This window comes from Nymphaea colorata, chromosome 9 (genome assembly GCF_008831285.2).
Source record: "Nymphaea colorata isolate Beijing-Zhang1983 chromosome 9, ASM883128v2, whole genome shotgun sequence".
NCBI lineage: Eukaryota > Viridiplantae > Streptophyta > Magnoliopsida > Nymphaeales > Nymphaeaceae > Nymphaea > Nymphaea colorata.
The window spans coordinates 23,483,685-23,551,262 of NC_045146.1; the positions used below are offsets into that span (position 1 = coordinate 23,483,685).

General features: G+C 39.3%; 6 protein-coding genes and 1 long non-coding RNA gene across 10 annotated transcripts in view; 4 read left to right on the plus strand and 3 right to left on the minus strand.

The window, feature by feature from the left end:
- LOC116260332 (uncharacterized) overlaps positions 1–1,698 on the minus strand; it is an 11,792-nt gene extending 10,094 nt beyond the window's left edge. The window contains exon 1 of the mRNA XM_031638579.2: positions 1,149–1,698. Coding sequence (XP_031494439.1) covers positions 1,149–1,220 — 72 coding nt within the window. The 5' untranslated portion in view covers positions 1,221–1,698. The remainder of the gene's footprint in view (positions 1–1,148) is intronic.
- A 5,382-nt stretch (positions 1,699–7,080) lies between these two features.
- On the plus strand, positions 7,081–8,838 carry LOC116261581 (agamous-like MADS-box protein TM6). 2 transcript variants are annotated; one of them, XM_031640411.2, is made up of 7 exons: positions 7,081–7,484; positions 7,566–7,632; positions 7,853–7,914; positions 8,006–8,105; positions 8,284–8,325; positions 8,392–8,430; positions 8,522–8,838. In XM_031640411.2, exons 1-7 carry the CDS (start codon positions 7,297–7,299, stop codon positions 8,687–8,689), a joined length of 666 nt encoding a protein of 221 aa, XP_031496271.1. In that variant the 5' UTR covers positions 7,081–7,296; the 3' UTR covers positions 8,690–8,838. The 2 variants fall into 2 exon arrangements, with proteins under 2 accessions (XP_031496271.1, XP_031496273.1); XM_031640413.2 differs by lacking the exon at positions 8,392–8,430.
- A 3,523-nt stretch (positions 8,839–12,361) lies between these two features.
- Positions 12,362–12,932, plus strand: LOC116261198 (uncharacterized). Its single transcript, XM_031639837.2, has one exon. It carries the CDS (start codon positions 12,414–12,416, stop codon positions 12,732–12,734), a length of 321 nt encoding a protein of 106 aa, XP_031495697.1. The 5' UTR covers positions 12,362–12,413; the 3' UTR covers positions 12,735–12,932.
- A 1,415-nt stretch (positions 12,933–14,347) lies between these two features.
- LOC116260229 (coatomer subunit alpha-1-like) lies at positions 14,348–19,994 on the plus strand. 2 transcript variants are annotated; one of them, XM_031638398.2, is made up of 4 exons: positions 14,348–14,596; positions 14,822–15,080; positions 16,142–16,636; positions 16,773–19,994. In XM_031638398.2, the coding sequence occupies exons 2-4, from the start codon at positions 14,873–14,875 to the stop codon at positions 19,715–19,717; spliced, it is 3,648 nt and encodes a 1,215-aa protein (XP_031494258.1). In that variant the 5' UTR covers positions 14,348–14,596; positions 14,822–14,872; the 3' UTR covers positions 19,718–19,994. The 2 variants fall into 2 exon arrangements, with proteins under 2 accessions (XP_031494258.1, XP_031494259.1); XM_031638399.2 differs by having other exon boundaries at positions 14,828–15,080.
- Positions 19,995–22,041: 2,047 nt separating this feature from the next.
- On the minus strand, positions 22,042–25,443 carry LOC116261093 (uncharacterized). Of its 2 annotated transcripts, none has more exons than XR_007574303.1 (3): positions 24,975–25,443; positions 24,391–24,539; positions 22,042–24,259 (listed from the first exon to the last, which is right to left on the minus strand). It is a non-coding gene; the product is annotated as an uncharacterized LOC116261093 (long non-coding RNA). The 2 variants fall into 2 exon arrangements; XR_004174237.2 differs by having other exon boundaries at positions 24,391–24,866.
- Positions 25,444–27,512: 2,069 nt separating this feature from the next.
- Positions 27,513–39,599, plus strand: LOC116260320 (formin-like protein 14). The gene is given in 20 exon segments (XM_031638566.2): positions 27,513–27,918; positions 28,196–28,408; positions 28,494–29,197; positions 29,270–29,491; positions 29,588–31,090; positions 31,093–31,502; positions 31,612–31,744; positions 32,376–32,447; positions 33,528–33,626; positions 34,519–34,560; positions 34,640–34,720; positions 34,804–34,854; positions 34,944–35,025; positions 35,110–35,204; positions 36,136–36,207; positions 36,318–36,434; positions 37,485–37,553; positions 37,631–37,697; positions 38,069–38,491; positions 39,188–39,599. Coding segments are annotated over 18 exon segments (4,068 nt in total). The 5' UTR covers positions 27,513–27,918; positions 28,196–28,335; the 3' UTR covers positions 38,245–38,491; positions 39,188–39,599.
- A 1,064-nt stretch (positions 39,600–40,663) lies between these two features.
- LOC116260391 (uncharacterized) lies at positions 40,664–54,032 on the minus strand. The gene is made up of 13 exons (XM_031638709.2): positions 53,872–54,032; positions 53,603–53,761; positions 52,434–52,685; positions 52,199–52,318; positions 51,017–51,097; positions 50,505–50,600; positions 49,425–49,520; positions 48,238–48,291; positions 47,944–48,147; positions 45,667–45,792; positions 43,764–43,829; positions 41,730–42,029; positions 40,664–41,566 (listed from the first exon to the last, which is right to left on the minus strand). The coding sequence occupies exons 1-13, from the start codon at positions 53,932–53,934 to the stop codon at positions 41,093–41,095; spliced, it is 2,091 nt and encodes a 696-aa protein (XP_031494569.1). The 5' UTR covers positions 53,935–54,032; the 3' UTR covers positions 40,664–41,092.
- Between the last annotated feature and the right edge of the window lie 13,546 nt (positions 54,033–67,578).

Consider the following 67,578-nt stretch of genomic DNA (forward strand, 5'->3'; position numbering starts at 1 on the left):
AAAATAAAGAAACATTGAGGCATTGGTGTGGGCAAATGTGGCTTCGCAACTAGAAAAATATTTAAAGGACTAAAAGTAATAGCGTGAAAAAGCTCTAGGCATGAAAAAGCAGTAGACACTGGACACTGAAAGTCTGAAAACAACAATTTCGACACAGACATGTTCTTCTCACCATAAATGATGGCCTATCGCTAGCAAGAGATCCATACACCAAGCTAGGTGGTCCATAATCCATATAAGGTATACAAATTTAAGGAAGGAAGGAGTCTGATTCTTGGAAAGCATCTCTTGCATATTTTCTTAACACTCTGCCTAACCCCAGCTTGCCAAAAAGGAAGGATGACTTTCTCATGTGAACAGTGAACACATAGACGATACCTATTTTGCAGGAGTTCGACCAAAGCTCTGCTGGCATGATAATTGACAAGTAAATAGCATTATCAGTGCACGTATTAATTTGCACAAGATACATTAAGGAGATCGCCGCCACCTATTTGTGGTAGACTGTAAAAGAAAACTCATCCTTAGTGCTCCACAGCGATATGAAGGTAGCTAAACCATCTTGAATACAAGCAAGAACTGCGTGTCATTTTCGAAGCATCCAGCAGAGGATCTCATCTATATTGATGAATAAATGGCAATTACAACAGCATATTCAGTAATACCATGTTTCCTTTGTCAAATCTAAGGTACTGCCAACAGAAGCCTCCTAGGGTACACCAGACAAACTACACACAGTACATACAAATGAATAGAAACTGCGAACCAGTCCATATCGTAGAACTCATAATGGTAACGCGGTAATCATGACAACGTGAGCGTTACAAGAATGGGTACTCCAGAAAATTGTTAGCAAACAGAAACGTTCAGCAAGGCAATGAGTGCTAAGGAAACACGAAGGGCAAAGACTAATCTTCTTGGATATCTAACAGGAACACTAAACAATATCGAAATTGAGAAGTACGCATGCCATGGCTCCACTACAACCAATTAAATAGCTTAACTAGCCAAAGAAATTAACTCCAAGGAGACCCCGAAGTTGTTGGGCAAGATAACGAAAAGGGGAAAAAATCAAACGCTACTATCGCCACAGAGATGAGAACAAACAAAAGCACCAAAGAAATTCATGATTGCAAAGTACGCGTTACCTCGACCGCATTCTTCAGCAAAAGATCGTCTTCAGGAATCCAAGTAGGGAAATAAGGAACGGTGGCACCCATAATTCCTTCAACTGTTCACATTACTGCCCATAAACAAGAGAAACCACCTTCGCTTCCGTGCGTAGGAACCACCAATAATACCGGACTGAAACAGAAAACAGCCACAAAACCCCCAAAACAAAAGGTGGGTATATCGGTGACCGGCCAAACTCGACCGGATTCGGGAAGAGAGGGGCGCTCTCCGATACCCGAGAAGGGTTTTGAAATTGCCCAAGAAGGGGTTTAAGGCGGGCTCAAAAAAGGGAGTCAGGAAGAAAGGAACAGAACCGGGAGGCCGTGGCGCTCTGCGTGACAACTAGAAATGGTTCGCTTGGTGAAATAAATGCATCAACGAGCCAAGGGAGAACTCTAGTGAGTTGCTCTAAATTCTCGCAGCAATTGCCCCTGGCCCTTGCCAATTGATGTGGGGGGAGAGGGAGAGGGGACTCGGGGCACGCGGGAAGGAGGGCGCTTTTCTAAATTCTTTATTAACTAGTGAACCAGTAAAGCCTGGTTCGACTTCCTGGCTTTTTACCGTGCAAGTATCACCAAGTCGAATTAACTCGTCGGAAATCTGGTTTTGGGCAGACTAAAAAAAAATCCTGTGGAATTTAACATGTTTTATTTGCAACGGCTAGTGAAAAAGCACTGCCACGTTACTTGAAAGCGTGGAAGATTTGTAATCATACATTGAAAAGAATCCTTCTTCTAGCGGTTGTGATCATACGGTTTCTGGTATAGTAAATCAGTAAATTTGTTTAAATAATTTGTCTTCTTATGTTTTCCGCTTCAAAAACTTGTGATAGATTCGTGCACTTCTAAACGAATTGTTAGTATAATGGCAAAGTCAAGTCCGTGTAAAAAGAGTTCAAATCTAGTTCAACATGATTCCATGATATGCAATTACAGTTTCGAAATTATCCTTACCAAGAAGCTACGTTTTAGGAACTAATCTGTAAGGTTTATGTTGGAAACGCTTTGAAGAAATGAAAAACGTACAAGTAAGATTTTGTGGCAAATACAAGAAATTCAGCGCTCTGAATTTTCTCATAGTCTTCTTCACTATCACTTCTTTCCTACATTTCCAACAAAATGACATCAGAACTGGGTCCACAATTTGGGTCAAAAACATCACCCAGCTATCAAACGTCATACTTCGTCAATTGACACTTGCTCTCTTCATACTTTGTTAACTATATATTTAATATCTCATAGAAAAAAATTTCTGGCTTTACCCCTGGTTCTACATCGTAATTTAAGTTTTTAACATGATATTTAGTCTCATCGAGACAGGCAAGTGAAAAGTTCCTTTCATTTTCCAAACCAGCACTTCATAAATGGCATGGAAAAGGTCAGTTGTTGTGCTAGGCAGGGATCCAAACAGATCGGATATAGGAATGTTGAGTCTGTTCGAGATCCGGTCCAAACCAGAAGAGGGGCAGTGGGGTGATTAGAAACACAACATAACAAAATTCGTTCACTGTAATGCTGGCTTTTATGCAAATTTTCAAAAACTAGCCATTATTGGATGAATACTTCAAAGATTGGACCAGACAAATGTAAATGTTTTAAAAGTTAACGGCATTTCAAAAATGTTGATAGAGGCCTGCTTGCTATTACAATGAAACCCATGTTTTTCAGTATTTTTCTAATTGACGCATAGATGACTTTTAAATAACAATCAATATTTTTAAAAATGAAAACTTACAACTGTAATTGGGTCTAACACTATCCCTCAAACAATGGATTTCATTACTGCGAATTTAAGATCCATGTTATCCTATAAAAGCTATGGATCTCTGATCCGAGGGAGGCTGTTGGACTACATATCCACAGTTTTAAAATTTTTGGATCTTTGGTGGCTTAACTTTCAAACATACCTCGAAAGACATTTAGTCGCCCCCTGATATACGATCCTTGGTGTTGAGATATATAGATTTAAATTAGATGTTTTTCAATACAACAAAAATGATTCAAGTATAGATCTTAGGTTTGACTTAAGATCTTTAATTTGATGAACCGTAGATTTTATTATGCACCTTGTGTGGCATTCGCAAAAGCATGTCACATAGATTTTATTATGCACCTTGTGTTGCATCCACAAAAACATGCCACATCAAATCCATGGGTTTCAGTAATTAAACTCCTTTAGCATGGGCATCGGGCCCACCCGGCCCGATAATGAGTCGAGCCCGACATCCAAAACCCAAGCCCAGGCCTGGTCTGACTCGAAAAACCTGAGCCCGAGCCCAGCTTGGTGCCCAGGTTTAGTAGCAGTCGAGGTGAAGGTAGGGGGCGGCAGAAATTTCAAAATTTTAATTTAACTCATAAAAAAATTTGAAAAAATATATTTCGGCATCTGTTAAAACTTTAATGGCTTCCTCTCTCGTGAGAAAAAAAAATATTTTTTCTTGTTATGTGAAAATTGGATTGTTATAGTACCAATCTAATTTCCCTTTCTACTGGGTACCACCGTGAAAGATAAACTTAGCCTTTCATGTCAATATTTTAACGGCGTACTATATATCATCCGCAATTGATGGCACTAGCATATACTTTGAGAGCAAACTGACAGAGAAAAGTGGAGACATCTTTTTTAGGGCACATCGGTGAGAGAATGTGGAAATAGCAAAGCACCACCTTCTCTCTTTGTGGTGCAGATGCATTCCTTTTTAGGAAATTTACATCTGGAGGGCTACATTTTTCTCATTTTCCCCATAGAAGTCTCATATCATATGACCCTTAGATAAAGGCCTAACTTCATGATTATACTTTTAATATAGCTTAAGTATTCATTAATTTGAGCAGATATCAATAGTTTCGTCCTCTATTTTATGTCGTGTTTGAATGCATGGTATTCCACCGTAGAAGTGAAACTAATACTCAACAAAATTTAGGAAAGTTCCATAGCGAAACAAATATGAAACTTTAATCCCATTGTTTTAGAAGCAAAACGAAGTTTTATGTTAGAAAAGGTTTGTCAAATGCGCCCCAAAAATATGATTTGAAAACGTGTTTTTTTCAAAACTGGGTTTCTTTCAAACCCAGCTTTGATGTCATCCATAGATGCACTTGTTTGGAAGGAAAACTGCCATTTTGGAGTGTCATCAATCTTTTTGGAAGTAGAAACAATACTAGAAATAATTTCACAGAAAAGGGAGGTGCACTGCAAGGGCACCCCATCCCTGAGACCCTTCTCTGGAAATTTCACTTAGCATTTTACTGCTGTATTATTACTTTTCACGGGCTTCCCATCTGTTCTCTTTCTTTTATTGTTTTCCTGAGAGGATGACAGAGAGAAGATCGTGGGCCCCACATTACTCAAAATGGCAGAAGAGTTCGTATTTTATTTTTCGTAAACAGTCCTTCATTGTTTCTGATATTTTAGCACGGTCCTGCTTCTTTCTTTTAACCCTGTTAACCTTTCGCCAAATCCCAGTTTATTACGGCTTCGCCAAATCCCAGTTTATTACCGAGTCTCTTTATTTTCCTTTCCTTCGTTAAATGTTAAATGGTTTTTTTCAAAAAGAAAAAAAGAAAAAAACACAATAGTGTTGTTAAAATAAAAGCAAATTGTTTGTCATAAGCTGTCACCCTCTATAATTGGTGGCTTTCATATGCGCTGCCCTGGTAAAAACCCAGAACACCCAAGTCACACTCCCTTAAAATTGAAGAAATTGAAATTTAGTTTTTGTTCCTGTCCACTTTTAAGAATCGTATATTATGCGGAAAAGAAATGTTGACTTATATCTTAAGGTTTTTCACCTGTGACGATAAAATAACTTAATCATTTTTAACATATTGCATAATGTATGACGTGTTTTAGATGTTTTTCACCTGTGACGATAAAATAACTTAATCATTTTTAACATATTTCATACATTGTATGACGTGTTTTATATTGATACCAAAACAACACAACTGATCGAGTGCTCCCCCTTTTATTGTAGAGTGGTCCATAACTGATTATTTTGTTTCATTTCTTTTGCCCATACCAAGAAAAAAAATCCAATCCAAATCATGAAAAAATATACGAAAACAAATACATATGTAATTTAATTTTTCACTAAAAACGCCACATTTTGAAAAGTTTTCATTTCAATCCCACCCTTTGTCAAACAAAAAAAAAAAAAATCTGGATCCTTTCTCCATAGTGCGTATTGAGTTGAGTATTTTTGGTTAGCAAACGAACAAAGACCTAAAAGCGTTTCGTCTCTGCAACTAAGACTGATGAATGCATACTTGACATTTAAAAATATCGAAAAACTTATCCGTTTCCTTATTAGTACTGAACTCATTATCTTATTGTATTTTTTCATCTAAAGGCAATATTGAGCCAAAGTTAACTAATTTTAGCAAAAACTAAGCCAATGTAAACCCCAATATATAATCAGAGTTTTTTCATATAAAATGTTAAAAGTTACTGACAAGTATAAATCAAAATGTACAATAATATATGGGTAAGAGCTAAATTCTGATCATTGATTTCATGGCATTTCATTTATCGGCCTCGCTGGTTGCTGACTTTATAGTTGAATAACCATTTTGCTAATTATAGAAAGACAATGAACAGGTCTTAGTGGGAGTAGGAACCAAACCCAAATCCAAAACTATTCGATGCCGTCGTCAGCACCACTGATGAACCACCATCACAGCCACCACCTCCACCGCTTCCCACCATCATAGTCGACATCATCGAAGTCACTGTAATGGAAAGGCATTTCCCACCGGCCACCGACGGCGACTGACATGATTATAAACAAAGATGTACATGGCCTGCGTTTCTCTTGGTACCAATGTAACTGCAGAAAGGTAAAAATAGCTTGGCTTCTTCGGTTATTTATCTGCAGAATGTTGAGTCAAGCAGTCAGCCAGTGGATTCTCTCTTTCTTTTCTTTATCAAGTTCATAAACTAGATCTTTCTTTTCTTTATCAAGTTCATAAACTAGATCTAGAGCTAGACGGTTTGATTCCATTTTAGGTCTTGTTTTACTGTTTGCTGAAATCCTATGGTGATCGACAGCCACTTTTTAAGAACAACTATCGCCATTATTATTCAATTAGGAAACCACATCCACTTCGGAAGACTTCGTTTCTCTTCTTCTTTTCTTTGTAAAGTTGATAAGCTTGGTCGATAGAGCTACACAGTTTGATTCCATCTTAGGTCCTGTTTTGGTCTCTATTTGATAGTGATCTACCACCATTTTTAAAGACAACAAAAACTTTTGTCATTAGAGGAAACAATCACGAGTCTAAAAAGTCTATAAACTTTAGGTTGCATTTGATTTCCCTCGAATCTCATATCCGAAGGGATGTTGGGAGGAGAGGGTCGATCCGCACATCTCAAATTTGTGATGATCAAACACCACCTTTTTGGAGACAGAAATTTGAGTTGATGGAGGCACTCGTTCAATAACCTTAATGTTTTAAAGAGCACTTATATATATAAACAGCTAAATATATGTTGTGAAGCTAGTGTGGGCAGTTGCCCACACTAACCACCATGTGGCTCGGCCACTGCTTCTTGGTTGGAATCGTCCAAGGAAACCACACCCAAGTTGAGAGATCATTGTTGATGACAACATGTAACAACAACCATGGTTAACTTTGGGATAAAAAATGTGATCGAAGCTTGGGAGAGAGAGGAATAACAGAGGGGCAATTTGGGAAGGGAGTTTGGGAAATGAGGGGTGATATAGGAAAAGCTGTAAAAAGCAAAAACACTTCACGTTCTCCATCCTTTTTGCACTTACACGGATTTGGAAAACTTGCCGAACCTGGAAACTCCAGCTTTTTTCTTCCTGATGCCTGTTGTGGAATGCTGAAAAAGATGGGAGAGGGAGAGAGGAGAGGGTGGGATGCCTTACAAAAGAGGGGGGGATTGGAGGAAGATTGACAAGGTGGGGGAGAAAGAAACGAAGAAAGTAGATAGAAGAAGGAAGTAGGAGGACGAGGAGGGTGCAGCAGAGATTCAGTCACCATATCCCCACTTTGATTTCTTGCTCTTATTATTATTCTTCTTCTTCCCCCTCTGTCTTTCTAGCTCTGGTGTTTTTTGGTGGTCTTTGGTTGTGGAGGGATTTGTGGAGAGAGAGAGATGGGTCGTGGTAAGATAGAGATAAAGAGGATAGAGAACACGACGAATAGGCAGGTGACGTTCTCGAAGAGGAGGGCGGGGATCATCAAGAAGGCGAAGGAGCTGACCGTCCTCTGCGACGCTCATGTCTCCCTCATCCTCTTTTCCAGCACTCAGAAGCTTTTTGAGTACTGTAGCCCTACCACCACGTATGCTTCTTCTTTTCCTTCTCTCTATCTCTCTCTCTCTTTCTCTCTATCTGATGCTTTCCTTTACTAATTTGTGAAAAGGATGAAGAAAATGATCGATCGGTATCAGCAAGTAACTGGAACCAATTTGTGGGACTCCCATTATGAGGTAAAGTATTCTTTTGAAGGATTCCTGATTTCTTGTTCGTTTTCTGGGGTTCAGTTTAGATCTTTTATTCAATATTCTCAGCGTATAGCCAATAAGTAGGTTTGATATATATGCAAAAGAAAATTTGTCATCGTTATCGTCGTTAATATCATTATCATCATTATTTTCTTTGGTAAATACTGTCATTAATGAATGATCATTTGAAATTGTTGCTTCATAGAGTATGCAAAAGGAATTTAACAAACTCAAGGAGAAAAACGAAAGGCTCCGCAAGAGCATCAGGTTTCTCTCTCTCTCTCGCTCTCGCTCTCGCTCTTTTCAGATATTGCTTCCCTCTTTATTTATGACTAATTTTCTCTGGCATGTCTTCCAGACAAAGGATTGGGGAAGATCTTGATGAATTAAACCATTCTGAGCTGTGCGGTCTTGAGCAAAATCTCAGCGAAGCACTTAAGAAAATCAGATTAACACTTGTATGTTTTTTCTTTTTTTTTAATCCTTGCGTCTAAAATTCTCCGTTTGTCTATTTCTGTTTTACACGATAGGACCAGTGCAGAGCACCTGTTTCTTTACCGCATACATTAGTTGGTGAGCTTTGATGCTTAAGGTTGTTACTTATTCACCGTTAATCTTATTGTCTATGTGCATCAGGAGAACAAAATCAAAAGACAAATTGATACTTCTAGGAAAAAGGTAAATGGGCTGTCGAAATCCAACATTTATTTTGTGGGCATGGATTAACGGTGATTCTTGGTGCAGATAAGGTTAGCCGATGACCCTAGAAACAAAGGTTTCAGGGTATATAACTTGAACCATGCTTTGAAGTCATGCCATTTGCTTTATGTGGGTGTGATCAACTTACCTTCTTTTCACTCCTTTTGATAAACAGGAGTTACAAGAAGAAATCAACTGTAGTTTTGATGGAAGTGAAGATAATTATGAATCAATGATGGTTATAAGAAATAGTGATGCACAGCCATGCCCAGTACGCGTGCAACACAGCCATCCAAATCTACACGAAAGAGGATATGGATGCCATGATTTAAGTCTAGGATGAATGTTTTGGTTGTTGTCTTAGTAAGGTCGAGTATGCAGACTCTTTTTAATTAGAATTAGGTTAGGTGTTTCCTTTGTTTTCACTGGCACAGTGTGTGCCTTGCTGATATATGGACAATCTAAAGTATGAAATGCAGTTCTTGATTTTGACGCCTTGTCAGTCTTATAATTATTAAATCTCTATAATGGTGTGCTTCCAGATGAGATCTCCTTGATTAGACTTTCACATCTTTTATCCCAAAAAGTTCGCCCCCTTAAATCTATGGGAGATTGTTGGTTAACCGGATTTTGTTGCACAGCCTCCTCCATACTTGTGGCAAAGTACTTAATTTATTGTCGTTTACTGCCTTCCTTTTTTGCTAACGTCATTTTATCTTGTCAAATTAGAGTTTGCTTTGGGATTCATAGTCACTCCATCATGCCCTTGAATAATTCTGCCAACAAAGAATAAAAGCGTGAGCCACTCAACCCTACGGCCAAAAGTTAACTTGTCAGTTCTTGATCATTGTGGCCCTAAAGCTTGAGAATCTTATACAAGGGATAGATCAAGCGTGCACCGATGGAAGATTATTGGGCCACTTCGTCTTTTGCGATAGTTTTGCTCAAGGGTTAGAGAGAGAGAGAGAGATCGTTGTTTTGATGTTGGGATAGTGCATTACATCACATGAGAGCAATTAGGTTTCTCCTCCTGTTTGCATGAAGTAGCACATCACTTCGTTGGCATTATTTTCTTTCCCCATTTTTATGGTGTGAAGAACCAATCCATCAGCCGAAGGTACAATTATTTATTTACAACTGCCATGCTTCGGTGTCTGCAGAGCAAAAACCACCCTGTACTTTCTCCCTCTCTCACAGGAAAATTCTCTGGTAACTTCTGGTTGCAGACACGATACAATAAATTCCACCATACTACTTATCTTGTTATCTATCTCTTAATACGGCACACATTTAAGCATCAAATTGTTGACGATGAAAGCACCATATGCATAGTGTGCTGAGGTGACCCATATACAAGTGAACGAACAATTGTTAACAGTAAACAAATTCTGCCTTGTATAATGCGCTGAGCAGTCTGAACTGGGTCATACATGGTTACCAAATGCTTTTAACTCTTCAGCCAATGCTTTTAGATCTGAATTTGTGGTCACAACATGTCCGCACTTCCCTGTCTTGATGCAAAATAAGTGCACAACTGTATAGCAGGAGCCAGGAGTAAATGGGTTTGATGCTTGGGACAGCTAGCATGTCTAAAAAATGCAAGAGGTTGGAATCATCCGCACTCCACCCTCTCTCCACGTCCAGAAATATCAAACGAGGTGCATTACGAAATGAAGGGAGCGTGATCTCAAGTACTTTTTGCCTCTTATACGAATTTGTGGTCCTGTGCATGTTTGTCATTAAGAAGGTTAAGGTTACCCAACAAGAGTAACTTGATATGTTCTCTTACGTCCACGTGAAACCCAATATCTTGACGTGTTTGAGTTCGCTCACGAAGAATTAAAGAGCAAGATGTGTTTAGGGCCCAAATCTTCAGCTACATGTGGGCCGGAAACCGGTGGGACCCTGCCCGGCGCCATTGTCGCCGGTATTTCACTCAGACTGACACTGCTAGGATGATAAAGCCCGTCCGGCCGGTGCTCTTCCATAGCTCACATTTAAGATGCAAGTAAATGCGTCTGATGTTATTCTTGCCAATGGTACATTGGTTCAGCAGATGATTGAGGGAAAATTTAGTGTGCCCATGCAACTATGGTACTGTGTCTGCAGAATCCACTAGAGGTCAGATGGAAATCAGATTCAACGCATTAGAAATTGACAAAATCCTCAAGCCAGATTATTTCAAGCACTTGCAACACTAGATGGGTACAAAGATGCCAGATTGAAAATTTGGATCTGCAAAGTGAGCTGTGCGTGGTTATGTTTTCGAACCATCTTCTCGATTTGATGAATATCCACAGGGCAGGCAGCATCAGTATATAGTTTTTGTGGTAGTTTCATCACTGGAAAGACCAACTGTTTGATGGAAGTCCCGTATCCACAGTTTTTACCAAATTGTTCAGAAAAGGTAGAAATCAGATCGCCATTTCACCTCTGTTGCCTTGCACTTTTTCCTGTTTCCGAAAAGTCGTTGAAATTTTACTTGATGACTTAAAGTGAGCAACTTTCACGGGTCCTCTCGGCATGATTTGTTGTTTTGAAAAATTTAGTCAATGTTTTTGCAGGTTTTTTTTGGAGCTGTACATGCTTGGGACATACTGAAATTGAAAATTTGACCAATTCTTGGCTTTCCCAACATCCATTTCATGATGCCCGCAAAAACTGTTTTCACCATGCCATCATGAACAGATTAGTTAATTGCAACGACTAAAATCTCATGCCTTTTCTTTTGATGCGTTTCAATCGATTATCACGAAAAATTGAACACTATGAAACAATAATTTCCTTTTTTTCCTGACAAATATATAGTTGATTGTGGCATAAAAAACGTGTGTAAGGAATGTCCTTGGTTTTTCGTTTTCCTGATCTAATGCAAAATATATTTTTTTTGCTACTTACTTCTTCCTTCTCGATGCACGGAATAGTTGTGCTGCAGAGTTTCGTGCATCTTTTTACACCAAGGGCCACAGGCCGTACTGATCATGAAGCAAAATCTTCAATTAAACTCGTATTGTACTACATCAAAGGCAATTTTTTTGGTATGCCACTAAAAGTTGATGAACAGGTTCGGCTTTGAAGATGTTCTATAATTTCCTTCCCAATTAATCAAATAATATAAGCTAAATCTTATCAAATTCTAATCTTTAGACAATATGCGCTTCGAAGTTCAAACTGATCTAGTAATGAAACTTGAGGCTCATCAGGCAGACGTTGAGATGGAGAAGCTTTCAGCACTTCCATTTTGCACCAGAACACGGGTGCCCGTTTCATCCAGAGCTCGAACCCCGTGGAAAGTGCAGAGAGAATTGGATGGCGGGGATTATGTAGCAGGAGATTGGATTAATTAAAGTCAAATCCTGAAATGCCGGTTCTTCTTGCGCCAACATAGACACTGATGGTCCGCCGCTTTTTCTCAAAGTCATAGGATCTTGAGCATCCGTTTGCTAAGGCCATCTCTCTCTCTCTCTCTCTCTTTCTGTTCTTGCAAGCTACTCTGCAAGCAGACACCATTTTAGACTTGGGTCCTGGTGATACTACCACATCCGACTGCTGATTTGTGGGTAATTTGTTGAAGTTAAAAAAGTTTTTGTATCTAGTCCGCAAACGATCTTTGAATTTATGAAATTGAACTTATGGGGCAAACGTTTATATAGATCTTTGTGACACATGGTTCAAGGTGCCCTTTTAAGGGTTCTGCTCTTGATCGAAGGCAAAGTGCTTCCACCAACGTATGATTAGTAACGTAGTTCACCACCACTTTGCCAAATTAACAAGAAAATTCTCCAAAGGAGCTGTCTTTTCATCTTTGATTTAAAAAAGTGTATCATTTCTTAGTGGATCATAAACAGAATCTTAACCATTCAAATGTGCATTTTAATTTAGTAAAGCATCACGAATTGATGTTTATGTTGAAATTTGAGGAAAGCAATATCTTCAGCGTCAGGTTTGAAAGCATAAGTGGTCAGACGCAAAATATTCAAATATGAGTGCTTTTTGACGGTCTAAGACGCAAATTCCATCAACCATAAACGCGTGAAGAGACCAACCTTCTGGACTCCAAAGAGAGCATGCTAAGGAGAGGAATCTGTGGAAAGAGGATTGTGGGAGCAGACGTTCATAGGGGTCTTGGGCTTCTCAGACACGGGAACGGGGAGAACAGGGGGATGGAGGTGGAGATCATGAAGGATAAGACGGAGAAGGGGCCGGAGAAGAAGAAAGATGTTGGGAGCACGAAGATGTTCGACAGCCCGCCGGAGAAGCCTCTGCCCGGGGACTGCTGCGGCGGCGGCTGCAATCCTTGCGTGTGGGATACCTATTACGAGCAGCTTGAGGAATATAACAACAGCAGATCCGGCGACGGGAACGAGCAGCATCAACCGACCTCTTGATTCTTCAATTAACACCAACAGATGGGTTGTTTTTCCATTCAATTCTTGCCTCCCCAATAGAATTTTTCTTTTCCTTCTTTGATGGGGAAAATTTATTCGTTGTTGTATCTTTCTGCTGGCTTCGTCGTCTTGGTAATTGTATAAGAGGCTGTTCTGGGGATCACCCAAATTGAATAAGAGACTGAATCTTTTCTGGCAGCGGATAATTTGGAAGATCGCTTGTTGGTTCGGTGTGTTTATCAAGGTTCCACGATGGAAAATTTGGGGCAAAAGTTTCAAATCTGATCCAACAAAATATGTTGGCTGCATTTGGTGTGCAGTCTGGTAGGCCCAATGGGATCACTAAATTGAAAGGTCCAACGTGACAAAATCTCTGATTGCTCAGATAAATTATTTGAGATGCTCACCTTACAGCGCTCAACCAAGCAACAGTAAATCTCGGGTTATTTCCCGGTTTCAAAACAAAACTGTTTTTTCAATTCTTCATCCGGACTTGGGGGTCCAAGTATCCAACTGAAAGTTTGGCCAAAAAAAGAGAGTAAGTACTTGCGGCATCTATAAGAGAAATTCAATCTGCAATCTTTATTCTGAATCTCCAATATTTTTTTTTAATTTGTTGTTCTTCAATTAGTTGACATACGGTTGTTGGTGTAATTGCATAAAGTGTCGAATTATTGTTCCAGCTTTCTCGTTCATCATTCATGACACTTTCCTCTATGTGCTTTGCATTTTAGAAACTCAAAGGGGTTTGATGCACTTGGTTGTTGTTGCCACACAAACAAAAACATGTATAGATTTTTGGTAATAAAAATAATAACAAACTGTTCAATTATTTTACTACAAAGATTATGGCATGTTTAGTAAATGCTCTGCTTTATGAATCTTTTTCAATTTTTGGGACGAATTCATAAAACAAATTGTTAAATCGCCAAAAAAAGATGGGAAGTACTAACATCAAAGTTTTATATTGTCAGGTGAAGGATAAATTCTCTCAACCTGGGTGTAGTTTCTTAGTGTCACAAAGAAACAAACAAAAAACTCTAAAAAAGGAGAAAGATCTAGATAAGGAAAATATGTGCATCATCAAGAAATCTCCAGATCAGGAAAATATGTGCATCATCAAGAAATCTCCAGATCAGGAAAATATGTGCTTTCTTTTTTACAATTACAAAATTTAATCAGTTTAGATTTTGCTATTCCAATAATAATGCTTATAGAGTGGATCATGTAGATCACTATTTGTGAAGATTAAAAGGAAAAAGGGTTTGAAAAATAGAGCTTTTACTGAACCCTTTACGCGTCGTCCCGGTCACCCAACCCAACAGGTGGGTCCCGTTCGGGTGACCCATCGAGCTCATGAGCGAGGGTCAGGAATCAATTTCCTAAATGATGGACGGCCAGGATGAGTCGGAATGGCGCGGCAGGAGACATCTGAACCGTTTCTAAGTCTCCCTTCCGAAGGGGAGAGAGAGCCAGAGCGGGTGCCAAGATCTGCACTATGAAATCGAACGGTTGAGAAAGAGAGATCGAACAACCTTCCGGGAATCCAGACCGTCCAAATAATTGCCCTCCCTCCCCATACGGTACAATATAAACGGGACATATCAAAAAGGCCCTCTCCCTAACTCACCCTCCTCTCTCTCTCTCTCTCCCACTCTTGTCGCTGCAATTCTCTGCGAGATCTGAATCGGAGAAGGCCTTCAATAAACCCCAACCTTCGTCTCCAAACCCCAATTTTGGTCTTTGGTGGCAGGGTTTGAGAGATCTCTTGCGGAATGGTGGCGCTGGCTATCTTCCTCTGCTGATCTGCCATCTTCCAATGGCCTGTGTCTGATCCAAGACACCCAAATTTCAGATCTAAGGTAATCCCGATGCCGCTTCTCGATCTTACACCTATCACGCGTGCTGCTTTTGCTGCTTTTGGGATCGGTGCTTAAATCCGCTCCCATTTTTGCATTTTTCTTTGAGATCGATATTGATGTCAGGTGGGGTTTTGAAACCTTTGTTGATTTTGATGGATTTCTCAAAGTGGGATTTGGGTAAGGGTGCTATTAAGGTGCTGATCTTGGTTTCTTTTGTTGTTGTAGAAACAGTTGTTCTGATTGAGGCTAGGGTTAGGGTTGAGAAAGTTGGGCAAGATGCTGACAAAATTCGAGACGAAGAGTAATAGAGTGAAGGGACTGAGTTTCCATAGCCAGAGACCATGGATTCTCGCGAGTCTTCACAGCGGAGTGATTCAGTTGTGGGATTACCGGATGGGAACCCTGATCGATCGTTTTGATGAGCATGATGGGCCGGTTCGTGGGGTTCATTTCCATCGGACGCAACCGCTTTTTGTCTCCGGAGGTGCGTGTTCTTTTCAACGATTTGTTTGCAATGAATTTTTTGTTCCTCTTCTTGAATTAGTATCGAGATCGTGAATTGTACGTGTTCATGTTACTACAGTGAATGTTCTGTGCGTCCGACAGTTAATGGCAAGCATTTGTGAACCAAATTAAATTTCTATCTTGGATCTCTCTGTTTATAGAGAATATGGCTATCGCTTCAATGATTGCATGGTGTTAATCAGATGTAGTTGTGATCTAACTGTATGCTTTGCCCAGATTCTATCTTCATGTGCTGTTTTTCAGAGTGGTCAAGCTTGGGGAAATGTGTTCTATTTCTTGGTTAGGCAGTTTATTATATGTTTGGCAGACTGATGCATCGCGATGATGAATTTTATTTGTTTTTTTCTTTGGTGTTTTATTCTTGTACGCTTTCTTCAAATACTTTCTGGATCCGGCTACTGGAGATATAATTGCATCGTAAAATGTTGGCGACAGTTACTTGTTTTGTGGTCTGATGCTGGATGGACTTAGAAATTTGTTCTCTCTTGTTTGTCGTTTCATTTTGTTTTTTTGTTTTCATTTATTATTTGGTTGATGGACTCGGATGAAGGAGGTTTGGAAGTGGACGATAGAAAATGGATTTGTTACTTCAAGCGAGAAACTCTGATTGCTTTTTTCCTGAAATTTTGTAAATTATCTTCGCAATGTGAATGCTATTGACCCAAGCTGAATGGAAATTTTCCTAGATTTTGCTGTCTGTACTGTTTAGATGGGCATATGCATTTGAAGCACGTTGTATTAATGAGTGGATGCATCTCTTTTGGTGTAAAGAAGAAACCATGTTGAATGGGTTCTTCTTTGTGGAAACCATTAGTTTCCCTGATTCTTCATTGTGGCCTCTAAATACTTATATGTTTTAACGATACCAAGTGTAGTAGTGGATACATGTTTAATTCTGCTGACAGGAACAGTCACATCGTGAAGGTTTGTGAACTACAAATTGTTTTAAAAGCATAAATCAGAAACGTTTGAGGAACAACAGTTTTATTGCTTTACTAACACATGTGGCACATTTTGCAGGAGATGACTATAAAATCAAAGTGTGGAATTATAAGATGCATCGCTGTCTATTTACCCTTCTTGGACATCTTGATTACATTCGTACAGTTCAGTTCCATAATGAATACCCATGGATTGTTAGTGCTAGTGACGACCAGACTATCAGGATTTGGAACTGGCAGTCACGCACTTGCATCTCTGTCTTGACTGGTCACAACCATTATGTTATGTGTGCATCCTTCCATCCTAAGGAGGATTTAGTAGTATCAGCTTCTTTGGATCAGACAGTTAGAGTGTGGGATATAGGAGCACTGAGGAAGAAAACTGTTTCCCCAGCAGATGATATCTTGAGGTTGACTCAGATGAACACAGACCTTTTCGGCGGTGTGGATGCTGTTGTTAAATATGTTTTGGAGGGTCATGATCGTGGAGTCAACTGGGCTGCTTTCCATCCTAGTTTGCCTCTCATTGTCTCTGGAGCAGATGATCGACAAGTAAAACTTTGGCGAATGAATGGTATGTAATTGAACTTTAGCTATTTTGAGCAATTTTTTTCTTTCTTTCTGTTTTCTTCTTCTGTAAAGCTATTTTTAGATTTTATACAGAGAATTACTACAATTGGTTGTTTCATTTTTTATTTGGTGGTTTGTAGATACAAAGGCTTGGGAAGTGGATACCTTGAGAGGCCACATGAATAATGTTTCTTGTGTGATGTTCCATGCAAAGCAGGACATCATAGTATCTAACTCAGAGGATAAAAGTATCCGAGTTTGGGATGTGACAAAACGCACGGGTGTCCAGACATTCCGTAGAGAGCATGACAGGTTTTGGATTCTTGCAGCTCATCCAGAAATGAACCTGTTGGCAGCTGGCCATGATAGTGGTATGATTGTTTTCAAGTTGGAGAGAGAACGACCTGCTTTTTCAGTCAGTGGCGATTCCATCTTCTACACCAAGGACCGGTTCTTGCGGTTCTATGAGTTTTCAACTCAGAAAGACATTCAATTGATACCCATTAGGAGGCCTGGGTCAACTACTTTAAATCAGGGCCCTAGAACATTGTCTTACAGTCCTACTGAAAATGCTGTCCTCATCTGCTCAGATGTTGATGGTGGTTCATACGAACTGTATATCATACCCAAAGACAGTGTTGGCAGGAGTGATACTGCTCAAGATGCAAAGCGAGGAGCTGGTGGTTGTGCGTTGTTTGTTGCTCGTAATAGGTTTGCTGTGCTTGACAAGAGTAACAACCAAGTGCTGGTTAAAAATCTGAAAAACGAAATAGTAAAGAAGAGCAGCCTACCCGTTGCTACAGATGCTATATTTTATGCTGGAACTGGAAATTTACTTTGCAGGGCAGAAGATAGGGTTGTAATATTTGATCTTCAGCAGAGGACTGTCCTTGGTGATCTTCAGACCCCTTTTGTCAAGTATGTTGTGTGGTCAAATGACATGGAAAGTGTTGCATTGCTTAGCAAGCATGCAATTATTATTGCAAACAAGAGACTTGTTCACCGTTGTACTCTACATGAGACAATTCGTGTCAAAAGTGGTGCCTGGGATGATAATGGTGTCTTCATTTACACCACTCTGAACCACATCAAGTACTGCCTTCCTAATGGAGATAATGGCATTATCAGGACCCTTGATGTTCCAATATACATTACAAAGGTTTCTGGGAACACCATCTACTGCTTGGATCGTGATGGGAAGAACCGTGCTATAGCTATTGATGCAACTGAGTATGTCTTCAAGCTTTCTTTATTAAGGAAGAAATATGACAACGTTATGAGCATGATTAGGAACTCACAGCTCTGTGGACAAGCCATGATTGCTTATCTGCAGCAAAAAGGATTTCCAGAAGTTGCTCTTCATTTTGTCAGAGATGAGAGGACACGGTTCAATTTGGCCCTGGAAAGTGGCAACATTCAGATCGCAGTTGCTTCTGCAAAAGAGATAGATGAGAAAGATCACTGGTATAGGTTAGGAGTGGAGGCACTACGACAAGGCAATGCTAGCATTGTTGAATATGCATACCAGAGGACTAAGAATTTTGAGAGACTTTCCTTTCTTTATCTCATTACTGGCAATATGGACAAGTTGTCTAAAATGTTGAGGATAGCTGAACTGAAGAATGATGTGATGGGGCAGTTCCATAATGCGCTCTATTTGGGTGACATCCAGGAGCGTGTCAAAATTCTAGAAAGCGCAGGTCATCTGCCTCTTGCATATGTCACTGCTGCAGTACATGGGCTGACAGAAACAGCAGAAAGGCTTGAGGCTGAGTTGGGGGATAATGCACCTGCTCTGCCTGCAGGAAAGAAGCGGTCACTTCTCATGCCTCCTGCACCGATATCATGCAGTGGTGATTGGCCATTGTTGAGGGTAATGAAAGGCATCTTTGAAGGTGGACTGGATAATGTTGGCAAGGGAGGTCCTGAGGAAGAAGAAGATGAAGCTGATGGTGCAAACTGGGGTGAAGATTTGGATATTGTGGATGTAGATGGACAGAATCATGTTGAAGTGATTGAAGATGGGGAAGTGGAAGAAGGGGATGAGGAAGAAGGTGGTTGGGATCTTGAAGACTTGGAGCTTCCTCCGGAGCTTGAGAATTCTAGTGCTGTTGCTAATTCTCGCACATCAGCATTTGTTGCACCATCACCAGGAATGCCAGTAAGTCAGATATGGATACAGAAATCTTCTCTTGCTGGTGAGCATGCAGCTGCTGGTAATTTTGATACTGCAATGCGTCTACTGAGCAGGCAGTTGGGAATAAAGAACTTTGCTCCATTGAAGCCTTTCTTCTTAGAATTGCATTCAGGAAGCCATACATACTTGCGTGCCTTTTCATCAGCACCAGTTATCTCATTAGCTCTTGAGAAAGGGTGGACTGAATCTGCAAGTCCTAATGTAAGGAGCCCACCTGCACTTGTTTACAAGTTCGCTCAGTTGGATGAGAAGCTCAGAAGTGCCTATAAGGCCACCACAGATGGCAAATTCAGTGAAGCTCTGAGGCTCTTCTTAAATATCCTGCATACTATCCCTCTTGTTGTTGTTGAATCAAGGAGAGAGGTTGATGAAGTGAAGGAGCTGATAGTTGTTGCAAAAGAGTATGTTCTGGGTCTGCGGATGGAAGTGCGCAGAAAAGAACTCAGAAATAATGCAGTCCAGCAGCAAGAGCTTGCAGCTTATTTCACACATTGCAACCTCCAGAAAGTTCACTTAAGGCTTGCATTGTTGAATGCGATGAGTGTATGTTTCAAGGGGGGCAACTACGCCACAGCAGCAAGCTTCGCGCGGCGGCTTCTGGAGACAGACCCACCAGCTACTCAAGCATCCAAAGCTCGACAAGTCCTGCAAGCTTGTGAGAAGAATATGAAGGATGCCAATCAGCTCAACTATGATTTCAGGAACCCATTTGTAGTTTGCGGGGCTACTTTTGTTCCAATATACCGCGGACAGAAAGATGTTGCTTGCCCATATTGTACATCACGTTTTGTTCCTGCCATTGAAGGGCAGCTTTGCACTGTATGTGATCTTGCAGTAGTTGGAGCAGATGCATCCGGGCTTCTTTGTTCAGCTGCCCAGATGAGATGAGGTGATTTACAGGGGTTGGTGGCATCCATTGCTAATGAAGTCTGAATCTGACTCACCACCTTCAATGTGCATCTTGGCTGTAGAATTCACTACCTGTCAGGGATATCTAAAGGCATCGTACTACAAGTTCCAGCTGCCGCTTTTAGTTCTTTAAACAGGGGTTGGGTTGCATGTCTTAGCTTTTGTTGAATCGCTTGGTCTATGATTTTGATTATGATTTTCCTTGCTGTTTTACGCAATAAACAAATTTTCATTATAGAGAATTTTGATAGTTTAATTCCTGTTAGTCCATGTGACATTGGGGATGGGTTTTGCAATTTTATGGGAGTTTAGCAGGTAAGATAAGACCATCTACTATACTTGTTGAAGGCTTTCAACGACGCATGTTCAGTTTCAACTCATGTTCACATGGTAATATGTGGATCATGAATTTTTTCTTAGGTAGGAATTGATTTTTCTATTGGCGCATATGTTCAGTTTGATTAGTAAAAAGCTTATCCCCATGGAACTCGTGTTATTCTATGTTTCTTGTAATGAAGATTTATGCCCTTTCCATGTCTCCTTGATTTATTTTGTGAATTGTGATCAATGTTCTAGTGGTGATTTTTTTTTTCGTTGGCAAAAAATTAATGCCTATTAGCAAAGATACTTTTGAATTCATTTGTTTGCTTTTAAATCTGTTGGATTTCATATCTATCGGCGATCTTCGAATGAGAGAGGTTATTTGTTTTATAGGCGACGAAGGTACTCATGGACCCATGGTACTCGGTTCGTGTACTAGATTCTGTTTTCCTCTCTCTCGCTGACATTGTTGAATTAACTTGGATCTCAGGCCAACAATCCAAGGGATTGGAAGCGCGCCCCATGGTCAGTGGTCATCGTCTGCTTGTGCGATTTATGTGAAATTGTGGTATGGGAGCAGCTCTTATCGGGTCTCTTATTTTTGTCGGGTCTCTTATTTTTGTGGCCTAGTAATCAGTCGTTGCTGTTGTGAGTTTCGATAATGCCCGTTGTTGTGATTAAAAGAGAGATACCTGAAGAGGCTGAAGTCCCCCCTTGTCTTCAGGGTCTAGGGCTATTGTCTTCTGTGAGCGTATCGCTGTGTTGAAATTTAATTTTCCTTGTGAATGAGAGCAAATATCATAATAAGGGAAAAGAGAATGCAATCAAACGCGCCGGAAGGGCTTCCCATATGGACGGATTCAATATTTAATCGTAGGGTAATTGAGGGTTCAGAGAGATGAAAGTTACACAAAGATTCATGGATCTTAGATTGCAAATTCTCGGATTCTGGCGTAGGCTTCTCTGTGTTAAAATCCAAACAAAGTCAACTGCTCCCTGAAGATCTGAACACAGTGGCCTGCCATGCTTCCTTTCTGCACTTTTAACGCTGCCGAACTGTATCAAAATTTCATGAGGTCGTCATTAGCTAGCCTCTTTATTTTCCATCTCTCTGATTGAAAATAAATGCGATATATGTTTTCTAATCAGATATTGGATTCTTCATTGAAGATAAAGCAATCATCGGGAGGTTTCACGTTGAACCCTATGGACAAACGGCAATTCAGGTCATGCCCCTTCCTGAATATCTCCATCTTTACTTCAGCCATTACTGGTTTTCATGCGGTGTCACGTAAGGAGGACGGCCACTAATATCGATGCATCGAGGTGCGAAGCACTTGCAAAGCAAACCCTCGACTCTGCCAATCATACACGTGATGTAGAATTTTTTGGGAATGTCCTCCAAAGATTTGGATATGATGTTTTTCATCTCACCACACTAGAGAATCCCCAAGCGTAGAGATTTGAGATCCTCGGATCTCTCTTCAACAAACTTTCCCTAATTATTGTACAAATTCACAGAGCTCAATGATTTTAAGTATCTCAAACCTAAGTATGTGAGCTTCCCTATAGTGGACCAAGTTGGATTTGGGATGATCATAATAGTGTGGAGCTTAGATCTGTACAAGCAGAGATGATTCAAAATTCAAGATAATTGGCGATCTATAGATTGTTAGTTTAATTTCTTGGTAACGGAGATCCCATCGAAACCTTCACACTTTGAGATTTCCGGCACCAGATCAAGACCCATGAATGCGATAGATAATTTCATAAACTCGGCACAAAAGAGAGATCGTCGCGATCACTTTGAATCTGCTGCAGCAAAACTCGCCAGAACGCCGGTTACGTCTTTTTGCCTTTGGTAATTGAAACGCCTCGTGAACTTTTTGAGAATTGCAAAATACACCAGCGTTGAACCAGTCCGTGGTGCATGCTCAAGGGTTGAACACAGGAATTTCCGGTGCACTCTGCTAGGAGAGACGTCTCCCCACCTTTATTAAAAAGAATGAAAGAACAGTCTACAACAAAAGAAAGAAAAAAGACGGCAAAGAAACAAATCACAATCCTCTGCCTAATATGAGGATGCTCACTTCGCATTTGGGTGCAGAGATAAATCGAACTGAAATGGTTCAGTCATCTCCGACGACAGTGCACAATTCAGAAGACAAAAAATGCGTCATAGTAGAGGATGCAGCTCCACCCCAAGTTGAGGAAGGGTGTGGATCTCTACTAGCTTTCTTCCATTCATACTTCGAGCCTCCCGATCCTGCCACAACTCCAACATTCCCTATGAAATTAGGAGAACATCTCCTAATATTCACCACAACTCAAAGGCATGCCACTTACGGCTACTAGGACATAGCAGACTCCATAAAATGAGATCTTCATATTCTTCAATTTCACAATACATGCGAACTTCTGACAGTCGCCCACCCACCAGCAAGCAGATTGGATTATCATCTGCCAAGCAGCGGAATGAGGGCCAAGTTTCTGGCCTAAACACCTGTAAGTATCCACTTCTTCACCTCATCCCTAACTTTATCACACCAACTGGCTGATAACAAGATCTGCTTAAAATCTTCCCATAACAACTTTTTCATCCGTCCTAGAGTTACAAGTCTTCCCCTTATGCACTATGGCATTTATAGGCTTCCAAATTTTCCTTACAATAGTAGGAAAGCACAAAACGCCATCCCCTGCGACCATTTCTGCTTGAATTTCCGTTTCCACAACCATCAAAGGGAATTCTTCAATGATGCAAAGGTTGGAATCCCTCTACTGAATTTCCACCCCACAAATTTCCACAGTTTCTTGACTACATGGCATTCCAAAGATAAGTGAAACACAGACTCTTCAGGTTTCCCACACAACAGCATCTGTTGGTCAGCTGAACGCCAAATTTCTTATTTCTGTCTAGATCAATGACCTCCCTTCCATGGCTAGCACCAGTTAGCTCTAGGCAAGGCATCATCTTGCCAAACATGATTTCTCGGAGGATCGACTGGCTTTTTATTTCTGATCTTCTCATTTGTTCCTTGCCTTTTGAGATGCACCACATGGATGTGTACTATTGCCCACTTTTCCATTGAATGAGATGACTGGCATCTCCCCATCGCCATAAAATCCCTTTCCACGAATAGAACATAGAGGAGTTGGGTTTACATGTCCATAAACTACCATCAGAGAAATAATTTGTTCTGCAGAAACGGGCCTAAACAAAATCTGACGTTCTAATTCTTAATGTCAGCAAGCTCATATTAGCTCTATAATGAGTAGCCAGCTTCCCTAGACCCAGTCCACCTTTCCCAGTGGGAAAGCGCAGACTAGACCAACTAAAAGCATGATATTTCTGATGATTCTCCTCTTTACGCCATAAGAAATCACTGCAACATTTTTCAAGAGAGCATAAAATCGACGATGGCACTCTGAAAGCCAGTACACTATCAACTGGTCAATAACATGCTTAATTAGGCAAAATTTGCCTTAAGAATCCCACCAACCCGTTCTTAACTATCAGAATCAGTTGCTCCCCATACTGATTGCAGAATTGCCCTTAAAGAGAGGTACGCCCAGGTATGTCAAGGGTGAGACCTCTGGTTTCTGTACGCAAGGATAGAAATAATCTCACTACAACTCTTCTTTTGTATTTTGAAAGGAATTACTGCCGATTTTTGCAGGGTTAACTGTCAATCCTGACTTGGCACAAAACTCAGCTAGTGCAGCCTCAATATTCAGAATAGATTTTATTTTTGGCAGCACTAAAAACGATCATATCGTCAACAAAAAACAACCCGGGTGGTAGCATGTCAGATCCTTTAAACTTGGGAGCAAAAATTTTTACATTGCATAGCATCAGCTTTTAAGCCAACTTGAAAGGACCTCAGCAACAAGAAGAAAAAGAAGAGGACGTCAGATCTCCCTGTCTCAGCCCTCTGAATGCCCCTTGCGTCTCTCTAGGCTGTTTGTAAATTTTTGCACAAGAAACATTTGGTGTCGTATGAATACTTCGGGCAAAAATGCTCCCTGTTCATCCCCAATCACTATAGACAAGCAAACTGTCATACAATCAACAATAATTTTGGTGATTACCTTATACGCATTGTTGCATAAGGCTATCGGTCGATGGTCCTTCACGTCAATCGCTACCTGCACCTTTGTATGGATATTGATTTATTTACCTTTCTAACAAGTTTTCCAGATCTGAAAAAATTACGAATTGCACAAACCAGATCATCACCTACTATACTCCAACATTTCTTAAAAAAATCAATACCAAATCCATCAGGGCCTGGTACCCTGCCACTCTTTATTTTAAGCACTACTGATCTCACCTCATCATAAAGCACAGGGCGCAGAAGAAACTGATTGTCAGCCTCTGAAACCTTGGGCCCGTGACTATAAAGGAGAACTCCTTCGCTACCATCACTGTAAAAGAACTGCTCAAAGTTTCGTAGGGCCCAGATTATTGTGGGTTGGCAGCCTGCAAAGTTATTGGTGAATTCAGTGAGTTACGGTAAGTATTGGTTTCAGGTTGATTATCTAGATAGACGTCTTAATTTCAGTTTTTCTGCTTTTGGCCAGTATTTGCATACTACGCGCTATCAGAAGAACTTTATTTCATGCGCTGACTTTTGAAATTAGTTCTTTTAGTCAATCTATTGTACTGGTGGGTGATTTTACTAACATGAGAAATGGTAATGATAAAACAGGAAACTTCCCTCTATAGCTGCATGCTCTGTCTTTCTGGATTTTGTGAATGGTTGTGACTCGAAAATTTTTGAAGACCCTTCTCAAAGATTTACATCGTCTAGTAACAGGGAACGAATTAGTAATATTCTTTGCTGCTTAGATTGGAGCATGATTAACAAGTATTGGTCTCAGAATTTTAACTTTGAGTGCTGTGTGAAAATTTTACCTAGGTCGATTTCTGATCATAACGCTCTATCATTCTCTTGTGACAAGCGCCATCTACAATCCTTAGCCTTACGCGAAACGACCTTACAGGTAGAACAAAGTTTCAAGCAGCTTTTGTATTGCTCCTGCTGTAAGATTAACACTCCTGTTCCCTATCGAGGCCTCTACCTTTGATTTGGGGGTGAAACACAGGGGCATTTCCACGCAAATACAGGCGAACCCTAATTTGATCATCGACATTGTCGAAGCGTCATTCCATGACTATCTCCGGGATAAGAATACGAGGTCAACCATTAACATGCACCACCTCAAACATTGGGTTCTCCAACTCCATACTCTCAGCACCTTCCAGCAACAGATCTACCCAAGAACGGAGACAATTTCCCGGAAGTTGCCGGCCGTCCGATGTAGCCTGCAACCCCACATGGCGAAAAACCCTCACCCCCACCCAGAACTTTCTCGAGAACTGATTCGACTCTATTCACTCGTCTGTTCTTTTCCTGAACCAGGGAGTTGAGTTTTCTGACATCGAATTAAGAAAATTCAAAGGTACTTTCAAGGGAAAAAAAATCATGATGTTCAGTGGAAAATTGAACTGTAAAAGTGAATGCTAAATCCATTTACTTAACTGGGTTTTGAGATTGTGTTTAAATGGAAGGACCGAGTGCACTAAAATGCACATTACAGACGTCTCATCTGAAAAGCACATGGGCATAATCAAACACGACTACACGTATGTGGGTTGTCAATTTCCTAATATTTTTCACTTTGTTTGTGATACATGAAGCAGATGACACACATATATATAATTCCCAACGATTTTGATGTAATAGTTTGGGCGAGGTAGTTAGCTTTCGTTTCAAATTCTCATGGCATCAACTTTTTATACTTCATAAGAATAACTACTAACATGCAAGATAAAACACAGTCGAAGTAGCACCTCGAAACATAGAAAACAAACGACAAGGGGTTGTGTGGAAGCTTTGCCCTTATGTCAAACACTCACTTGGATGATACATACATATATGAAGTTTATAATATCAAATATAAAATTTTTAAACAAGCGTGGGGACTGATATGATGCAAAACTAGAGAATGAAGCATGTGGTAGGGTCATCTTCCTCACAAAGTGGGGCAACAAATGTGACATTTGAATTAGAATTGGAGGGAAAAAAAAATGGACCTTCAATCATTTAAAGTGAAACAAAAAAGGAAGATCATGTGAACAAAATTAGCAGCCGAGAAGTCACCACCTCTACTGACCAGGCACATTCGAATTTAAATTATAGGAACTTTGCTCCTCATCTTCATACAGGGGTGTACTTCTCTAAAGTTTCTATCGTGGGTCATGTTTCCTTGACAAGATAAAGGTCCTTATAATTGTGTATGGACCCAAGTTAAAGTTCTGCGACATATTGATGGCTATTACCTTTTTTAAATTTAATATTCTGAATTAAATGACAATATTAAGAGAAGAATGTAAAGGTATACAATTGAAGAAGAAAATTTAGAAGCACCAGACTCTCTGTGTGTTTGTGGACAAAAGACACCGGGCCCTAGATAGAGAACTTCCATTAAAAAATCTTGGGTCTAAGGAAATAATATAAAGAAAACCTTTAATGCATCACGTTCTTAAAGCGCTTAGTAAAGCACAAGAACAGAAGCCAAATAGGTCGTCTTCATAGAATGCGGCCAAATTACTTATGAACGTTAGTTGTTATGGTTGTGAGCAAAGCCCAGACCGAATATCATTCGACCGAGTCGATTGGTCAAAAGAGGAGTGCTTCCCAACACAAGACTGGGTTCCGGTCATGCATTGAATCAGATACTAGTCCAACTGAAGGGGGTGCAGAATAGCCTCTGATAAACATATCTTTGATTTGATTCTTTGGTTTGATTCTTGTGGATGTTATTTTTTTTAATTATTATATATATAATATTCGAATTAAAAGGGTGTACCATAAGATCACGTAAGTTTTATAGCTACTTTTGAATGAATAACCTCGGAGAGAGAGAGAAAAGTTTATTTGGTTGATTTTTTTGTGAATCTCGTTTGAGAGCTAAAACTAGTTAGGCAATAAAAGTCTTTAAGCAAAAGTTCTATGCTATTAACATTGTTCTTACATGTAAGCTATTACGGAATATCTTCTACTTTATTGACAGCAGACCGAAATTTTGAAATACTTCCGGAAACTGTGAAATGGCTGCGAAAAAACCAAGAAGACGGTATAAATGGTGCCAGCATTAGGATAATTTTCATTACACCTACGATCGGATGCAGTCGAATTCATCACATCCCAGAGAAGAACCGAAACGCCAAAATTTATATCCTGAACGTTTTAGTCATTTTGGAGTACATTGGATACTAAGCGCCAATTTGGGTAATATAATTTGACTGTTATGAACCCGGTTTTAAATTTTAAATGAGGATGTCGATAATGCACGGAGGAAGAGAAAAGGCTGGTGGGGATAAATTTGACTGTTCGAAATTGAAACTGGGAGATTTTAAATAGCGTGTGAAAGAAAAAGAAGCAAAAGAAAGAGAGGAAAAGGGCAAAAAATTGGGATGATGATGATGGTTTGGGGAAAGCAGAGAGAGGGGGGAGAGAGAAGGTGGACCCGAATGATCCTTTAAAAAAAAAAACCAGACAAAAACGCTCAAATAGCACCAAATCACTTACCCTCCTTCCCTCCTTGCCTGTTTCTCAATTCTCAGGCACCCATTCTTCATAAATTGCAAACACCTCTCTCTCTCTCTCTCTTCAGAGGCGGGAAGCTAGCTGGAGCTGCGGTCCTCGTTTGGGCTAATTAATTGGAGAAAGAGAGGGAATGCTAATACCCATGTTTCTTTTCTCTCACTGATTCAATATTACTAGGCTTCTTGTTCTTTTTTTTTTCTTTGCTTCTTGAAGGAGGACAAGCGTGACGGGGTGTATCGATTTTAGGTATGGATTAGTTCATTTGCTTTTCATGTTGTTTCCCGTTTCTGGTTCGTTTTCTCAAAATTGGGGGCATTTGTATTTCGTTGGTTGTATCTGTAAGATGTTTGCTTAAAACGGGTGGATGGGTTTCTCTCTCTTCGGGAATTTGCGATATTGAAATTGTCTCTGCGTGTTATGGATTCGTTTGATGGCTTATTGGAATACGAAGATGAATGAATGATTCCGTTATCGATTGCGGGTCCCCTTTTCTGTTGTTATTCTAATGGCCTTGTATTTGCAGTCTGATGCCATATGGGGCATCCTTGGCAGACGCTTAGAAATGGATGACCTTGATACGGAGTCACGCAATATCCCTTCAGTGGGACTGGAAGCTTTGAGGAATCACATTTTCGCTTGAGAGCTGGCATTTGATTTATCAGAATGTCCCTCTTCAGTAGGTTTTTCTACAAAAGGCCACCTGATGGATTGCTGGAATTTCTGGATCGTGTATATGGTGAGCTTTCTGAGTTTCATGATATTTAAACCTGTCAGTGTCTGATCAAAGGCATCCATCTTATTGGTTGTTTTCTGGAATGCAGTTTTTGATTCCTGCTTTTCGACCGAAGTGTTACCGGATGGAGTGTATCACATTTACTTGCGTGAAATTGTTACTGAGCTTCATGAACAGTTCCCAGAATCATCGTTACTTGCATTTAACTTTAGAGAAGGGGACAAGAGGAGTCATTTTGCAGAAATTCTTTGTGAATATGACGTTACGATTATAGATTATCCACGGCAGTATGAGGGTTGCCCTCTTCTTCCATTGCCTCTTATTCAGCATTTGCTTCGTGCAAGCGAGAGCTGGTTGTCTCTAGGGAACCAACAGAACATCATTCTGCTTCACTGTGAAAGAGGTGGCTGGCCACTTTTGGCGTTTGTTCTAGCTGCTTTCATATTGTACAGAAAGCATCATGGTGGAGAGCACAAGACCCTTGACACGATCCATCGAGAAGCACCCAAGGGTTTCCTCCAGCTCCTTTCTCCGTTGAACCCAATTCCATCACAGCTTCGCTATCTACAATATGTTGCTAGGAGAAACATGTGTCCTGAATGGCCTCCGCCAGAGCGAGTCCTTTCATTGGATTGTCTCATTCTTAGGATAATACCAAATTTTGATGCCCAGGGTGGATGCAGGCCGATCATTCGCATTTTTGGGAGAGACCTTAAAAGCAAGGACAACCCTTCGACAAAGATGCTTTTTTCCATGTCTAGGAAGAGGAAGAGTATGAGGCATTATAGGCAGGTAAGATCTTGCTTTGTTTCTCCAACAAACCCGAATAGCTGCTCCTAAGACCTGACAGATATGTGTGTTCAGGGTGACTGCGATGTAATCAAAATTGACATACAATGCCTGGTGCAAGGTGATGTTGTTGTGGAATGTGTCCACCTAGACCTTGACTCGACGAGGGAAATTATGATGTTCAGAATAATGTTCAATACTTCCTTCATTAGATCTAACATACTGATGCTGAACGCAAAGGACTTGGATATTCTTTGGGGCTCAAAAGAGCGGTACCCAAAAGGGTTCCGTGCTGAGGTGATCATATTTCTCGAGTTAAAGCAAAAATTGCTTCTTTCTAGTTTGTACTGTTATCATTGCTATTGTTGTTGTTTTGATTTGGAAGCTTTTCAGGTTCTTTTTGGAGAAGTTGAAAGTATATCCCCACCAAGGGAACCGACAACAACTCTAAATGGTGAGGAGAAAGGTGGTTTGCCAATGGAAGCTTTTTCCAAAGTTCAAGAACTTTTTAGTGGTGTTGAATGGGTTGATACTGGGGGTGATGCAGCACTATGGCTGCTTAAACAAATTTCCGCCAATGCATTGCAAGAAAAAATTAAACTGTTACCAGTTGATGTGAAAACACAACCTGGATTTTACAATCAACTAAGCTTGCCACCATCACCAACAGATTCTGAAGAAGAAATGGATGAGAGTAAGCCAGTGAAGAAGCTTCCAAAGTTATATGCTGAAGAAATGCTTCAAGGAAAAGGTGATAAAGTGGTTGCAACTACGATTGGTGTTCCTGCTGTTCATGATTCTGAACAGAATTCTGAATCAACAAGGGTTGTGGATTTTTCTAATCTGCAAGCTGTATCAAAGTCAGAAACCACTCCCTTGGAAGATCGTAGTATGCTAAAACAAGATAAACTAATGAGAGATGGTGGGTTGCAGGGTACACCTACAGCTGTTGTTGAGAGTGGTGCGTCTGTTGCTTGTACTCCAGTTTCACAAGCACTGGTTGAACCAATTAATTCAGCTGTGATGCCACAGAATAAAGCTTTATCATCGCCACCTTTGCCTCCACCTCCGCCTCCTCCACCTGCATCCTCTGACTCATTGGTTGGCAAAGGTCCCTCTTTACCACTGCCCCCACCACTATCCAGACCAGTAACACAAACTATGACTAATATGAACTCTGATATAACATCTCTTCCTCCTCCTCCTCCTCCACTGCCACCACCAGCAGCACCAACTACTACTACTTCAAGTCGAGGTGTGCAACCTCCCCCTCCACCCCCACCACCACCATCACTAACTGCGACCACTTCTGGTAGAGGCTTACTTCCTCCCCCTCCACCCTCACGCCTACCACCATCAGTGACAACTGTTTCTAATAGAGGCCCTCCCCCTCCTCCTCCTCCACCACTACCATCAACTACATCTGGTAGAGGCCCTCCTCCTCCTCCTCCTCCACCACCACCACCACCAACTACATCTGGTAGAGGCCCTCCTCCTCCTCCTCCACCACCACCACCAACTACATCTGGTAGAGGCCCTCCTCCACCACCACCACCACCACCACCACCACCACCACCACCAATGACTACTGCCTCAGCTAGAAGTCATGCTCCACCTCCTCCTCCACCGCCACCGCCACCAGCCACATCTAGTAAAGGCCCTCCTCCTCCTCCTCCACCACCACCACGAATGACTACTACCTCAAATAGAAGTCTTGCTCCGTCTCCTCCTCCACTGCCACCAACCACATCTGACAAAGGTCCTCCTCCTCCTCCACTTCCACCAGCCACATCTAACAAAGGTCCTCCTCCTCCTCCTCCTCCACCAAATACTTTTCCTGGAGGCCTCAAACAGCTGGTGCCTCCGGCCCCTCCTCTACCTTCTGCACCTACTAAGCTCGTTAGGCCCCCCCTCCTCCTCCAATGCCTAACCATGGGGGACCTACAGTTCCACCACCACCCCCTATAGGACCTGGTCAAAGAGGCCCAGAACCTCCACCGCCACCTCCTCCAAAAGCTTCAGGGTCTGTTCCACCACCCCCGCCTGTATTTGGAGGAGGTCGTGGTGGCCAACAAGGACCACCTCCTCCACCAGGAGGAAGGGGATCTGGTCCACCACCACCACCAGCAGTTGGACGAGGACGGGGTTCATCTGGATCACCTATGACTAACCATAAAGGAGGCCGAGGTCCTACATCAGCTGCTGCTCCTAAGCGCACTTCTTTGAAGCCCTTGCATTGGGTAAAAGTTACTCGAGCAATGCAAGGGAGTCTATGGGCTGACACACAAAAGCAAGGAGAGCAGTCAAGGTAGATCTAGATAAGGGTATTCTTTCTTGGTTTTTTCAGTTTTTGTTTATTCGGATGAAAATGTTCATCTTACCTTGTCGGAAATTTTTTATTTTGTTTTGTTTCCCAGGGCCCCAGAGATTGATTTATCAGAACTGGAGACTCTATTTTCCGCTGCTACAGTCTCTTCTGGAGCAAGTGGGACAGAGAAAGGTGGACTTCGACGGGGCACAAATACAAACAAGCCAGAGATAGTGCACTTGGTATGCTCACTGTTCCTAGGTCTACTTTTGCTGCTTGTCCTTGATCAGCTTGATTTGCCTTATTACTTCTCTTGTTGGTCCTTTATGCCTTTGTGTGTCAATACGCTACGCATTACCTGTTTCCAGCTAATAAAGCATTGAGATGACATAATTTGGTAACAGGGAAGGTTCAAGTGAAGACTGATTCAAATCTTTGTGGTCCTGCTAGGTTATAGTATTTATATTTGATCTGCTTCGGATTATGATTTGTAACTCTACAGTATAAGAAGTATAAAAGTGATTTTAATGAGTAGAGCCTGATCTATTATCCAAGTCCTTTACTACTTTTCCTATGTTGAACCACTATTAAGACCTGGTGACACTACCTCATAGACATATCCAGTTCCAAACTTCCCAATTCAGGGAAAGATGCAACAGACTGACATAATAGATGCATGCCATGTTACATGTAAGGCTATGTCAAAGATTTTGGTTTCGAAAGGAGACATGTCAAGGTTTGGATATTGTTATGTACTAACAAAAAAGACAAGCAACAGACATTTGGCCTTGTGTTGAGTTGCCATCTTTTTTGTTGTATTATTTGAAATTGAGCATTGTTGACAAACTATGTTTCTATGAACTTGTTCCACAGGTTGACTTGCGAAGGGCAAATAACTGTGAAATAATGCTTACCAAGATTAAGATGCCCTTGTCAGAGATGATGGTGAGTATTCATCAGATGTTCATGATGCTTATATACTATTGTTAGTGCAATTCATGTGCTGGTACTGTCAGTGCAATTTGGCTTATCATTGTGAGTGTTTAAGTACATGTTCATTATCTCTGCTTCTCATAAATTTTCATTTCTAATCGCTCCTATGATGTTGTGAACTTTAGAGTTTTACTGGAATTCTTGCTCCTATGACCTCACTACCACAATTTAGCATGTCATTGGAACACTTTGACTAATCCTTAAAGCTATGTTGATGGTACTGCATGATTACTTTCTGGTATTTTTATCTTAAAAGAAGCTTATACTAAAACTTTCTAGTTTCTACTTTAGATTTTCTGTATAACCTGCTTGCTTTGCCTTTGGTGTTCCTCATCTATTTGAATCCAAACTTTTGAAATGCTCAACAATGCAGCTTTCAGTTGAAATTTTTCTTGAAAAGATTATTTTTTAATTGTATTGAGGGATCTTCTTCTGCTACCATAATGGGCTCATGACTTGTTATGTTACTCTCTTTTCACATTGTCTTCTAAGTTCTTTGTCTTTGTTTTTTTTTTCCTCCTTTTAAACTTCTCTAGAACAAGGCATTATTTTAACCTTTGTGATGCTTGGTAGGGTATTGTTTATTTAATATTATTATTAGTTTCCCCCTTAATGATAAGGTCCAAGAGCTTTTCCTTTTCAACATTGTTAGTTGTTGCTGTTTGATGCCGTGTTAAGCTTTTCATCTGTGAACAATGTGAAAGAACGTGGATGTAGTTGTACTTGCAATGATCCCTCTTTTTCTCATTCTTTTTGCCTTTTTGTTTTGAAAAGTGGATCTACTATTGGATCTACGATCCAACCACATGGACTAAAAATTATTATCCATCCATATATGGAAGACACAAAACTCTTTGACACAATAACCAAGTATTGACTGCTTGGGTACCTCTATTTGTATAATTAATTTAATATTTCATCAATCATTTTTTATTTCTCTAGGAAATATTTTCATACACTGTGGTTTGATGAACCTTTACAAGCCATAAGTGTTTACAATTACATAACTAACATATTTGATGTCCTCTTCAGAATGCAGTATTATCTTTGGATGCATCAGTATTGGACATTGATCAAGTGGAGAATCTCATTAAGTTTTGTCCAACAAAAGAAGAAATGGAGATGTTGAAGGTATTTCCTTTGAACTAGGTTATGGGGAGTCTAATTTTTTTGCACACCTTAGTAACGGATAGCTTGTTAGTTATTTTAGTTGTGCTGTCTTTTCTTTGAGTTTACTATTCTGCCAATTCTGCCAAAAAATTTTATATTTTTTCATGAATTGCCGTTTTTTAGTAAATCTTCAATTTTGAAAGATAAAAGGCCCTTGTTAAAGTTTACACTGAATGGGGATTCCTTTAAAGATCATTAATAGTCATATTTGATTGCCCCACGTTCAGGATAACTGATCTATACTGTCAACCATGCAAAAACTGTTCCTGAAGTTGGAAACAAGCATCTTATGTTTCATTAATAGAGTTAACTTATTCAGAATCAGTTTCAGTGTTTGATTTCAAAGGGTGTTTTACTCAAATCCTCGTTGAGGGATTCACAGCACCCACCACAATTGCCACAATTTTCCCTGTCTGCCCACTTCTGTAGAGCAGGTTTTCCAGATTACATATTCCCAGATCATCCTGGTTGACAAGTAGGCATACACATGAAGACAGAACATTTTATCTTTTGGATGAAATTTCTGTAGTTCTAGCTCATCTTTGAGGTACCTTTTATTTTATATTGTCAGCCCAGGTGGTGTCTTGATTATATATGCTGGTCTCTGAAACCCTTGCATCATCTGTCTGCTTTTTCCTGTTTGTTCATGGATTACTAGCTCACTGCTTCCTGCTTCTTTTGGATTTCGGTTATTCATCAACTATAATTAAATTTGTTTATTAGGATGACGCTCCTATGTCTAACACAACGAGCCAGTTGTCTTTATACAGCATCATGAGTTCATTGTTTATTAGAGGTAGGTACATTTATTACATTGTTGAATTTTATTCATTGCAAACATGTTATGTTGCAGAACTATGGTGGAGACAAAGAAATGTTAGGAAAGTGTGAGCAGGTATTCTTTTTTTTTGAAAATTTGTCAGTAGCTTCAAATTTATGCTGTTACTAACTGAGTTGTTGTTGAACTTTGGAAGTTTTTCCTTGAGTTGATGAAGGTTCCCCGTGTGGAGTCCAAACTAAGAGTGTTTTCATTCAGAATTACATTCTCTGCACAGGTTTATGTTAAAAAAATCTACAGTTTTTTCCCCTTTCTGCTATATAAATTATATTTCATTAGAAATTTCTTGAAAATTTGCAGGTTAATGAACTACAGAACAATTTGAACACAATTAAGAATGCTTCTAAAGAGGTACTTGTTTGAATTGTGAAACACAAAGTCAGTGGTGTTGGCTCTGAAATACTGATACAATTACTGGCTCCAACATAACTTTTCTCTAGGTCAAAGAATCTGTAAAGCTGAGAAGTATAATGCAAACGATTCTTTCACTAGGAAATGCATTGAATCAGGGGACAGCACGAGGTATGGACGTGGGGTAGAATTTGTCAAGGCTTCAGTAGTACTTGAATTCTTATTCTTCTCTGCTATTTGACATGGTTTGTGCAGGTTCTGCTATAGGATTTAAACTAGACAGCCTTCTTAAGTTGACAGATACTCGTGCACGAAATAGTAAAATGACTTTGATGCATTATCTCTGTAAGGTAGTTGTCTTTGCTACTCTCTTAAAGCAGAATTTAATTTTGTAATGTTGTGCTTACAGTTTCATTCACCCTAGGTTGCTGTTGATTCTTTCTTTCTCTTTGGCGCTATGTTAGTGATCTTTGGTTACTTCTTTCTCTTTTGCACTTTATCAGAAAAGTTGCTTTGAAAAATATGTTCTGTTATATGGGCCAGTAATAACATAAGACTAGTTTGAAGCACTCATTTGGTGGCTATTGATAATTTCCTTGTCTTGAATTCTAGTTTGTGCAGCCACATTCCTGATGGTTCATATGAAATATGCCTGTGTCAAGCGATTTTCATTGTTTTCTTGGACATGATCCTATGAACAGGATCTGTTGCAGAGATACATATGTGAAGTTTAATCGTTGTTTGGGCATGAAAACTTAAAGAACTGTTCTGTGAACACATTATAGCTGACTTTATAATGGAACTGGCAGTCAGAGATTTAGATGGGGCAAGGTGGTATTTTGATTTTGCTGATCATCATGATGACAATATGTATGGATATTAATCATATACATTGGAATTTTTTTTGGACCATTCTCTTAATTTCCTAATAAGAATAAAAGCTTTTTAGTTTTCGCGGATCTTTGCAGTGTATGCCTATAAACTGTTTCAGAAACTTTTGAGACCAAAAGAAAAAGAAAATGATGTTTACTTGCCAAAGTCAGTCAGTCCCTAGTATTTCTCCTTATGGGAGTCCCTAGTATTTCTCCATATGTATGATGTTTTCTCTTATTGATGTCAACTTTTTCTGGTCTTTTCCTCTTGTGGTGTTTTTAGTTTAAGCCTGTATTGTGACTAAATAAAGCTTAAATATGTCGCTATGCCTCTCTTGCCTGAATACTGTACCTTTTTTTTTGTGATGTTTATTGTTATGTTTGATACCTTCACTGTTAATTTTTTCAGGTGCTTGCTGAGCAAATGGCTGAATTACTAGACTTCGACAAGGACCTTGTTCATTTAGAAGCTGCATCTAAGGTTTTTTTATGTTTTATAAACATGCAACTGACCTTTTCATACCCTAGATCGCATCTTGTATTCCTATTGTTGTTGACGTCATTCATGACTTTTCTGAGGTAACTTTTTAGATCCAACTGAAATCCTTGGCGGAAGAAATGCAAGCTGTGAGTAAAGGACTTGAAAAGGTTGAGCAGGAACTTGCTGCATCAGAAAATGATGGTCCTATCTCTACCGGTTTCCGAAAAGTAAGCACCCAAAATCATGGGAATTAGTTTCTTCGTAGTATTTCAATGTGTTGGTCTTCTTACAGTTCTTTGTTTTCCTTACAACCTAGATTTTTATGTTTCAGTAGTTGGTTACTGAGTTTCTTTTCTTTCAGCCTAACCTTCTAATTCTAGTTCAATATGGCTAATTAATCAGCTGGAATCCAACAGGCTCCAGTTATACAGAGTTTTTCCTTGTCAAGGTCATATAAAACAGTTTTTCTCTCAGGTAAAATTTATTTTAGCAAGATCATGATTGGGGTTTATTATTGTCTAGAACTAAGTTAGATGGGTACTTCAGTAAGGTCCACGTAACTGTGTTGCCGTATCCGTACCCAAAGTGGATACTTGGACACATTTGGGTACATTTTAGCTCAAAGCTGATTCAAAGTTTAAACTACTTAATTTTACTTGATTAATTTTTGCTAACTCTGTTTTCATTTTGTTTTTTAGAGTATTGTTCATTAACATGTAATGGTTTTATTTATAAATTATATCACTTATTTATTTAAATATTAATTTCATTTTGACTTTTTTGTGCTATTTTACATATATACATATTTATATATCCTGCTGTGTTCCCGCGCCCACATTTTTTAAAGTTACCATATTGTACCCATACTTCCGTACCTGAATCGTACCCGTGCCCATGTGACTTAAATGTAGAAGTGGCTCTGTCAAATAATGATTAGCTTACCAGTCTCACCTGCTAGCATGGTCTGATAGAAAGAACACTTCTTTAAATTCAGTAAGTAATTTAAATGAGTCTGAATGATATCCTGTTGGATCAGAGGATTATAATTATTGGTCACAGGATCATTAGCGGTTAATCCTTGCATTCTGGATGCAATATTTCTCCCTTAGCATAAAGGTATGAGTCAAGGTATTAAATGCATGTACCTGCAGCTTGCTTGTGGAATTATTCCATACTTTTATGCGTGATACATGCAAAGAAGTAACTAGTTCATATTTCATGTCAACCGCAGGCTACTGAATTTGGTAGTGACAATTTGTCCATCATTTTATCTTCAGGCTTTGAAAGGATTTCTTGATTCTGCTGAGGCTAGCGTGAGGGCCTTGACATCTTTGTATTCTGAAGTGGTAGGTACCTTCTCCTGTGGTAATGCAAGATATAATAAACTTCAGTTCTAACCATAAGGATAATGTTTGGATAATAGGGAAGGAGTGCAGACTCAGTTGCCCAGTATTTTGGGGAAGATCCAGCTCGTTGTCCTTTTGAACAAGGTAAGTTCTTTTCTCTTTTGATGGCTATTTCCTTTTACTTTGGTCTGTACGTCACTGCATTGGTATAGAAATATGATCTTCATGTGCAACATAGGGATAGAGACCCATGTTTCTGAATTCTGTTCAAGAGATTAAGACCAAGGCCTTCTTGTGCACCCTTAAGTGCCATGCTAGCAAGCAGGCCTAGTCTTGTTTTTTGTGTCACTTTTCGTAAAGTCGTATTTCTATGTTCTTCCAAAGTCAGCATTTACAATGTTTAAAACTTAAAGTAGCTTTTGACCCAAATTTGTAATACAATGTATTGTTCTTGGACGATTGTGTACCTGTGCATGTGAAATTAATCAGCGTATTCTTTTTGGGCCTTGTGGCAGTGACAACAACATTGGTGCTCTTTATGAATTTGTTCAATAAATGCCGTGAGGAGAATGCCAAACAAGCGGAAGCGGAAAAGAAAAAGCTAGAAAAGGAAAGCATGAAAGAGAAGATCAACCAATCTACAAAAGTAGACGTTGAGAAGTCCAGAGTGAACTCCACTATGAGAATATGATCAATATGGCTGGCATCTGAATATCACATACACGAGAACAATGAGCTGAAGGAATCCATGCGGACACTCAATTGTACTATTGCCTCAATGCTAAAGTCAGTAAATTCTTTCAGATTCAAACTACAGTTCAGACGGATCAGATGTTATACTGGCAATGAACAAGCTTCTTTGTGGTGAACAGTTGTGGTTTGGATCCAAAATGTGGAGGGGTTGCATATACTGAACCTGATGCAAAATTCGTTTCCAGGTGTTCTCTCCAGCTGTTCCTTTAAACCATATAATTTGTCTTGTGCAGTCATAATGCAATTCGTTTGCTGTTTATGACAGTGTAGGATTTTATGAGATCCCATCCGCAAGTTTACAAACTTTGGTTCGAATCAATTGCTACTCCCATGGAAGTAAATGAACTCGTTTAGACTTGTCTAAGACTGACTATGGAACCTTGTTGGTTAAGAAAGTAGTGAAAGACATGTTAAGGTATTAACTAGGAATTCGTGTGCTACATTTTTGTTGGGCTTGGGTTTTCCTCAGTTTGTTCCATGTTATTGCTGTGTTTCTTGTCTAGATACCTTTGTTTTTTTCAGGAAAAGAAGTTGATTACACTATGCTGAAATTGCTATGTTTTTGTAATATCCTTGGGGGTTTGGCTTATCGGCTTTTTTTTTTTTCGTCCACTCAAATAATGACTGCAGAGATTGTAATGCTTTGCTCCTTTTCAAGTGCTTAATGCGTAACCAACCTTATGTGAGTTACCAAGTGGACCTGGTGACTCATCAAGTATATTGTTCTTGAGCTTGCTACGTTGATCCTTTCTAAGGAAAAATATTTGTTTGAACTTTGAACTAGGCCCAGCTGAAGTTCATTAGTAAAAATAAAAGATGTTAGGACGGTAATATATTTATTCTTGAATGAAAGTAAATTAAGAAGCGTTCTTGTTTTGCAGGTCAAGCAGTCTTCCTATATGCAAGCAGAAGATTTCTACACGAGGGATCAACTACTTTATAAATCACAGAAAGCGAGAACGAAGGAAAATCTTTTTGTATAATATCAGAAGCAGTCAGCGTTTTGTACAGGATAAATTTAGGTACAGTTTGGCACGATTCATCTGTAACATATTGCATCTTGCCTGAATCCAGGCCACTAATTTTTTTTTTCTCTGGAAAGAATAGTTCCCTTTTTATATTCAAGTGAAAGTGATAGGTAGTCGATGGCATTGTCGACGCCACTTTTTATCATTGTATAATAACCTCAATTTTCCTGCATTTTCCTAATTGTATTCCTTGTACATTTGTTTCTCGTGTTTCTCGTGGTAAAGAAGTGCTAAATGCCCTCGAGACTGGTGTTCGTCTTCTTTTTGCCTGTTGTTTTTACTCAAGGGGCAGTTCAGGCTGCTAATTTGGTTAGTGTCGACCCGCTCTTGAATTACCTGAAGGTGCGGTTCGACCGAGAGGAGCAGAGGCTTATCTATGTAATTACGTTGTTGCCTTTGGGTCGAGCACTCTCTTTTCTTTGTCCAAGACTTTCCGTCTGACCAACCAAGACAGACTTCTGACCAACCCGCCAAGGGTTTTGAGGCTGGACCAGGTACGAAGAATGAATCTATGTCTGTGCATGGAAGTAGCTGGCCTAGGCCACTAACTTTTTGAGCGCAGTGGGGGTTGGTTCCGATTCGACAAGGGTAGAATGCCTGGTCGTTGGTATACGGATGACCAAAAACGCTGCGTTTCCTTCGTTCTATCACCAAAAGCGTGTGGGAAAATACTAGAGATGCAGCGTCTGTATATATATATATATATCTATATATATATTTGACAGGCTTCACAAAAAAAAGTGGATCTCACGTCACGATCTCCAAACGACTATCCAATAAAAGTAAGATTATCTGAAAAAGTAGGGGAAAGTGTTCTGTTCATAATTCATCTATATGCTACAATCAAACATGCCAGAAGTTCAGCAGCAAATTTCTAAAGCTGTCGTTGTCTTGAGCTGCTTGTTTCACAAGTCCCCAGGAATGTAAGTATGAGGTACACTAAGTGCGAGACTTTGCAAGTCAACTTCTCAATTTCGTTTCTTCATAATATGGCTACGTCTACCTTGATCTGCCTTCTTTGGAAGCGAGACTCGGTCCATTTTTAGTATGTCATTTACACACTCCAATGCCTTCTGCAATATGAATCTGTTGGCAGTAGTATGAGTTGTGGAAAAGACTGTTTACCCAGTGAAGCTCTTTTTCTCAATAGACGATGAAATTTGTCTTTTTATACTTCCTCTGTGTCCGTGTGCATGGAAGCTAGCTTGCAGACTGGCCTCTTTGGATTTGAACCTCGAATATTCAATTCTGTGAAGACTTGCAAAAGCACAGAATGATATTGCATTAAAGAAAAAAAAAGACAAAAGGGAAGAATTAACAGAGCGAATGTTAACTTACAATTTATAAGGTTCTATAAGAAGATGAAAATTGATTATTACAGTCAGGCTATTGCTTGTAACCCATGTTCCTTTCCACGAAACCATACAATAGTTTGAACCATCAAGTAATACAGAAGCAGATGCAGTCGGTTTAAACCGTGAAACTTCTAACGAGTTTGTACCAATTAGTAGCAAAATTGCATCTGCTAACTGTGTACATGTAAAAACTTATCCCTGATGCAACACCACGTACAGAACTATCAACTTTCCCTAAGAACACACTATAGATCAACATTTTCATCGACACTCAACCAGCAAAAGTTGATTGTTCAGTATCTTCCAATCTCTTATATTGGCTTAAAGCAAGCAACTGGAGGCCCAAATATTTCTTCCTTCCATAAATACAGCCGCTGTCAAGATGTTCAGATGATCCGATTCGTCACCTGTAGTCAGTTGGTGCCCTGGGTTTCCCTTTAGCCGATCCCATGTGCAATGAGATGAGAATTACAGCCATTACAACTATCAGGGAACCAATGAGTGTGCTAAAGAAGAGGACGCCTGGCTGCTGCATCTGCACAAAGCCATACACTCCACTTGCAGTCACAAGAATGATATCAGTGAGCCCGTCATTTGAAAAATCATCCAACACCAAAGCATGAGTAGGTGGAGCAGGCAGTTCTATGGATGCTAACTGGCTACCACCAGGGGATATCACCACGGCTTCTTGATCACCTGCAGCAAGAATCACCTCTTGGCCTCCGTGAATGGTTAGTTTCATTGCTTTCAATGTGGGCACAATTATAGCATTCATCATGCCTGAGGGTGATGGGAGGTTAGACCACGTTGCGCCTGTCAAAAGCTGCCATCTCCATATGGCACCATGACCATGCAAGCCCGGAGCATATGAGGTCACCTACACCAAAAAGAATCAGATTACAGCCGAATGAGATGCACTTTCCAGTAAAAATAAAATATTCCAGGAAGAATGTTAATTAATGAGCAGTTGCAGCATCATGCAAGAACTCATAAATACATAAGGCCTATCAAACAGATACATTAAGTTTTGCTTAGCTTACTTCTCCTCGGCTTGTTAAGAATACAACATCACCATGGCTTCCTTTCCGGTGCCTGTGACCATCCTTCTTGCCGATCAGAATAGGTGCTGCAACTTCCAGAGGCATTGGATCAGCAACATGGCCATAACTTCTAGCAAAATCTCCATGTTGGAAGAGATTGAAGGGGGAGTGGTGGCATATGGTGGCATTAAAGAGTACTTCTCGTACTGGAACACCAGATGTTGCAACTGCCCAACAAGGCCTAAGCACCTCCATAGATCCACTTACTACAGTTTGTTCAACTCCATTTCCACCAACAGCCTGTAGGACAAAACTAAATTACAAAATAGTTGTATCTACACCACCATCATTTATGAGGTTAAGATGAGGCTTCTTCCAAGTAGCAAGAGTTCAACCCTGTGCAGTTCATTAGTAGACAATGAAGGAGAAAGCTAACCACTAACAGAAGCATGATTGAACTCTGTCATTGTTGAATTTTGCCACTACCAAGGAATTTTTGAGAAAAAAAGCAGTATTTCTAATTGAGGCTCAGTGCTCAAAGTGTCACAGAGGAAAAAAGACAGAATCCCAGTAATTATTTGTGGTTCCAAAAATTATCTGCAGGAGAATTCAGGAAGGAGTCTGTATCATTAAGGCTATTAACATAGGAGCCAGATTGATGAGATTGATGATGGGTCACAATGGCACAAAAATAAGTCAACTGATCTAATAGGCATTAAACTTACAATCACTATCATCTGCAACTACACCGTGGAAAGGTCTTAGAGATGCCATTCTACCATCAGTTGTTCCAAGCAATAAAACTAGCAGTCATAAACAAGTTTCCAACTAAATGAAGGGTACCATTTGACAACCTCAAACCTAACCAAGTCAGGATTAATGATTCCATATACCTGTAATTTGAGATAAGGCTTCTCAAAGATGATACCCAACAACAGTTTAGCTTACTTCCCTGACTCATGAAAGGTATCGTCATCCAGCAACTAGATTTACCTAAGAAGAATGTATCTGAAGCAAAATTTCCATTTACCTAGTTAATTTCAGAGTACTTTTGTTTTCCCAATTTACATTTAACACAAAATCTTGGCTTCAGATTCCTTATCAACTTCATCAATGCACGGATATGGAAGTGCAAACATAAGCACACATGCACACATGCAAACAGTGAGAACATGCCAGTCGACATTCTTTCGTCATAGCTATTTCACAGAAGTTACTTTCATTTACTATACTGATATTCAAAACACATAAACACATAAATGCACTGACATGGAAGCACACGCATAAACACACGTATGCACACATGCAGACAGTGAGAACATGCAAATCAACATTCTTTGTCACAGCTGTTTCACACAAGGTTGCTTTCATGTACTATATTGATATTCAGGAAGCCCTAAAACAGCAAGCTGTGATCAGATAATATTTGCATTCACAAAATTCTGTTGGCTTGCCATGTATCCTTTATATAGAATAAGCAACAGAAAAGGTGACATGCAACAGCCAACACAGTAGTGGTTTCACAAGGATAGATTTCATTCAAATTAGTAATTAGTTGTACACATGAAATCAAATGAGCACTCACTAGCCTACTCTCCCCCCAACCCACATGCATGCATGTACGTGAGCACACAAACATACATACAAAGACACATTAAAGTGCACACATCATGAGAACTTAAAGAATCAATCTACCCTCCTCCTAAGAAAATATTCATGTTAATTTCTGCTTCATAGTTAACATTGACCATACAATTATCGCAATCAAGAGAGACATCATACAACTATAGCGCACTTCAGCATATATTCATTTCTGCATCGCAGGATATTATTTCATCCACAAAAGATAATCAACCTCCACAACAATCAATTTTAGAGCATTGGCAGCTAGACCATAGGACTGAATGACGCAACTCAGCACAGAGGAAAAAGTAATGTTTTAATGAACCGGAAATTTGATTAAATGGAAATTACAACTTATACAACATAGTCATTGTAAAGACAATTATCAAACAAGTGAAAAGATTTAAGCACCTGGACATGATCTAGAACACCATCTCCATTAATATCAGCATGAAGACCACCTTCATGGAGATGAAGCTGCCATACATTAATAAAAGAGTATGCAAAATATGTTAGTTCAATAAAACAATAAGATAAGTCATGCATGTCAACCACACAATAAACTTATACCATGACACAAGGTAAGAGATAATATCATCTTTGCGGAAAAATGAAAGCATGACTAACCTACAAATATGAGCAGTATTTCTGAAAATATAACAATTTGGCTGCACCCTGTTAAGAAATGATAGCATACTTAAAAAAAACATTATGTCTGCAAACTACTGCACAATCCCAAACTGTGGCCATCTTTTGGTGACATATCAAAGAAGAATGATCTTCCACAACAATTTCTAAGCTTGTATTCTCACTCTCTTTGGGTCCTGCTACTCCCTTAAACTTCTTGAAATCTTATAGATGTCCATAGTTTCCTGAGGTCTCAATAACAATATTATTTATATTATCACAATTTTCCTTGCTAAGAAATCCTTGAAAAAAGAAGTTGGAATGCAGAACAAGCCAAAAAGTTCCCCATGGGTCGAAAATGATCAACTGGGAAGCGGTTTCATAAATTTCTCCAGGAAGTACCATGGAAGGATATGCAGGAGATGTCAGAAGAATACACATCCAATTGTATTTTGTCAGTAGGGTTACATACCTACCCACTTAAAGATGTCTACAAAAACCAACCACAAGGACAAATCTTCAAGAGATAAAACCACATTCCTGCAATACAACAGAAATTGCAGGTTTACCTACTTGGTGTACGTCTATCACTCTTTTTCCTGGTTGCGGAGACCAGAACATGAATCAGATTCTTCATAAGACCCACAAAGTACTTTATAGCCTTTAACAGATTCCACCACCTTTTCATATCCATAAACGTAATTTTCACCAAGTAGGAAAAATGTAATGTTCCAACCAAAGTTGGTAATCAAACACTTGAAAATTGAAACAGTTATGCCTCCAATTATACATTATTGGCAGAAGCATGTGCTTTCAGATCAATTCCATATCATTACCAACTAAAAGTCAAATCATAATGGTTTTTTATTATCAACAACCTAGATATTAAATGCACATGGTTAGTCCACTTATTACAAAATTGACATTTTGAATGTAGGAAAACCTCAAATCTTGGCCCAAGAAAAGTATCAAAGTCCATAATCACTCTGTTTTCTCCCTATCATGTGTAGGCCATGTATATTGACCGATTTTTTAGCTGAAGTTTAGAGGGTAAAGTATAGCTTGAACTTCCATTTAAGCAAGTAAAGTCATCAAGCGGATCTGAAAATGAGATGCTTGAAACTTAAAACAGTGGAAACAGTTGGTTTATATCTTTCCAATAATTGGATAAAAGCTAGAAGGAATGTTGAAAATGGACACATTTATGGAAAAATGGTTTTTAACAAAAACCCTCCTGCATCACCTTTCTTGGTAATGGTACCCATTAGTTGACATGCAGAAGTAGTCCCAAAGGCCATCTAATGCTCTTACTCTTATGGATTCATTATGAAAATGTGACAGGATAATGGTTGATGGATATTTAAGTGGACCAACAGGAAGCTGTAGGAAAAACTTTCTACAACATGATTCCCCAATATTTGGGGCACATAAGAATGCAAGATCTCCAGATTCTCTCAAAATTGTTATTCCATTTGACCTAAAGCTAAAATTTGTCATCAGTGACTTGACATCACATTTCATTGTTAGGCACACAAAAAAGTACAAATCAGCACAGATATGTTAGGAACATGATTAATGATCAGCTAAACAGATAACATCCTTAAAATCTTACGTCATTTTATACCTTGAAAGGATTCCAGCACATAGATAGAGATAGCACAAGGGTTCCTCCTTTAAACCAACTTACCTTACAAATAGTGCGCCCAGAAGCCAAATGCACAGCCTCAACACCTTCCTTTTGGTGTGCAACAATCACATTTGGGACCCACCATAGTTGAGTATGATTTGTTATTATAGGAACATATGGCACCCTCTGCATTCGTAAATGAGTTGATGATGATGCAGCTTAGAAAGAGTCATAGGAAAAAAGGAAGAGTATGATTGCTAGGCTCTATGTGTGACATTAGCAGAACGAACAGCTTAAGAATCTAACAGGTTGCATAGAGAATAGCATAAACAAGTAAATAATCTGCACAATTTTGTGCTCGTTCCATATGGAAGCAAATCCATCAATACAAATAAAGATGCCAACATACCAACAACAAAACAAACTATTCACGGCATGTATCTTATGGATCAGAAAATCAAAACAATCTTAATTTAAGTTTCTTTGATAATACTGCACTTTTTAATTTTCCTCAATCTGAGGCCTGCCAATAGTCTGAGGCAAGCAAGTGCAACTAAATTCAATTCTGAGGTGCATTTATCGATGGGCTTCTGGAAGGACTCATCATAAATTCTGCACTTAAATTTACTGTAACTCACTGTAACAGCTAGCTAACTTGCACAGCAGGACATAGGGCTGCACACGAGCCGAGTCAAGCTCGAGCTCGACTCGACTCATGTTTAGTCAGCTCGAGCTCGGCTCGAGCTCGATACGAGCTTCAGAATTTTAGCTCGAGCTCGACTCGAGCGACTGCTTTCGAACTCGAGATCGACTCGAGCGGCTCAAGTCTAGCGGCTCGCTTATCGTCGCAAGTCAAACAGCGTGCTGCGCACTGCGCACGCTGCCTTGAAGGTCGTTCTTCCTTTTGGCTTCATCACCACGATGGCAGCCCATTATGACATGGGGAGAAGGAAAGGCTGCCACCTGCCATGAGAAACCCATTTTGGGAAGAGGAATCGTGTTGTGAGAAAAGAGAAAAAATCAAGGGAAAATGAAGTGTAATAATGAGAGTAAAAAGAACGTGAGGGTAAAAAGAAACGTTGAGTGTGGCGTGGTGAAGAGAGGGAAAATAAAAAAATATAAAAAAATGAGATTAAGCGGGTTAAACGAAAAAAAGGTGGGAAACTTAAAAACAAAAAAAAATCGAGCCAAGTCGAGTTTAGTCGAGTTGAGTTCGACTAACTCGAACTCGACTCATTAATATATTCGAGTTTATATTTAAGCTCGAGCTTGACTTGTTTAAAAAACAAGTCGAGCTCGAGTCGAGTTTATCGAGCGAGTTCGAGTCGAGCCCGAGTTGGCTCGACTCGTTGTGCAGCCTTAGCAGGACATGGATGCGAGCTACTTCCACCATGAAACTCCATATTTCAAATTTGGCATCATAGGAATAAACTGAATAATTTTACAAAGAAAAAAATATGGGAAAGCATTAATCGTTTTCATCGTGACTTGCAAAATACTCCATTAATATTGATTTAGCAAAAAAATAAATTACAAAATCTCTTCTAAAACATATTTTCTGCAAAATAACTGAAAGGTGCCCATGATTGTGGAAGCTAATGCATCAAATCACAAAGTCAGCGCATACAATGGGAATGGTATAAATTGTGGAACATTGAATGAGCCAACGAAATAGAGCATAAGATTCATCTAAAAAACTGCAAATCTGGAACAACAATAATATACTGCTATACAAAATAACAACTAACAAATCTACATTTAACATTGTAACTACAGAATAAAGCAGATCTAGTCATCTAATCATAAGACACAGCATATTAGACGATCTAGTTGACAACATGCTGTGAAACGTTAGACCATTTTGGCACCATGATACCCTATGGATTTTGTCTGAAGACAAAACATACAGGCTAGAGAAGCTTCCAGTCACATGGATGAGAAATTCAAACAACATTGCCTTGGAAACCAAGCTACCCAGCCTTGAGAATCCAGCTCAGCTTTGCCATGCATGCATGTGTGTGGACACACACACCACACATGAACATAATACCACAAGTCTGTAAAAAAATCTGGAAACAATAGACAGATATATGAACTTCCAAACACTAACCCTAGAACAATTCTACCTGATCATGCAGATTATTAGCGGGTCATTTAGGCTTTGTTTTCATGAAACCAACAAGAAACAAGCATTTTGCGCATGCAGATTGATGAAAACTACATGTGGAAACAAATAGTACTTGAAGAGCAAATTTCGACCAAGTAATACTGCAAATATCTATGCAATATACTCTGATTACAACATGCAAAGCAAGGGCATAAAATTAAAAAGTGCACCTTCTTCCCTTTGTTTGAAGCAGCATAGTCTGCAGCCTTCCCAATCGCATGGGCAATCCTATTCCCTGCGTCCTTACCTGGAGCATGGTTTTCTTCTGGCTTGTTAAATGAATACAACGTCCCTTTCCCCTGTGTTTTCTTTACTATTTTTCTTTTGTGTTTTCTAAAATGTGCAAGCTCAAAAGCTGTATCTTCTCTTCTTTCCTAAATTGAATAAAATGAGTCAAGTAAATAGAGCATTCCATTCATCAGATGCAACACAAAAAAAGAGCAGGAAAAACACTTTATAGTTACCCAGTGGTGTGGCATAACTCCAAGAATAGATTCTCTAAAATCTCTGCATTCTGTCTGTAATAACATTCCTGACATCAGTGACAGAAAATACAGCCATCTCTTATAAAAAAGTGATATGCTATCTCCATATTACCACCACATCATCAGAATGTTTTCTCTTACTTTTCCTACCCACTGCTACCATGACTCCCTGCCCATGCACTGCAAACAATCAATCACCTTCACTACCCTAAATTTTTACATGCCATTAGCATGGTTCCTCAGTTCGATCCACCAAGTTCCTTTTCTTTTCTTCCCGCTACTCCAAGCTTCCTATCTTGCCTAAAATCCTCCTTCCCACAAATTAGCAACATCTTCCTCCTTCAAAAACCTCCTTCCACCTTCACCGCGAACCACTCCACTCCCCCCCCCCTCTCTCTCCCCACCAACCCACCCAAAAAAAGAGAAAAGAATGCCACTTCTCTTATCACTTCTTAGGTATAGAATTACATTTTGACCTTAGTAAACCTGCTGGATGATAAATTATAAATTATGTTTTCATTTTCTGTTCTGTGAAGCTACTTTCAAGTTCCAAGCAGCAACATAATTACTCTTATCCATCTTTATATTTTGGTATAGAAGGACAACAACCAAAAGTGAAAAAAGAAATACATTCTAAAAGGATATTTTTCTTATTTAGAAAAATGAGTAAAAACTACAACACAAGTGATAAAAAGAAGGATATATTATCCCTTTGTCATATGATAAACTATAGAAGTCTCTTGATATTGCCATTTATCACAACAAAGCATAAAAAATCTGAGCATATTCATCCCCACCCACCAAACTATTTCACTAATTGGATAAGATAAATATGAAAGGTAGCATATTCCATGTTGAAAATGAAAAGCTCAAAAGTTCCTAACTTTTCGCAATACTAAATTTGGATATTGAAGCATTGTTTTCTGCTGCCTGCATAGTGCATAATGCTTCTGCACTTTCTAATTACTTGAGAAAAGAAAGTTAGGACCGTGCAATAACCATTTGGATAATCGTTTATGAATCATCTTTCTCCATCTGAAAAGAATTTCCTTCTCTTCTATGTTATAATATAAATATTTTTTTTCCTGCTTTAACCAAAATAATTAGTTGCATGACATATTTCCCAGAACTAAAAAATTCACTGCTATTAAAAATCGAAAACATACCTGTCCTGGTTCATGACTTTGTAAGGCATGAGCGTCAAGCTTGTAATTATGCTGTGGGATCAACTGAGATGGATCTGGAGTCTGTGGTTGAGAATTCTATCGAAGCAACAAGCAAAGCATATGTCAGAGGGAACTAAAGCAAACAATTCACTTCCTTGAAGGAAAAGTACATCAGAAAGAGGGAAAGAAGATACAGTTTCATAAAAAAGATTTCAGGGACATCATGACTGCTTCAAAATAAGGTTTATAATTTTTATAAGTATGCCAAACACATTATCCATATTGTATTTTCCAATAGAATGTTGAGAATAAAAAGAAGAAGACGATGGTGGTGGCAATGATGACATTGGAATGTAAATCAAAGTAGATCAACTGCTGGAAGTACATATGATATCACAGCCTGACATTAAGAAATATACAGAAGACCACTAGTAATTCTATATACATCACATTAAAATAGTGAACAAGCAAAGGTAATGCCTAAATGATTGACCACACAATAGAAAGTATCACAAGTTGAACCGTATGGGTAGTCATCTTCATATGAAGAGATTGGCATAAATGTCTACTTTTTTGCTTTCATGTTTTCCACATGATGTGAAACCAAAAGGCTTCTGAGATCATCAAACTCTAGCTTGTGTCCTGGTTGCAGAAGCAATATGAATGCAAGTTCTGAAGTCTGATAAAACAAAAACCAATTATTTCCCTCAAAGTCTCCGAGGATGTGGCAGTGGATTCACTGAATTTGTCTATTTTTATGGAGCTTACAAGTTAACTTGTAATGGTAAATCATGCAGTCAAAATGGAGAATCGACGGGAAAAAAACGATTGTTTTATGTAAGAGTAAATTGAGCACTAAATAAAACCATATAGGTGATAAAATTTTTGAATAATCTGAAAAATACTATGCAAATATTCCAGATGAAGAAAGAGAGACAATTTGCAACAGGCCTCAGTCCAAGACTGCAGCGCAGATATCATATTTTCTTAGATAGAAATGTGTGCTGGAGGAAACATTGCATACATGTAGAGAACCTAGCAAATTAATATTTCTAAAGCATCTGCATTGGTGATGTATACCTCAATCTTTCTACTCCACCGAAGTGCACCAGTGCGACCAGCAAAAGCATAAAATGCAAAATGGCGTAAATCAACTGTTCCTGAGTTCTCAGAGGCCTGCAGAAGACTCACAATGGCTTCAATACTTTAGAATCTCATTTCAGATAAAGGTCTATTAGACAAAATGTCTATCATCTGTCAAATACGAAAGATAAACCATTGCATATCATGATGATCCACTTTCCTATCCTCTCTTCTCATGGTTAGGTAAAGAAACAACAACCATCAGTAAAGACTTCCTCTTCTAGCTCAAAGAATGAGAAACAACAATCTCATATGAAGAAACTGAGAAAATTTTAGTTCATGCAAAATGCATGACACTAGTTAAATAGTGATAATGACAGACCCATTATATTTCATGATCCACAAGAACTAGAAGCAGTGACAATGATAAATCCATTATATTTCATGCAGCAGCACCAAAAGTTGTAAGTTCTAACCAACAAATATTAGAAGAATGTACATAAACCTACCTCCTTCTCGGTAGCACTTCTTCTATGTGAATCTGTATTTCTTTGAGCAGACATTTCTTCCTCAAATGGATCCAGGTAAATCTACAAGGCAAAGTTGCATTCACATCACCCAATTTGTGGTAAAGGTACGATAAAACAGTAAAATAAACACAAAAAATAAAGCATCAAAAGTTTTTATTATATGCATTGGAGAAGAAGAATGTCTTCGTGATGAAACTCGAAAAAAGGCAAAATGAAAAAAAGGAAAAAAAGAAAAAAGTCAAACTTCAACAAGCAACTTTTTAGGAGATCAAGGGCAAAGCCCTGAGAAACCACAACATGCTTTCTGTGTGGTGAGTATAAATCCAAGAACTTAGCAAATATGTAAACCATAGACATGTTATAAACATAGCAAAAAACTAGAAACATGCATTCAATCTAGTGACTCTGCTTGGACCATTTGGCTTCCGTTTTTCTGAAAAGGAACTAACAGATCATCAAAGAAGATCTACATAATCGCAAATACAGCTCTACAAGACCTATCAGAAACAATTGAACAACTACCCAAGTCTAGTCAGTAGCCTATTTTCCTTTTCAAAAGCAAATATGCAAATTAATAATATTTTACAGTGGCTAAACTAGTGTATCTATCACCCTAGATCAACTAAAAGCTACCACATGTCAAAAAGCCAAAACCAAGCGAAGGTCAGAAAGTGGCGCTCATTTATGAACTTCACGATGCTAACCACAATGGATGAATATCCATATCTTGAACATCAGGTCAAAATGGAAACTTAATTTTATTATCATTAGGTACATAACATCAATTCAAAAGAAAGAACTATGAATATTTAAACCTGGTCAACATGCTTCTTGGACCCATACAAAGGTAATCTAGCAGGTAATCTAGGAAAACCAGGAATCCCTGGATCAGTATGATATTATTAACCACAAGAAATTGGAGCTATAAAGCTAGCACAAAGAACATATCATTTCGCAAACACAGAAGCAAAGTGCTCCACACACAAATGTCGAGCCAAGAATCAGGACTAGAACTGAATGCTTCATCCAAGGAATGCAAATAACTAAAACATAAAAGAAACTAAAAAGGACAGGAAATTAAGGAAGAGATGGGTCAAAGAACTGCAACAAAAAGCTATATAACCAAACTCATATGACAAAAACCATGAACAGGAGACATACATGAGATTGCATTTCCATCCTGCCACCAACAATCACCAGCCCTTGATCGCCATGCCTTAGTGTATAATTACTTATCGAAATTGCTACCTCCCTGTGGTGGGAGCCATGAGGAAAATCCTCCTGCCAAGAACACAACAACATTGATGAAGTTAAAAACTGAACATGGCATTTAATGTCAGTATGGAAGAATGTCAAAAAAATAAAGGAACATAATACATGTCTGAGGTAGAAACACCTGCATATTCATCTCCCACAGTTTTTCAAGGTTGTGATCAAAACACATGACTGACCATCCAGATGTGACAACTACCAAAACCTGTTTCCTTATTTCTCCATGCTTTTGAACACGATCTATGTAGCCAGTTGCCATAGCTACAGGCCTTCTACCAGATGCAATGCGTATGTTGTTGGGCAAAAGTGAGACTGTAGTAAGCAGACGTGCTTCACTAAATCCTTCATGCGATCGTTTTACATGAGGCTCAAGTACCTGATGCAAATCAACGAATTGTCGTTAGAAAGGCCAGCACATCAGGACCTGCTTTATGTTGAGCTGCTAGTTTTATTTCATAAAAATAAAAGAAGAGTTTTTTTTCTAAATTCAGGTTCATAAAATCTCAATCCCATCGACAATGTGCTTCGTCAAGCTAGATCTTCGCGCACGTAGCTTATCACTGCCGAGCAACAACTGCACATTCACATTAACAAACTCAACTCTAACAGAATGATCAAACCAGCTGCAATAGAATCCTCTCACTCTTAGTCCACTAGTGAATAAGTTATACTTATGAAATAAAACAGTTCAAGCACTTTCTATAACTAATTAAAGTAGAATGTTTCTCATCCTCCTGACATGCAAATCCTGAACCTAGGCCCGATAGATCCAAGTTACATAAACAGCATCCATGCATATTGACTACATCTCTGCTTCCATTTCAGTATCAGAAATTTCACAGTGAGTGGTCGTTGAGGTTTCAACTCTTATGCTGTGCCTGTTAGCTTTGCGGAAGTAATTAAACAGTGAGAACAAAGAGTTACCAAAGTAAACACAAAGCCACATCAGCAAGCTTGCTAATAAGCACGTGCTCGCTTAACCGCATGGGCTCATGAACGTTACAGAATGGGGACCAAAAAAATTAACAGAAGAATGACGTCGTCTCTAAATAAAGGCATACAAGAAAGTAGAAACTAATAAACTCAACGATTCTTACTGCAAGTACAAAACCAAGAAACAATGTTCGTGATCTTGTAGAACTCAACGATTACCAATTCACGCTAGCAATTCAATTATCAAGTATAAACATCACCATCGGGTCGGAAGAATCTCGAACGCTTAGAATACAACAAGCAAGAACACTAAGAATACAGGAATAATATCACGGAGGAGACCAGAAATTAATATCCCACCTGAATCTTCGCATCGTGGGTAGCAACGAGAACTTCCTTCCTACCGTCGCCATTCAGATCAGTCACGATCGGCGGAGGTAGTCGCTCCGATTCATACTTGATTGGGTAGTCATCGGCCAGATGGTACCATGCTTCTCTGAACGAGACATTGCCCTCGTGCTATAAATTTCAAAAAAGCTTATAGTCTCAGCAACTCTCAATTGTATACAGGAAACCCCATTACAGAAAATCGATCATAAGAGGGGAGGGAGAGAGAGAGGGAAAGAGACCTGGATGGAGTAGAAGATGGCGATGGCGGATAGCAGGAGGATACCCAAATCTCTCTTACGCATCTTTAGCTCTCTTGCTCTCTCACCCAAAGGAGAAGAGAGAGAGAGGGGAGAGAGAGAGAGAGAGCGCGCCTTCTTCGCTCTCGCCGTTCTTTTCGACGCTTTTGTTTCAGTTTCGCCCTCAGAAGGGCGGTAACGTCGGAAAACACCTAAAAGTTAAGCCCCACAAACGGAACGTGCCAACTGTGCCAGGTATATTTTTCGTACTTGTACATACCCTCGAGCCCCACTAAATATTGTTATATTTTGAAATAAAAAAATATATTTTTGGGTATACATTTTGTTTTTAATTTTTTAAAAAATAAAATTTTCAAATGACCACCTAAAAGCATAAACTAATACACAAACACATGATTTACAAATAAAAAATATTTAAATTATATTTTAGAAGAAACATTCTACTCTAGTAAAGATAACTTTAAGTAAAAGGTTCTTCACAACCACATTTTTTGCCACTCTCTTCACGGTTTCATTTTTCTTTCATGTACGCTGTAACCGCGAGAGAGGATAAGAAATGTGAAATTGTTAAGGACGAGACTTAAAAACTGTAAATTGTAAAATTTTTCAAGAAAATATCTTTTACTAAGAGTAAAACAGCCTTCGTCGAGTATATTTTAATGTTCTTCATTCATAAAACATATTCTTTGTGACTTGGTGATCAACCTGATTCATTTTGCTGTGGTCGCTCAAGGTGTCTACCACGACCATGAATGATCTTGAAGGACATGATCATGCCCACGATTAAGAACAAGCAGAAGAAGTTGTTGCTCCAGCTAGAACTTGCTGAGTCAGTACACGAGGCATCGTGTTCCTATAACATATCCATCAAGAACCATAGAAATAACGCAACTTTGCTTCAGACTTCAGACTTTGGAAGAGAAAATGGTTGGCCTGTCTGAAGAATTTATAAGGTGTACAGTTAAAGAGTGCGCCCAATGCCCAGCTGCGCAACAGGAACAGAAAAAATGAGGGGACTTGACGGGATGGGAAGGGCACTGAGGGTGTTTCGATGAAGGGACAAGTAGAACCGGGAACAGTAAACATACAGCTCCATGGTCGGGCCAATTTGACGTGTCGAGAAGAGTTCAGTGGCTTCTTCCCTCATCAATTAAAACTTAAAAAAGAAATCACCATGTAAGCATGTTTACCGGAAAAGTGATAAGAAAGTAGCATTCAAAAAGTGAAGAAAACAGTATTCAAAAGCACCTTCAACTGTAAATTCCAGATTAAGAGTTCATGCAGAAACAATTGTATGTGTGTATGTATTTCAAGGTGCTTTAACCCCGATTTGATGTCATAGAAGTGTTTAACCATGGATTCTTAAATCACTAATAGAAAACTATGACATGTGACAGGTTCGACCAATTCAAAAGCTGATGCTTGTTCATCCAACCTTATAAAATCACATCTATAATGCGGGATCTGAAGAAAATAAAGAAAACCCAAACATTAGTTCTTGGCACAAGGAAAGGTTTCTCTTGGGAAGTCTGCAAGTTAAGCTTACCATATTGGGATCATGGGAGGTCTGTTACGCATGCAATCACACTCATAGTGTTGCATCAACATCAGGGATGATGCATCGATTGAGTGCAGTCTGCAGCTATTGCTGGAATCCAATTCGTTTATTGAAAACCACGACATGTCACAGCACTCCAGTAAGAAGAGAAAGATGCCAAAAGCAGGAAATGATTTGTACCATGAAGATGATAGTTATACATTCTAACAAGAAAGAGGGAAACAAACAATGTTAGGGAAGTAAAATGCAATGTAGCAGTACGAATAGATCCCGCGCAGTGAGGTACTCTTCAGTATCACTTTCAGGCGATCTTTTGGCCGGAAAACCAGGTCCTGATCTGCAGCGACATATAATATTCGTTTGAATTACCATTGGATATATTTCATACGAAAAGAAAACCATAAGAACGACTGCTTGGTTACGCGCAGAAGTAGATACAGAAGAAGAAAAAGAAGTATGAGCACTGTATGAAAGGAAACAAGCACGATTCAACAGGGTTTTCGCAGAAAGCAGGTTTGGATGCAATGTAATTGCCCAAATGTTAATGAGTTGCGCTATAGAAAAGACTATCTGACAAAGCAAGTTCAAAATCTAGCCATCCAGATGTGATCTAAGAACTTCAAAATCCAAGAGTTTGGATACATGAGTAGGATTTCTACAGACTAAAACTAAGTTCAATTGTTTAAAATTTGTGAAAGTCTACAAGTTATTAAATGTGATCATCTCATCCAGATACTGAAACAATATGATTCAAGAACAAGTTTATAGGCTTTGAAACATGCACATGACAACTGCATAAAAATTTGGGGATGCAATTACTCTGCAGTTGTGCAATTTTTGTTAACTTGCAAGCAAAAGCCATATGTTTCTCATATCGGGCAATGTCTAAATCAAAACCAGTCGACTGTTCCCTTCCTTGACATATTTGTAAGCGGCTTTTGGGGAAAACTAATCATATGAATGCGATCTTCATGTCTAAATTGTTGAAAATCGACGTAATTCAAAATCATTTTAAAATATTCAAGGAGCTTTATAAGCCAAAAAATCAGGATTTTGACTTTTAAACACTTGAAAATCTTGTTTGAATATTACAAAGCATCATTTTCAATTGGACTTGCGATGTTTTAGGCATGAAACATCGGAAAATAGTTGGATCTTGCCAAAAAACAAAAGAGTGGTAAATGTTAAAACTATATGTAACTGGTGGGAAGCCAAAAAAAAATTGACAGGCTGGCTCATGACTTTTAAAGTCTTTAAAATTTTATTTGCACATTAAAAATTACGCATTATTTTCAAAGAAGGAAAAAGAGAGAAGCGGGTAGGTGTCAAATCCATAGGTGCTTGATCCATGGAAAGGATCTTAGCTGTTGATTTAATTCGCCGAAAGTTGTAGCTCTGAAGGGCGTAGTATGACTGGTCGGACTGGCGGGTTGGTGAGAGTCCGGTCACCAGGTCGATTCTTTTGAACGCTATACCTTTGGACTGCAAACGGGGGTAGATGCGCAGCACTCTAGATGACAGGTGCATCATTCCTCATCCAAGTCTCAAAGCAGTCCTTGACCCAAGAAGACAGGTGGTGAAAGGGGAGACGGACGTCGCCTCTTCAGGGTATCCCACTACGCACAGATTATGTCAATATGTACAAAGTAAAACAATAATGAATATGGTAAGATTCATAAAAAAGTTAGCCTTCAAAGTTTTTGTCAAAGAAAGCATGAAGCTTGCACATGTACAGTAAATTGTCATTCGTGATAGGACATGGGCTGCGTCATTTGTCAAATCTATTCATTCATGTGGAAATGGCCCTACTGTTCACAAACATGGCTTGCAAAAGATACATCGATCGACCAATTTCAATAAATATTTATTAGCCTCTTCATTCCCTGCGAAAGTTGGCGCCTAACCACGCAAATTTTTACCAAACTTTGCTCTCAGACATAAGTTTTGCTTTTCCCGGCCGTCAAGAGGAATATTAGGTGAGAGAAATCTCATTATATGTACTATTTTGCTTGGAGAATGTCTTAAAACATCTCAGAATATAAACGAAGAAAAAAGCTAATCCTAGTTAAATAATATTACACCAGTCATTCAACATATAATCCCTTCAGCACAGGGCTCGTATGCACTTGGCTACATAACTTTAGCGTAAGTCCCCCAATGCACCTTCCCTAAAGCATTAAAAAGTATTTCATGGTAGGTGTTGATAATGAGAAGAAAGCATATAAAACATGTACATCTTTAGACTCAGAAAAAGTGTTTTTTTTTTCTCATAATTATATCTTTCCTAAGAGTTCTATTCTGTTTGGAGGGACGACCAAAAGTACGATAGGTTGAACCAGCACGGCCAGGCCTTCGATATGCTTTTATATCAATCATATTAGCCTGTTTATAAAGTCAATATTGCATGATATTTTCGAAGAATAAAGAAAATGGCGCCTTATTAGTTACAAAAAGTTGCCATGTGGCTACTTATATTCGCGGCACATTCCCTAGATCTTGTGTGTCTCCCGCTGCATGTGATACAACTTTTTGCTTCATACTTTTTTTTATCGCAACGGAATCGTGAGAAATTACGTATGGTTTTGAAGCACACATTAGCACAAGAGACGAGAAAAGCCTTGTTATACACTAAGCAGAGGCGGAGTTATATATATTTTCTGTAAAACTAAATATATAGTTAACAAATTTTTAATTGACCTTGAAATGAGTCTTGTATAGTTGAACTGAACCAAGTCGATCGAGATCCAACATGTAAATTCAAAGTTTCAGATTGGCGCAGAGCCGCACCCATCGCGGCCTCCGATATTAAATACCCAATCCAACATCCTAATGCTTTGTTTCACTGGTTTTAATCTTGCAGATCTGCTTACTACAAGCGGACCGGTTTTAGAAATTGCCAGCCAAACTATTTTGTAGAGAGAGGGAGGGAACTGAGAAAGGAGAAAGGCAGTCAATGATTATAACATTATGAGACATCCCATCGAACCCTACTACCATTGGGTTATCAATGGGTCGAATCCTGACCTCAGCCACTATTGACAAGACCGAACCTCCACCCACCCAAGTGGGTCCAGTAGGCTAATCAAGGTCATATCACTAATACAGCCAAGTTTGGACATTACTCCTACTAGGTTTGGGATGTCCCTGCCCATACGTCTGGATCTCACGCTGGATCCGATTCCATTTGCAGCATTACCTAGCACAGCAGTTTACCGCATGTAAGCCCACAGGATGGGACCAAACCGATCTAATCTGTACCAGACTCCAATTCGGGTAATGTCAATGTAGACCAAACCAGGGTCCGAAACTGTACACCAAAGTTATTATCTAGGCCGGGTCCGAACCCAAACTAGCAATACGGCTCAGCCGATGAGCTTAGACCAGGAACCAAACTAGGGAGAGGACCCCTACTCGGACAAGACCCCGTTCTAACACGGCCCCGCTTTTTTAGAAGAGACAAATTAGAGCTAGGTTACTTGGAAGGATATGTAGTTTAGGAGAGGTTGATTTGATTGTTTTATTCAAAAACATAACTTTTCTGGTCCACTTAATACAAACAATTAATGCTTTTATCTTTACACACACATATGAATGAAGTATGTTTGCTCGGAGTTAGAGTTAGGAAGAAGGTAGAGAGTGAAGAGGGCGGTTAGCTAGGCTTCTTTTTTACATATGTGGGTGCATATGCTTACTTAAAAGGTCATCTGAAAAAGGCTAATGGCCGGTCATGGGGACTTGAAGCTAGTCACATGATTGGCATGATTTGACTCAACTCGACTTGGTTACGTCACTAGGCTGCAAGCCTAGGCCGGTCCTTGGCTCGGTTTCTGGGTTGACCAAGGTCCCATCACTTTGAATACCACAGAGCCGGTGGCTTCGGACAAACTTTCGGCAGCTTGAGTTGACATGCACGCCAAGATTGTGGAAGTGCTTGAGACAATGATAAGGATTTCGAACCTGATCAGCTAAATACATTTGGTAAGTTTTCATTGGATCTGGTGCAGAGAAAACCATTAAACAAAGAGAGGATTTCGAACATGGTTTCTCTCAGGCCTTTGCGGAATGACGCGACCCCTGCAGGCAAATCGACAAGGGTGGTGGAGTTTAATAGTTCATTATCTCTTCTTCTTTGCCCTCAAACTTGCTACACAGACAGTGCTTAGTTATAGAAGCGCCTGAGAAAGGAGAGATGTTACACGAGCTACTTGAATTGATCACAATGAATTAATGGGCATGAGGGGTCGTTTGTTATCGTTCAATAAATTTGCTTTAAAAGAATGAGATAGATTCATTCATTCAATACTGTAACACACTGTCCTATGAATTGCTAAGGGTTTTATGATCAGGTTTTGTTGCCGAGTACTCAACTTGAGTAGTAAATTTGGACAAGACGTTCTTGATCTTTTTAGCTTAAATATGCATGTGCATATCCTATATTATACTCTTATCGGCACTAGTTTTTCCATACAGTTCCATCATCTTCTATCATGAAGGCCAACTTTCCTTTTTATACTTTCCATACGCTTCCCACGCTTCCTGTTGCTGTTGTCACGACTCGTTTCATGCGTCACTTCCATGTATCTCTTTTGTCCTTCAATAACTATCAAATAGAGCACAAATAGAAAGGATAAGCTCTTCCATGTTGAGCTTATGTATATATATATATATATTATGGAGTTATTTTGATTCCTTATAGTCGACAGATAACGTTAACAAATGCACTTGAGGGGGGTGGGTCCTACATTTACACTCCTAAACGTATCAATTGACAGGAGTGTACAGGAAGGGCGACTGGAGTTGCGACTGACATAAGGGAAAAGTAGGTAGGAAATGTTAGCCCACGGGACTATATTCCTCACGAGAAAACCCAGACGCAGACTCACACTTTTTTTTTTTGGTTTTGGAACTTTTTTACTGCCATGAATCCTGAATATGATCCAAAAAAAGTTACAGATTCAACAGTTTCATGCAAATGACCTTGGGAAACAGTACGAAGAAGAAAAGGGAGAGTAATGAGAAGCAAAAGGAATACTCCCGCTTTCACACATCAGGTCTTGTCAATTTTGTACTTGATGTTGATGGAATTAAGGCGAAAATGCTAAATATTCATGCAAATATGAAAAGGCTCCAAGTAAATGCATCGTGTAAATTTACAAGCCCTTTCATGTTTGGAGAGGAGAAGGAGAGCTAGTTAAGTGCATGGTGCACAACCTTTTAAGTTAAAGGCAAGTGTATTCTATTTTTGACCTACTTTTAGCGGCTTTCTACTCACCTTTGAGGTACTTGGCATGCACAGAAGCCTACTTAGAGACAATGGACCTTGATGTTGCGCTCCTTCTCATATGAACATATCACTTATGAGAATCGAACCAATGAACCAGGTCTTTACACCCACTAATCCAACCAGTTATGCTATTATGCTCTTCTTTTTTGACTGGTTCAAAAAAATTAAGTTGTGTGCTCCAAAGATGCGAGAGATTATTTTGAGAAGGACAAACACAGTAACCTAGATGCACTTGATCTCTTTGTTTCTTCTTCTGTTTCCGCCGCACATCTAGAAGATGGATGGTTGCGGGACACGTGCCCCCTATGGCTCCTACTTAATTGAGGGCAGGACGTAGTTTCCCTTGCAGCAAAGAAAAAAACAAAAACTGGGGCTCAGCAACCATCCAAGAAGACGCATAAAAGAGGGGAAGGTCTTTTCCTGCTCAACACTGTGAGTGTGGTCACGCTCCTATCAGGATTCCCACTGTTATAAAAGCACCATACAAATAATCTTCCAAATCGTCAATCTTCCCTTGCCGCTTCAAGCAAAGCAAAGACAATGTGCCTTAAGGTGCGGGAAAAGTATATGAATGGAGTGCCATGCATGCATTATGTGCCCTACAGCCAAGAATATATATATATATATATATATATACCCACACAAAATCTACTTGCTCACGCTGAATGAAACTTGCATGTGAGTTTGTTTTGAAGGGACAAGTAGAGAACATATTAGGCAACACTGATTTTTTAATAAGAATGATGACAAGGAGTATGGTAATAATGAAGATGATAATATACAGCTTATAAAAATGGTCACTCTAACTGCTGTTCTTTTTTACAAGGGATAAGCTAGCTAGGGCACTGTTTCACTATTTAGGGCTGTTGAGGAGTCAGGTTTGTGTCAGATCAAGGTTTTTTATATCTACCGAATCGAAACTGGGGGATTCAGGATGCCACAGCCAGATTATGTCGGTCCAAGAAAATGAATCCTGAGTAGACCAATATTTAATTGTTATGATATACATGAGATGCTTGGAGTAGCTTGTTACATGGCCCATAGGGATGTAAATGGGTTGGGACTCGCGACGTCGAACCCAGTATCCTTCCTTTGTCTTAGTAGATGAGACTAAGCCTCCAATTCATAACTGAATTTTTGAGACCGAATATGAGCCACACGGAGAAAAAATGTAAATTGGCTCTCGTTAGAAATGTACAATGAGTCGAACCAACTCAAACGTCGACTTCAATTCATTTGTGTAAGCTCGACTCAAGCAGCTCGAGTTCCAGTTGAAACTCAAGTTATAAACAAGTCGACTTCGAGTTACATAAGCTCAACGCTTTTCATTTGTGTAAGTTCAACTCAAGCAGCTCGAGTTCCAGTTAAAACTCGAGTTATAAGCAAGTCGACTTCGAGTTACATAAGCTCAACGCTTTTGGAGATACCAGTTTGTCAAAACGGAGTTTCTCACAACCCCGGTTTTGACCGTCACTCAAACACGGTTTAAATTGTGTTTTTTAGGCAAAACCATTTGCCAAACAACGTTGAAAGTGTCACTCAAACACACCCTTAGCTTTTTTTTCTGCCAGAAAATTTGTCTCTGCTCAATGACTACCTGGATCCTTTTCATCTTGTTGGATCGGACTAATTGGATGTGGTTTCGGGTTGGCGATCATATCTTAATTACTCCTTTACATCCTGACCAGCACTAACTAGATATGTGCCCCAAAAAAAGATTTATGGTACACTTTAACAAATATTTTATGAATGTCTCAAGTATATTTATAAAACAGTTACACAAATTGTTTCCGTTGCCAAACAACTCCATAGATTGTACACAAGGTGACCTTAGTGGATGCCCTGAATTAATCTAGTTTAAGAATGGTACTGTGTGTGGACGTGTAGAGAGAGACAGAGAGATTGGGTGAGGGCCATTGCAAACTTTTCGAGGCACTAAATTTAGGGGGCATTTGTCGGCTTGAAATTTTGATTCAAGAATGAAAATTTAAGCATCATAATTCCTCCTCAAACTGAAATGAAATCAAAATTTCAGGTTTCAGTTTCCTAATTCTATAAATACCCTTTTTGTTTAATAGTTCCACTTTCTTAAAAAAATGAGTACTTCGATTCTACAAGTCCAGGATTCTAGATATATCAAATGCCCTTTTAAAGAATTCATATCTTAAGTGGCTTCTCAAGATTTTAACCAGCTGACATATGTGATAGTGATACAACACTAGAAAGGTTAAACTTCATCCTTCATCGCTTTGATGAGGACACAAGATTTTGTGGCTTACAAAATTTCAGAAACTTAGAATTGTATATCAATAAGGTATATTATATATATATATATATATATATATATATATATATATATATATATATATATATATATATATATATATAGAGAGAGAGAGAGAGAGAGAGAGAGAGAGGTTTGGTAGTATTAATTTGTTTGATTGGTGTGTCGTTCACTAAACATGTCACCCCTATGTAAAACGCTTGAGAGAATGAGCGAGTAGGTAACTTTTGGGGGAAGAAATAGCTAGGGAGCTATCGCAGGTCCTCCTTCGTTTCCATTATTCCAACCCAAAAAGCCTCTCCCTCCCCTTATCATTGCCCATCTTGAATTTGGCTTGCATGTGCTCCTCCTCATTTAATATCCCCAAAATCGCCTATTCTCTTCAAATATAATCATGAAAGCAATTGTCATATCATAAAGAGAGAGGGAAAAAAGAAAAGAAAAGAAAGACCCAATAAGAACATAAACATACACATAAGAGAAAAAAAAAAAAGACCCAATAGAAAAGGAAATATGCCCCTAATTAAGAGGCATTGACCCCTAGCTCATTTAGACACATTGGTCATTTTAAAATCATCTAGGCTGCGTTGGCCACCTTCAAAGAATATATATATATATATATATATATATATATATATATATATATATATATATATATATATATATATATATATATAACTAATATTGATGACATAATTCTCACGACAATAATTATGATAATGAAAACTACAGTAGGATTCTTCAACAGTTTTTAAAGTGCGATGGGCCTACGTGTATGCAGATAAGGTAAGCAATTGAAAATGTAGAACTCTCTCTCTCTCTACTTTCTGATATGAGGACACTGTTCTAATACTGTTTGGGCCATGGAGCATTGCATGTTGCAGCAGACCTGAGGACGGGAAAAAGGGGCCCCATCTAGATTTTCGCTTGTCTCGATGTACGTCCATTTGAAAAGGGAAAGAAAAGAAGGAAGCAAACAAAAGGTAAAGGAAAACGATCGCCCAAGCGAGAAAGCTGCCGCTCTCATTTTTAAAGAACATTAAGAAAGAACAACCCTCAACAGCTTTAATATTGTTGGAAGCCACCTCCATCTGCTGGCCCTCTAAATCATTATTAACGTTAGTCCTCATAAATTAGTTAATACCCACTTTTCCTTTAAAGTTCCTTCAATCCTGCTTCAATCCTGCGGCAGTACGATCCATAATATTTTGTCCTCATATATATCCATTGCTTGCTGTAATTGCTTGTACATAAGCTTTGGTTTACATACTTCATATTCAAACTCTCTTCTGACGTGAACTGTGGGGTATATATGTGTGTATATATATATATATATATATAGAGAGAGAGAGAGAGAGAGAGATAGAGAGAGAGAGTAAATGTGTGGGGTACCCAATAAATATAGAAGGTGCCAACTGTTTGATTTAGCCATATTTAGCCGATTTAGAGAATCAAACCATATGGACATGATGTGTACGCATTGGCGTTCATGAGAATGGACTATAGAATTGTCTTTTTCCAACATGTGAACGAGTTTCAAATGGGTTTCTCAAAAGCAGCCGATCTTGATGTTTCACAAAACTTACGCTTCACAAGTCAGATTAAACTTGATTTCTAGTCCATCTTCAAAGCACTGTACATTGTACGCATCTGCCGTGATGTTGGACTCCAAATCTTAGACGAAATTGAAGGTTACTAAGCTACCAACATGGTGAATTGATCATATCTAAGCATCATATGTGTGTGTGTGGATGCATGCATGCATGTTAGTGTAGCCAACGACTGCCTTCAATTAGGCATTAACAACGTTCATAATTAACTTTAGCCTCTATGTACTTCCTGTGAAGAGTTAGTTAACGTCGGGATTGGTGCAGTCCTAATCAAGAAGGAGAGAGGGAAAAGAGAGAGAAAGGAAAGCGAGGAGAGAGAAAGAGAAAAAAAAAAAGAGAGATGGGGGGAGGAGTCAACCTTGTGGCTGCACAGGGCTCGAGAATATCAGACAGGGACACAAAAATCCTGACTAGGCCACATCACAGGCCAATGCCAGCCCATCCCCCCTCCTTCCCACACTAATCCCGCTGCTTTAGTTTACTACGTGAAATTATTTATTACTTATTACTTTATTACGCCGGGAAAAAGTTCATCTGCACGAAAATGGGTCGCAACGTGCCGTAAATAAAGCAGTAAAAAAAGTAACCATGATTGAGTTTTTCTGTTTTTTTTTTTTTCACCTTTTCTTTTCATATTTTATACGCGTTCCTTTACCGATTGCTGTCGAGGCACAAGCCGCAAGCAATAAGAGGCGGACGCGAGTCCCAAGCCAGCCGTATGGCCTCCTCCGCCTTCTTCTTTATACGGCCAACAAGCATTGCAGCACAGGTCTACTCTACCGTCTCTTTAATTATCAGCAGATGAATTGAGTAATGACAGTGATTCCTATTGAAGTGTATTATAATGTTTGCAGAGAGTGTTAAACTAATGAAGGGTTTATGTGAATGGAGACCAGAGCTTGCATTTTGCCGGTGGTGTTGTATTATTCGGAAAAACGAGGAGAAAAGAACAGCACATGACATGGAGTGGGCCAGAGGAAATGCCATCGCGTTGTGTCTCGGGAAGAACAGACAAGCCGCTCGGATCATGGCTTCGAATGCACTGAAGGAGATAAACAAAGGATTGTGATTTGCATCACTGAACGTAATGATATAATTTGGCATATTTTAACTCGTGAGCTTTAAAAACAAATGCAGAAAGCTCTGACGCTCCTGAATCATAGCTTAACTCTTTACTCTTACGCTTGCAGAGATTCATTCTTTAGCAGAAATCATTCGTCAGGCCAATGTTATCGCTTCTAGAAGCTAGAGAGAGAGAGGTGGTAATATTTATTTCACTGGACGGCTTTGAAGGTGAAAAGGGGGGGGGGGGGGGGGAAGAGTCCAGTTGGTGAGCGTTGTTTTTTCTGTTTATGGGGAAGTGTTTGGTTGAGTTGCTACCAACTCTTACCTGAAAGTGCAGCTGACAAAGATGACAAGGGAATGACATGAGTAATTCCTTCTTCTGTGAATGAATAACCAAGACAATCATCAGTCACTCAGGTCATAGAAGACTAGGGAACATATATAGCTTCCTTTCCTCTCCCTCTCTCTCTCTCTCTCTCTCTCTAGTTTTTTTACTTTATTTTATGAATTTATCACCAATGGGTTCTTTGAATTTTGTCCAAGAAGATTTGGCAAACTCTTTGGATCTTGGATTTTGGGGACACAGAGATGCTACCAACTTGGCAATGACCTAAATTGACTCCTAAATTTGACTGCCCTGGGACATGACATGATCTCTGTAATCATGGAAAACGCTCTTTCAGACAGAGAACAAAGTCCCAGTTCTTAGGGCCTACAAGGAGACTCGCTTGACAACTGGATGTTTTGGCTTATGAGGCTCACAAGTTGAATTCTGCCATGAGCTGGAAGCTGCGATCCATAAATTTCGGCATGCATGTTGAGGAAATTAACCGCGTGGTCTCATTTTTCTTTAATAATAAAAAAAAAAATACAGCGGTGACAATAGTAATTTACAACAACAACAACAACAACAGCCGTAAAAGTAAAAGTAAAAGAACCTTCTCAAAATTCCATGCTCCAAGGATTTTACTCGCAGTCATTAGACATGACTTCTTGGTTCCCAGGTGGAAGAAGGAAATAGCTCGGGCGATCTTAATTTCAAGCCCTTTCAACGTCGTTTGCTTTGGAATTTGATGTTTTAAACAAAATAAACATTACCAAGGCAAGCGTACGTGCTTGAATTACATAATGAACATTATTCTCTAGTTCTATTGGGATATGGGACGTGCACATAGGCTTGCAAGGTGAAGATAGATTGCAACTAGAAGCTCAATTCTAGATATATATTAGTTCATCTCATTTTTTTAGGAAAGAAACAAAAAGTTGCTACGAAGCCCATTCGGTTCGGACTTTTGTTTTCTAATGAGAGAGTGAGCCAGATCAGTATAAGTAGAAACCAAGACAACCAACCACTTATCAACCATGTTTATATATCCCCTAAAATTTGACACAATATCAAATGCGAGAAACTAAACCTTTCAAAGTAATGCATTACTATTCACTCGCCTTAAATCATATCATGTTCTAATACTATTGTAACAACCTGGTTCACTCCTCTCATGCTCCTGATCTATAGATCGATATCAAATGGAAGTCTGTCAAGCAATTCAATTGAACTTTTATCAATATTTGGCTCTACTATATATCAAACTAAAAAGACGACATTTTCCCCTAAATCCCTCAAATATTTCGTATGCCACCTTCATCATGAATGTCGAAAAGCTAAAGATATAGCACTAGAATTCGATGCGTTGAAGCGAATGCGAGCCAATAGACCCTCAACTCCCTGAATGAAAATGGGTTTGAAGAGACCTACATAATCTACTAAAGCCAACTTTGTCACGCTCACACAAGAAATTTTGTTGTTTTCCTGTGATAGAACAATCGAAACTATGGGAGAAAAAAAAGGAGACTCGAGGGTTTTACCAACCGGAGTACAAACCATGAC

What these genes read in the sequence shown, in the direction of transcription:
- LOC116261581 (XM_031640411.2), top strand. Translation starts at nt 7,297, where the DNA reads ATGGGTCGTGGTAAGATAGAGATAAAGAGGATAGAGAACACGACGAAT. An exon ending in TACTGTAGCCCTACCACCAC is followed by an intron (nt 7,485 to 7,565) that starts GTATGCTTCTTC and finishes ATTTGTGAAAAG; the next exon opens with GATGAAGAAAATGATCGATC. An exon ending in AGGCTCCGCAAGAGCATCAG is followed by an intron (nt 7,915 to 8,005) that starts GTTTCTCTCTCT and finishes CATGTCTTCCAG; the next exon opens with ACAAAGGATTGGGGAAGATC.
- LOC116261198 (XM_031639837.2), top strand. Translation starts at nt 12,414, where the DNA reads ATGCTAAGGAGAGGAATCTGTGGAAAGAGGATTGTGGGAGCAGACGTT.
- LOC116260229 (XM_031638398.2), top strand. Translation starts at nt 14,873, where the DNA reads ATGCTGACAAAATTCGAGACGAAGAGTAATAGAGTGAAGGGACTGAGT. An exon ending in ACCGCTTTTTGTCTCCGGAG is followed by an intron (nt 15,081 to 16,141) that starts GTGCGTGTTCTT and finishes CACATTTTGCAG; the next exon opens with GAGATGACTATAAAATCAAA. An exon ending in AAAACTTTGGCGAATGAATG is followed by an intron (nt 16,637 to 16,772) that starts GTATGTAATTGA and finishes GGTGGTTTGTAG; the next exon opens with ATACAAAGGCTTGGGAAGTG.
- LOC116260391 (XM_031638709.2), bottom strand. Translation starts at nt 53,934, where the DNA reads ATGCGTAAGAGAGATTTGGGTATCCTCCTGCTATCCGCCATCGCCATC. An exon ending in GAAGTGCTACCGAGAAGGAG is followed by an intron (nt 50,601 to 51,016) that starts GTAGGTTTATGT and finishes AGTCTTCTGCAG; the next exon opens with GCCTCTGAGAACTCAGGAAC. An exon ending in CTTCAAACAAAGGGAAGAAG is followed by an intron (nt 45,793 to 47,943) that starts GTGCACTTTTTA and finishes TTACGAATGCAG; the next exon opens with AGGGTGCCATATGTTCCTAT.